The sequence below is a fragment of the Panicum virgatum genome, chromosome 5K (genome assembly GCF_016808335.1).
Source record: "Panicum virgatum strain AP13 chromosome 5K, P.virgatum_v5, whole genome shotgun sequence".
Classification (NCBI taxonomy): Eukaryota; Viridiplantae; Streptophyta; class Magnoliopsida; order Poales; family Poaceae; genus Panicum; species Panicum virgatum.
This window is the reverse complement of record NC_053140.1, coordinates 16,282,767-16,354,664: the sequence shown is the minus strand read 5'-3', so window position 1 is coordinate 16,354,664 and position 71,898 is coordinate 16,282,767. Positions and strand designations below refer to the sequence as shown.

At 47.3% G+C, this 71,898-nt stretch overlaps 2 protein-coding genes and 1 long non-coding RNA gene across 3 annotated transcripts; 1 reads left to right on the top strand and 2 right to left on the bottom strand.

Annotated features, from left to right (window-relative positions):
* Positions 1–28,005: 28,005 nt before the first annotated feature.
* On the top strand, positions 28,006–31,263 carry LOC120706653. The gene is made up of 6 exons (XR_005688390.1): positions 28,006–29,353; positions 29,499–29,628; positions 30,129–30,201; positions 30,483–30,531; positions 30,644–30,753; positions 30,845–31,263. It is a non-coding gene; the product is annotated as an uncharacterized LOC120706653 (long non-coding RNA).
* Positions 31,264–39,020: 7,757 nt separating this feature from the next.
* LOC120706652 (polygalacturonase At1g48100-like) lies at positions 39,021–41,637 on the bottom strand. Its single transcript, XM_039991340.1, has 4 exons — positions 40,709–41,637; positions 40,440–40,604; positions 40,254–40,301; positions 39,021–40,161 (listed from the first exon to the last, which is right to left on the bottom strand). The coding sequence occupies exons 1-4, from the start codon at positions 41,198–41,200 to the stop codon at positions 39,364–39,366; spliced, it is 1,503 nt and encodes a 500-aa protein (XP_039847274.1). The 5' UTR covers positions 41,201–41,637; the 3' UTR covers positions 39,021–39,363.
* Positions 41,638–45,394: 3,757 nt separating this feature from the next.
* Positions 45,395–53,070, bottom strand: LOC120706651 (50S ribosomal protein L15-like). The gene is made up of 4 exons (XM_039991339.1): positions 52,623–53,070; positions 46,954–47,037; positions 46,779–46,868; positions 45,395–46,094 (listed from the first exon to the last, which is right to left on the bottom strand). Exons 1-4 carry the CDS (start codon positions 53,028–53,030, stop codon positions 45,810–45,812), a joined length of 867 nt encoding a protein of 288 aa, XP_039847273.1. The 5' UTR covers positions 53,031–53,070; the 3' UTR covers positions 45,395–45,809.
* Between the last annotated feature and the right edge of the window lie 18,828 nt (positions 53,071–71,898).

Sequence of the window (71,898 nt, the reverse complement as noted above, 5' to 3'; positions counted from 1 at the left end):
GGTGCCAGAAGCAGCAACATGCGGTGTGACCATCTCGGAGGCAAAGCAATTAGCGACCTCTTTAACCGGGGAAGCAACGCCCGAAAAGAATTCAAGTAGTAAGGTTTGCCGCGAGCCTCCTGTCGTAGTAATATTTCTTAGCGATGTAGGTGGGCTGGGAAGCGAGCACCTTGGCGACCCATTATCAAAACGTACCGATTCAAACTCCACAGCAACGGGGGCCGATGGCCCAGTACTAGGGGGTTGAGTGCTGAGATCCACGACCGGAGCGAGAGAGGCCTCCAAGGTCATTGGGACCAGCCTAATTGAGTGCGACGGTCGCTCCACCCTAGGAGGCAGTGGGGGGAGCCCCTCCATGTTACCGCTACGCATGCGACTGCAGCGTGCAAAGGAAGCTTCATCCAACATCGGGTCGAAAAGGTCAAACCCGGGCTCAGAAGTTGCATGGTATGGCATCACCACAGCAAATGCAGGGTCGTCATGGGGGACTGCAGCAGACGGCCTCGAGCCACACGCCAGAGACCCACTCCCAAGGCGCAACGGGAGACGGAGTGGCTCATCAAAATTTGAAACAAGTGGGGGGCCATCAGAGCGCCGTTCGCAAAGCCATCGCCGGCCGCACGAGGATCGCGGCGGAGGTAGGCGGCCGAAGCGCAGAGGACCGTGGTCGGTCTCCAGTGCCCCCGACGTGGAGCGCCGACCCACGCCATCGTTGGAGTTGTCGGAGAAGCACCGACCATGGTGGCCGCGGCCGCCATTGGTCCAGTCGGACGAGCGCGGGGCGAGGCGGCCATCATCAGAACCCGCCCCACCATCAAGGGAACGAAAAATAGTACGACGCGGCCTTGGATGAGACCGCGAGTAGTTCCTAACCCCAGGGTGCTCGTCTTCATCGTCGGAATCACTGTCCAAACGATCCGGAATAACATGTGGGCCATCGGAGGAGTCAGAAGCAGGGTTACGTTTGACCGGTTACCGGTCAAACCGGTCCGGCCCGGTTACGGTTTGGGCCGGTATCAAACCGACCCCAATTCAAAATTCAAATTTGAATTCAAAAAAATAAAAATTCCCAAACCGGTCATACCGACCGGTAAACCAGTCTACCGGCCTATTGTCGGTCAAAACCCACCGGCGCGTAGCGACAGACAACACGAAGAGCCGGGAGGTCGCTGGCAGGCACTGCTTCCTTGGACAACGTCCCGCAATCCGGCACACGCCGAAGATTCCGGAGAATGTAAGGCGTGCCACCTGACCTATACCTGATCAGGAAGGTGCGAACATGCTTTAAACGATTAGCCTGCATGCACAAACACGTGTAAATATTAGTCCGAGCCGTGGTCAGCTCCCCGGGACGACTCTTGCATCGGCTTTCAAAGAACCGATCAAGTCCCGGTGTCAGATCTGATCTGTATATCCGGATATCAGGGGATAAAGCAAATAACTATGAAAAACTTGCTTCAATTGAATCTAGCTAACCCAACCCACGACTGTAAAAGCTTCACCGCTAGATCAGAACATCCTACACTAACTAGGCCTAGCGAATATAACAGATAACTAAACCATAACAAAAAACAGAGGCCTAAGAACTAGCAAGAGCCAATTCTCGGAACAATCCCTATCAAGGCTAGAATAAAGCATCTATTACATCACCGGAACATCCAATCCGTTTGCAAGGCCTAACCTAGCAGATATTAAGCTAATCCTTATAAAATAAGAACAAACCATAACAGATTGGATCTACTAGATAGAAAAGAAGTAAGGTGTCATCTCTATGCAACTAATCCTTTGCAACGAGAATTAGCTTAAGATCAAAGCATGAACGCATAGAGAAAACATGATATTCGTAGATGGTAAACAACAAGAGCATGATGGATCTACTAAAAATCATGCTATGAACATCGAGATAACTAGCATTATTCGCCATAAAAAACTCTTCAGTACGAGTAATACCAAGGTAAAGGCAAGACAATGCTGCTCTAATCGCAAGAAGACGATCAGGGCAGCATGGCGCTTACTTGGATGAAACACTAGAATTAGGGGCGGCGTTGCGCCAAGGTGTTGTTGCAAAATGTGATGATGTTCTCTTTTTACGAATATCATAAGGTACATATTTATAGTCCGGAGACTTGGGAAACAATCTAAACCTAACGCGTCCAAATCGGACTCTATCTCTAATCTGAACTAAATCTAAAGATACATGGCCTGCACGGCCCAAATACTTACGCAGGAGCCGATTCTCAAGCCTTCTTTAATTCTTGCTTCAAGCCCAACTCACTTGCGGCCCATTAATTAACCCTGTTAATTTATGGCGATAACACATGCCCCCTGGTTTTGGCAATGATAATTCCAAAACCACTCCGTCGCTTCATCTTCCCGTTAATGCCCATTAAAACACACTGGAACCACCAAGGAAGACGCAACGTCCCTGCAACTGGCTCCTCGTAGAATGTGAAACTGCCGATCCATCTTCTATTTTTTTACTATTTAATCTCATCCCGAATCAACTCTCTTCACCGCAAACTCATCTTCCTCCCAAAGTCAAGTAGCACAGAAAACCCCAACCTTCAGTAGCCATGGCGATTTCCTCCTCCTCCGGCTCCAACTCCATCGGCTATTCTTCTTCCCCTCCTTCTTCCCCTTCTTCTTCAAACCTCTCTGCCTTCTCCCTCGACTCCATTCCTGAGAGTCGGGACCCGACACCGGAATACGACCCGGCGGCGGCGTACGAGGCGCTCGCTCCTCTGCCCTGGGATGCAGAGGAGTTCAACTTTGGGATCGCCTCCGAAGACGAGGAGCCCCAAACCGAAGACGAAGACCTCCAACTCCTGTTCCAGGAGGAGTTGGAGTGTAGCAGCGAGGAAGGCTTCTCCTGGGATGGAGCCGATTCCTCCTCGGAAGAGGAGATCGGCTCCTCCTCCAGCGGCGACGACCCGATGGGAGGAAAGCCCTTCCGATTCCTCGGGTCCTCCGAGGAGGACAGCGAGGAAGAAAGCAGCGGCGGCAGCGGCCGGAGCAGTGACACCGAGACCGACGGCGGCAGCAGCGCCTTTGACGGCGCTAGTGACGACGACATCGACGGCGGAGATGCGCCGGCTCGATGCCCCAAGCGCCGTAGGTACTAGGTACCTACGAGCGGTAGATGTAGGTAGTAGTGTAGAAGTAGTATTGTAAAGCCGAAGGATTCTTCCTTTGTCAAATCGGCTCTTCTGTAAAAATCCAACTTTTAAAGAAGATTATTATCCTTTAATTTTACTTGTTTGAATCATCCCCAAAAAAGCCGATGGCACCGCATCAGGCCTCATTAATATCCAAGAGCCGATAAAATTCAAACTGGAAGCAACCCGCATAAGAACAGAACACCACTTCCACTTTGAACCCAACTCGAAATAGATACTCCAAATCCGAGGGCAATTCGAAAATCCCACTCTATAAGTTCGAGCGAGGACTCTCCAAGCATCCAGAACTCGAATCAGAGCTCGCAGAACAACCAAACCCTAAGTCAGCAGATCTGAACTATGGCGGACTCTGCAGCTCAGACAACGAATTCTGCAACCGATGATGCGGCAATCTGCGACCTGAAGGTAATATTCATCCTGCCCTTTTAACTTTCTTCAGTTCGTTAATCTTCCAACAAATTAAACTCTGAAATATGACACCACATGTAAATTTCTGAATCTCTGAACTTCAGGTGTCAGACATCCTTCTACCGCATCCTTCCAATCCCAAATCCTTTTGTCTTGGCCCACGAACTTATGAAAATCCCACAGATTTAATCTCCTGTGAAACAAATAGGATCGCTTTCGTAAGTCAAAACATTGATCTGAACTCCTGGGCCGACTGCCTAAGAGCCTGGCCCAATCCACCAGAAAGCTGGACTACATGGTATAGCAGAGTAGCAAAAGCTCATATGCCTTTGTGGCAGGAGTTAAACATAGCTGATGCACTTAGTTTATCATTGTCTCCTCTCGACAAAGATGAAAACCTCCTGAAGACCATCGGCTATTTTTGGTCTGACGCTCTGAACTGCTTTCTCTTTGGTCACGGACCCATGACCCCTACTCTGCTGGACGTTACCATGATTACTGGCCTTGACATCGAATCTCCCAATCCTGCTGCTCATAGAATGGTAGAAGTCCCCTTCAAACTCTCATCCAAGGTAGACTGCACAAACTGGAGCACTTACATGAACCAGCACATGAAGACAAAAGGCTCAGTAACTAAAAAGGAACACACAGCCTTCTTAAATCTCTGGCTAGAACATTTCATTTTTTGTGGTTCTTCCTTAGCTCCAACTAAGAATTACCTTCCTTTGGCCTACCATCTGGCCCATGGCAACCGCACCGGCCTAAGCAAACTTTTCCTTGGAGAAACATACAGATATATCCATTTGATGACAACTAATTTGCTCAACCAAAAGAAACTCAGAACTGGAGGCCCTTGGTGGTTTATTCAGTTATGGGCACAACTCTACTTTCAGCATCAGATCCCAAACTTTCAAATCCTAACCAAGAATTCCTTCCCTGATGAGAATGGCAATCCAATTAGATGCACCAGCTATGGCCAAGCTCTATTCAGCCTTCCTGGCAGTAAACTGAACTTAACAGATGCAGCAAACTGGTTTAGAACTTTCTACAAAGGCCTAAACAATCCCCTTTATTTCCCATTCACTGAATTTGAAGCCTTCGAGAGCCCAACTGCCTTCAGGCTGGATAATTTTGCCAATGACGACAACACTCGGCATCTGTACTCTTTAATGATCCGACCCAGCTTCCTCCCTATTGGCATAAGCACTTCTAACAGAATCATCAAACCAGGTTATGAAACCTATCAACCGGTCATAGCAGCTCGTCAATTCGGCCTAGGACAAGTCCCTCCCCACTTCCATATTCACCACTTGGTGGAGAGTAGAGCCGATCTACCTGATGGTCTTACCAGTTCAAGATGCTACAGCATGTTTGACAACCTCCACATCCCAATACCAGCCGATTTATCTTTTACTTCCTCGTCAATCGGCTTCAACACTTGGTGGGAAATGTGGAAAACTCATGTATTCAGAAAAGTTCTAGGTCCTCGACTGCAGCAAATTGATCCTGAATATATGGTCCCCGAAGAAGAGGTACTGAATCTATGCACTTATTCTTTCTAAATCCTCCATCCCTTTACTTGGCTAATCCTTGCTCACCTCTCTTACAGCAACAAGATAGTCCAGAACCTGTGACCAGTAACAGGGAACCATTCCACTTTCTTCCAACTGCCCCTGATGACCTTTTTTGCAAGGGATCACCATCGATGAAGAAAGTAATAATGACTGTTCATCCAGACATAATACAGTCGGCTTCCAAATGGAGACGAATTTCTGCAAATATTGCCCCCCGAGTCCCGACTAAGAAAAGGAAGATCATCGCGAGACGAATCATCAAGAAAACAACACAACCTTCCCCGAGTCCATCAAAATCTAACTCCAACAAGGTAATTTACCTTTCCTGAAACTTCTTCCTTGTGCATATATATTCTGGTTGACCGTAATTCTATTTTCAGGACACAGCCGAAGACATCCCCAGTACTGAAAGCCTAGAACAACATGAATCATCTGCAACTCCTGATGCTCTGGTGGAGATGCGTGACGAACAGGCCAACATAGCTAACGCCCTTGTCGTTGCCTCAAACTCAACTGAAACAATCGCACTTGGACCGACCATTACTTCTTTTACAGAACAGGTAACACTACAAAAACCAATTCTAAATCAGCCGATAACTCCATTAATGCACTTTGCCCTTAAACTAACTCCAATAGTTTCACAGGGCTTTGATATTTCAGACTTGCTCTCCTTTGACCCAGCATCAATGGGTCTGACTACCTCTGGAGCAAAAGTACCAACTCCACAGCAATCGGCTAACCTGGCAGATCAGCTTCAACTCATCAAGGGTCTGCTCTCTGCTCCAATCAGTACCCTGGTCGATGACTCCAGAGAAATACATTAAATCCTCGAGCAGATAGAATCCCAACTCCCAGAGTTACTTCGGGTCAAGCTTTGGCCAGCCGGCCATCTTCCCTTCTTTCGGGTCGAAGTGAAAGCAGCGCAACAGAGAATAGAGTTACGTCATTCTCAAATCCCTCTGAAAGCCGACATTGCTCAGAAGTGCAAACTGCTCAACCAAAAGAAAGCAACTCTGGATGCTAAAGCTAACATCTCCGAGAGTACAAGGTAGCTCAACCTCCTGGAAAAAGAACTGATGGAACTAGAAGAATAGGTCCGCACCACCCAAAGACTGACCCAAGAGGAGAAAGCCTCGATTGCAAACTCCAAGCAAGAAGCCCAAGAAATGACCGAGCAGATACGGGCAGAGCTTGCAGAGATAAGCACCTTAAGCCAACAGATAGTAACAGGTGATGACAAAGATGACGAAGCGACAATCGCAAGAGCCGACGCCGTACGCGCAGAAGCCATCCAAGCCATAGAAGAGTTCCTGAACTAGTAGAATAATTCAGAAAACATTTAATGTTGCCTGTTAGACCTGAAACTTGTACTCATTAAAAACATCTTAAGTCGATGGTTGCACATCGGCTGTCTTGCTTTTCATATATATTTTCTTTTTTTTTACTTTTTTTTTGACTGGCCAACTGAACGTGTTGCCCTTTTATAATGCAGCCAGATGGATCTCATCAGCTCTTATCACTGGCCTTCCCACATGCTCGGGAAATATTTCTTGAGGTATTGGCCATTGACCGCCACAGGAAATTGGACACCATCCAATTCCTCAAGCATGTATGCATTTTCAGGCAAAACCTGATCAACCTTGTACGGTACGTGCCAAGTTGGAGACCACTTGCCATATTTTCTATCTTTAGTTCCCAATGGTAACACTGCCTCCCAAACTAGGTCTCCAACCTGGAATTCTTTCGACTTGACCTTTCTGTTGTATGCACGAGCGACTTTCGCCTTGTTTTCCTTAATCTTCTCAAGTGACCAAAGTCTTAGCTCTGTAAGATCCTCCACATTATCGTTCATCAAGGCCGCATACTCTTCAGCCGATAGATCATTCTGAAACTCAACATGCCTTGATCCGGCCGTGATCTCCCATGGTAACACAGCGTCTTGACCGTAGACCAGATGGTATGGTGACGTCTTGATGGATCCGTGACACGAAATTCGATATGCCCACAAAGCCTCTAACAACACCTCATGGCAGCGCCTAGGATATTCATCGATCTTCCTCTTGATTAGCTTGATAAGGCTCTGGTTGGATGCTTCAGCCTGTCCATTAGCCTGGGCATAATATGGGGATGATCTGATCAGCTTGAACCCCGTGTCATTGGCAGACTTTGTAAATTCCTTCGATATAAAGACCGATCCTCCATCGGTCGTAATGGTTTGAGGAATCCCAAACTTATGAATGATGTGCTCTTTCACGAAACTGATCACATCTCTTGACGCCACCGATCTCATGGTTACGCCTCTACCCATTTTGTGAAATAATCTGTAACAGCTAACACCCATTGGTGACCTTTGCTAGACGGCGGGTTAATCTGGCCGATCATATCCATGGCCCAACCCCTGAACAGCCATGGCTTAATAATAGGATTCATTAATGATGCCGGCACCATCTGAATCTTGCCGAATCTCTGACATGCCTGACATCCCTTGTAATATTTGAAGCAATCCTAAAGCATGGTAGGCCAGTAATATCCCGATCGTCTAATCAGCCATTTCATCTTTTGAGCCGATTGATGAGTACCGCAGGCTCCTTCATGAACCTCATGCAAGAGCCGATTCGACTCTGTAGGTCCCAGACACTTAAGCAGCAGTCCTTCCAAAGTCCTGTAGAACATGTCGTCCCCAATCAGAACATACTTCATAGCTTTGAGTCTTATCCTTCTGGGTGCCCCCCGAGCCGAATCCTTCAAATAATTGAAGATATCGGCTCTCCAATCTCCAGGTTCTAGAAACTGAACCTCTACATCGACCACATCGGCTGTTTCCTTGTATCCGGAAGCCATCTGTGCCAAGTCATTGGCTTCATTGTTCAAAGTCCTTCGTATCCAGTGGAAATTAATGTACCTAAATTGTGACATCAACTCACGACACTGCATCCATATTGGGAAAAGAGCCTCACTCTCACACCTATACTCTTCCGTGAGTTGAGAAATCACGAGCTTCGAATCTCCAAATATTTCCACTGCTTCTGCACCAGCTTCCAGGAGTAATTCCATCCATCTGCGCACGGCCTCATATTCCACCAAATTATTGGTGCATGGAGCAGTCATCCTGATGGAAAAAGAATAAGTCACCCCTCAAGGTGATACCAACAGAATTCCCACACCGCACCCATCATCGCATGCCGATCCGTCAAAAAACATGGCCCAGGCACGTATAAATAGTGCAGCCACATCGGTGCTAACCTTGTCTGCCATGAGATCCGCCAGTGCCTGTCCATTGACTGCCTTCGCAGGCTGATATCGGATATCGAACTCTGACAATGCAAACATCTACTTTCCATGCTGGCCTTTCAGAACTGGAGCCGACAGCATATACTTTATGACATCCGATTTGCAGATGACAATCATTTCCGCCGAGAGCAAAATATGACGAAGCTTTGTGCATGTAAAGAATAAACAGAGGCAAAGCTTCTCGATCTCGAGATACCTGGTCTCGGCACCTAGCATGCGCCTGCTGAGGTAGAAAACTACCCTCTCCTGGCCATCGTGCTTCTGAACCAATACCGAAGCAATGGAAGTGTCACCCACGGACAGGTACACGTAGAAAGACCTATCTTGCTGGGGTGGAACCAACACTGGAGGCTTCGATAGATATTCTTTGATTTCATCAAAAGCCTTCTGTTGCTCTGCCCCCAGCGAAACTCAGCATCAGACTTGACTTTCACTAAACCCATGAACGGCTCGATGCGGCCAGACAGATTGAAGATAAATTGTCTGACAAAGTTGATTTAGCCGATGAGCTTCTGCAAATCTTTCTTCGTAGTAGGCGGCTTCAGTGTCCTTACAGCTTCTTGACTTTTCAAGCTGATCTCGATTCCCCGCTCATGCACCAGGAATCCTAAGAACTGACCGGCTGACACACCAAAGGCGCATTTCTTTGGGTTCATTCTGAGCCCAAACTTTCGAGTCCGCTCCAGGACCTGGCGCAAGACTTCCAGATGTCCCCCAACCGACGTGGACTTGACCACGACATCATCAATGTAGATCTCTACCAGTTTGCCAATGAGATCATGAAAGATGTAATTCATAGCGTGTTGATACGTTGCACCGGCATTTTTCAATCCAAAGGTCATAACCAAGTATTCAAACAATCCGACCGTGCCTGGTACTCTAAACGCAGTCTTGTGTATATCCTCTGGGGCCATAAAAATCTGGTTGTAGCCGGCGTTACCGTCCATAAAACTCATCATCTTATGACTGGCCGCTGCGTTGATCAATGTTTCCACAACAGACATCGGATACTCATCTTTTGGCGTTGCTCTGTTGAGGTCTCTGTAATCCACGCAGACTCGCCATCGGCCATCTTTCTTTTGTACAGGGACCACGCTGGAGATCCATTCTGCATACCGACACGACCTGATGAATCCTGCATCTAACATCTTTTGCACCTCTTTCTTAACCTCCTCTAGGACTTCGGCCTTCATCTAACGTGCTGGTTGCTGAAATGGCCGAAATCCCTTCTTAAGCGGGAGCCTATGCTCGACAATGTTTCTATCCAGGCCGAGCATCTCAATATAATCTCATGTGAAACAGTCCCGGTGCTCCTTCAATAGTGCTATCATCTGCTCACGCAAGATTGGGTCTAACCTTTTGCTGATAAACGTCGGTCGCGGCTTATCCCCGGGACCGATATCAACTTCCTCCAAATCGTCAGCTGATGTAAACCCGTATCCTAACTTGCCGCCGTCTGAAAGATCAACATCGACAGCAAACACAGGGAGATAACAAGAAAAATTTTCCGGCCAACCGCATGGGCTGGTCGTTCCTGTATTTCCATTATCATTCAAAACTGAATGCTCAGCAACTGACCAACTACCAGAGCAGACCATTGCTTGTACATAATGTAACAATTTAAACTCCAAATATATATTACTCATTTTTTGGGGCCGGTCGCTGGGACCGGCCTCTCTAATCTTACTGGATTCCGTAGCTTTCCAAGATGTGTTTACTCTGTGAGGCCGGTGGATAAGACCAGCCTCAGCCCATTTTTTGTCGCTTCAATCCGATCACAGTTTTCCAGCGTGATCCCTGAGATCGGCTCTTGCCCTTCCGCATCCCAGGAATTCATGTCTGCGAGTGAAACCTCGCTGGAGTCATCTGCACGGACCACCTCCACTTCATCGCCATCCCACTGGACCAAACACTGGTGCATCGTGGAAGGAACACAACAATTGGCATGAATCCAATCCCTCCCAAGCAGCACTGTGTATGTACTCTTACTGTTGACGATGAAGAATAAGGTTGGGACGGTCTTGCGGCCAACTGTCAACTCCACATTGAGGACACCCTGTGCCTCTGACGACTGACCGTTGAAATCATTGAGCATCACATTGGTCTTAATAAGGTCAGCAGCGGAACGACCCAATCGGCGCAGCACTGAGTACGGCATCAGATTGACTGCGGCGCCAGTGTCGACCAACATCCTGTTCACAGGCTTGTCGTCGATGAGGCCCTTGAGATACAATCCCTTCAGGTGCCTGTACCTTTTCTCCTTGGGCTTCTCGAAGATGATCAGCTGTGGGCCGAGATCCAGCTGCGCGATGGCCAATTCCTCCGGTTGGGGTGCCCGAAACTCCGACGGGAGCACGAACACCATATTCACATTAGTCGATGGCTCTTCATCGGCTCTTGGCTGCTTGGGGTGCCACTCCCTCCTTTGAGGACGCCTTTCCACTCTTCACGGGTGCCTGACTTGCTCCACGAGATCCGGACGTGCTTTCCTCAGCACGTCGAGGTACCTTGCTTCTGCCTCTTCGAGATTACGTAGGTGCTGCACTCGGTGCTTCTATGAGCGGCTGAGCCCATCAGGACACCACCATGGACGATGATACTTGTCTTCCTCTTCTAGCTCAAGAACGTCCCTGGATGGCCGCTCAATATGGTCGTCGTGACGTGTTTTGGGCCCCAAGCGCTGGAACACCGACGTCTCGCCTGGATGGCGTCCTCGAGGCCTGCACTCCAAGCAATCATCGATAGTAGGCAATCGGCTCATGCCGGAATTCCAACAGTACCTAAAGAACGGGCAATGCCAGTGGTCGTGTATAGCCTGGCGTCTCCCCAGCGTTCTCCCTGTGCGGTGCTCATACTCCTCCTCTTCCGATTCATATCGGCAGCACAACTTGTACTGATACTGATATTTTTCCAGAAACCGATTAGAAGCTGGGAGTTGATTGCGGATGTGACGCACTTGTTCTTCAGTGACATGTTGCTGCTCCAGCTCGTGTCCATCCTGGGGCCGTTTGCCAGAAGCGGCCTCTTTCCTCTGCTCAACACGGCGGCGCATGGGTCCCGCCATGTTTTTTCTGGAACGCCAAGTTCTGGCCATCATGTCCAAGATCCGACAGCTCCACCATATTAGCTTGCGGGAATGGTTGACTGTCCACTTTCATCGTGTGTTAGGCCAGAATTAATCGGCCTTGCTCGATAGCCGATTGGATCTGCCGACGCAGCTCCTTGCAATCATTCGTGGCATGGGTGAACGAGTGGTGCCACTTGCAGTACAGCCTCCCCTGCAGCTCTTGTGCCGTTGGCAGCTTGTGATTCTCTGGGAGCTTCAACTTCTTTTCTTTGAGCAGTAGATCGAATATCTGCTCTGCTTTGGCCATGTCAAATTCAAAGCCCTTCACAAGCCCCTTCTGTTTGACCCACTTGCACGGGACGGGGTTTGCCCCCCGGGTCCACTCTGCCACGGCCACTTCATGTTCCCTGTCAAAATCATCAGAATCATCTGCTTGGGCCATATTGACATGGCGCTTGAATTTTTCCTGGTACAGCTCGGGGTGATAGTGTTCATACGACGTAAGCTTCTGCACCATGTGTGCCAGAGAGGTGAATTCCAACTGAAAAGCCAGATCCTTGATCGGCTTAGCGAGTCCCAGAATTGCCAAATCAACCACTTCCTTTTCTGTGATGCGTGATGAGTAGCATCGATTCTTGACCTCTCTGAAGCGCTGTACGTACTCTGAGACACTTTCCCCTCGCTTCTGCCTGACTTGGGCGAGTTCGGCAATCCTGGCTTCAGCAGCCTCTGAGTGATATTGGGTGTGAAACTGATCTTCCAGCTGCCTCCAAGTACGGATCGAATCTGGGAGCAGTGATGTATACCATCCAAAAGCTAAACTCGTGAGCGATAGGGAGAAGAAATGGACCCTTAGAGGATCCGATACTGAAATCATCCCAAGCTGCGTCAGGTATCAGCTCACATGTTCAATGGAGCTGGCTCCTTCTGATCCGCTGAATTTGGTGAACTCCGGGAGCCGATACTTGGGTGGCAACGGGATCAAGTCGCAATCACTTGGATACGGCTTGGAATAGCCCATCGCCTTTCTCTTGGGTAGGATGACGAACTGGTCCCTTAATATTGCACTAACCTGCTCCACACTAAGAACTCCTGGGGCCGAGGGCTCAGCACTCGGCCCGGTAGCGTACTTCGCCAGCCATGCCTGTTTCTCCGCATCTGCCCCAGAGGCCCCTGTACTCACCAGCTGCCCCGCGCGCGTGTTCGGTTGATATTGTCAGGTATGTACACGCATGTGTAGCCGTGCGATATTTCTTTGGGCGGCTCGCTCAGGAACTGTCCCTCCTCGGGGTCACCGCCGATCTTGTAGATGACGTAGATCGGCGAACTCTGCGGTCCTGGTGCCGTGAGCAAGTATGATACTGGCAGCCTAGATTGCAATGCAGCTTCCCCTCTGTGGCTCCCCAGGACTGGTCCCGATGGGGAGTACTGGTTCTTGATCACCTCCTGGACAACGCGATGTGCCACGCGCTCGAGCTCGTTCATCAGGCTTTCTGAGTGCCGATGAAGCATGTGAGCCACCATATAATTCATCTCCTGGCGTAGGTCCCTGGTGCGCTCCTCTGACGGCACGAACATGTCAACATTGTCGAGAACGCCCTCGGGTGAGAACCCCTTCCACCTAATGCCGTGGTTGCGGGTCCTCTCGAAAGAGCCGATGAGATCGGCTTCGAATTGAGTTTTGACCTCATCATATTTTTGCTTGTGTTCTGGAGTCAGCTCTTCATACGTGACAGGTTTGGTGACTGGCGGAACGGGAGCTTGGTCTTGAGGTCCAGTCATCTCTGCGGCGGGCGTTGTTGTTGATGAAGGTCCCACCGGGCGTGCCAGAATGTGTTGTCGGTCAAAACCCACCGGCGAGTAGCGACAGACAACACGAAGAGCCGGGAGGTCACCGGGGCGCTGGCAGGCACTGCTTCCTCGGACAACGGCCTGCAATCCGGCACACGTCGAAGATTCCGGAGAATGTAAGGCGTGCCACCTGACCTATACCTGATCAGGAAGGTGCGAACATGCTTTAAACGATTTACCTGCATGCACAAACACGTGTAAATATTAGTCCGAGCCGTGGTCGGCTCCCCGGGACGACTCTTGCATCAGCTTTCAAAGAACCGATCAAGTCCCAGTGTCAGATCTGATCTATATATCCGGATATCGGTGGATAAAGCAAATAACTATGAAAAACTAGCTTCAATTCAATCTAGCTAACCCAACCCACGACAGTAAAAGCTTCACCGCTAGATCGGAACATCCTACACGTAACTAGGTCTAGCAAATATAATAGATAACTAAACCATAACAAAAGCAGAGGCCTAAGAACTAGCAAGAGCCAATTCCCGGAACAATCCCTATCAAGACTAGAATAAAGCATCTATTACATCACCGGAACATCCAATCCGTTTGCAAGGCCTAACCTAGCAGATATTAAGCTAATCCTTATAAAATAAGAACAAACCATAACAGATTGGATCTACTAGATAGAAAAGAAGCAAGGTGTCATCTCTACGCAAATAATCTTTTGCAACGAGAATTAGCTTAAGATCAAAGCATGAACGCATAGAGAAAATATGATATTCGTAGATGGTAAACAACAAGAGCATGATGGATCTACTAAAAATCATGCTACGAACATCGAGATAACTAGCATTACTCGCCATCAAAAATGCTTCATTATGAGTAATACCAAAGTAAACACTACTACAAAACAGGCCTTTGTTCCTGGCCATTTGTCCCGGCAGCCTTTGGGCCCGGGACAATAGGTGGCTTTTGTCCCGGGTCCAACGGCTAGCCGGGCCAGCGGGGGGGACGGGGGCCTTTTGTCCCGGTTGGAGACACCAACCGGGACAAAATGGGAGCCTTTTGTCCCGGTTGGTGGTTCCAACCGGGACAAAAGGCCCGCGTAGCCTTTTGTCCCGGTTGGAACCACCAACCGGGACAAAAGTCCCCCCTTTTGTCCCGGTTCGTGCCTCCAACCGGGACAAAAGGCCTTGCGCCCCTTATCCCCTTCCCTCTCCCCCCGCCCGAGCCATTCAGCTCACTTGTTTTCTTGCTGTTCTTGGCTCGGGATAGAGGAGTTCTTGCTCATTTCTTCACCACATTTGTGAAGATCTTTGATTCCCCGTCCATCCATCTACTCTAAAGGTTTGGGGCTTGTTTTTCTCTTCTTCTTTGGCTTGTATAGCTCATTTCATACTTTAGAAATAGAGAAAATGTGTAGCTAGCTCATTTCTTGGACATTTAGCTAGCTAGATTGCATATGTAGGTGTAATTTTCTTTTAGATTTAGATGAGTATATGGATAGTAGAAATTTTTAGAATGAGTGTAGATACTTCATGTGATGTACTTGTATATATGACCATATTGTGGATAGTTGATTTTTTTATTCGTGAATGAATTAATGAAATGAGTATATTATAGAATTTTTTGTATTATGAATGGATTATTTTGACACTCTAGTGATGTATTTAATCAGGCTCACATTGAAACCATCTAGAAGCTAAAAAAATCTTTATTTCGAAACAAGTATACGTCGTTAATCTCCATCCAACGGTGATGGCACTACCTTTCAGGGATACACGATGCGCTATAAGGATGTCGCAAATTGGTTGGTCGCATCACCAGCACTTCCGATTGATAAGAAGACAGCATTTGACGCAGTCAGCATGCCGTTGTTGTACTGAGAGCATATGAACGAGCATGCTGCCTGTGCCAAGTGATGTGCCTATTAATCGTAAATGTTGGTGCTGCGACTAGCCGATTGGTGACATCCTTGTACCGCACCGTGTCCCCCCGAAAGGCAGTGTCATCACCGCAGGGTTGAGGTTACTGACATATACATTTTCAGAAATAAAGGTTTATTTTTCTTCTAGAGGGTTTCTGGATATTGAAAAGAGTGTACTCCTGGAACTGAAGGGTGTCAAAGTAATTAGAAGTTATAGAGATTTCTTTCAATTAATTAGAGATTTCTTGAGGATTAATGATACATTTCATCTTTTTTATATAATTTCATTGTTATTTGCAAGAGTTATTAATCTGATCATTGTAATTGTAATAGTAAATAATTTTTTCTTTGTAATGGTAAGAATTTATAATTTTGTGGAAAATAAAGGTATTTTTCAGTAAAATATGGCTTCAGCAGCTGGAGGGAGTGGCGCCGGTGGGGGTGATCGTTGTCCTTCTGGAGAGAAGGGCACAACTCGAGTAGGTCGTCGGTCCAAAAAACCTAGTGCTTTTCATAGGGCAGCGCTCCGTTATTTGGAAAAAGAATATAGAGAATGCATGGCAAGGGGCGAGGAACCTCCGTTTGATCTTGAGGATTTATTGCGGCGTTACGGTTCGTCACCACCAAACTCGGAGGTTTCAGCTCCGCCATCTTATTCTGCGCCAGCAAGAAATCCGTTAGAACATTCTGCGTTCCAACGCAAGGACGGTTGAAAACCTATGTGTTGTTGACCGAATTTTTAAATTTCATGTATAGTACTCCTTTGTTAAGTTCTGTAATGGATTAAGTACCCCTTTTAATTAATCAAGATGTATGATGGATATTGCATATCTTTTAATTATTCATGTTATGTTACATTTAGTTTAATTTAGGTTTGATATATTTTATTTATTCGATATGTGTAAAGAATTCAAATCGATTTATTTAAAATGCAGATGGACCGGCAATGGATGTACAATGCTGACCGACGTTCGAAAGAATTCATTGATGGCCTGCATTATTTTTTGTCTGTGGCTGAGGCAAACAAGCAGAATGGTTTTATGTGCTGCCCGTGTGTTCATTGCAACAATAACAAGGATTACTCATCTTCAAGAATCCTACACAGCCACATTTTCGCAAATGGTTTCATGAAAAAGTATGTTTGTTGGACGAAGCACGGAGAACAGGGGGTTACCATGGAAGACAATGAAGAAGAAGATTTTGACGACCACTTTCCCGGGAATGCTGGAATCGGTGCATTCGATGACGATATTCCCATGGAAGAGCCCGAAGTAGATGTAGCAGAAAATAATCCCAGCGACGATCTGGGGCAAGCATTGCACAATGTGCAGGCAGACTGTGAGAGTGAAACGGAGAGGTTGAAGTTCCAGAAGTTGTTAGAGGACCACCATAAGTTGTTGTACCCAGATTGTCAAAATGGATTTAAGAAACTTGGCACCACCTTGGAGTTGCTGCAATGGAAGGCGACAAATGGTGTATCCGACAAGGGATTTGGTGAATTACTCAAACTTGTTAAAAAAATGCTTCCTAAGGACAATGAATTGCCTGCCACAACGTATGAAGCCAAACAACTTGTTTGCCCTTTGGGACTGGAAGTGCAAAAGATACATGCATGCCCCAACGACTGCATCCTCTACCGAGGCGAGTACGAGAATTTGGATGCATGTCCCGTATGCAGTGCATTGCGTTACAAGATTAGAAAAGATGATCCTGGAGATGTCGAGGGGGAGCCTCCCCGGAAGAGAGTTCCTGCGAAGGTCATGTGGTATTTGCCTATAATACCACGTTTGAAGCGTCTATTTAGAAATAAAGATAATGCTAAGTTGATGCGATGGCACAAAGAGGAACGCAAGAAAGACTCGATGTTGAGACACCCCGCTGATGGGTCGCAGTGGAGAAAAATAGATAGAACGTACCCTAAATTTGATTTGGATGCGAGAAACATAAGGTTCGGTTTGAGTACGGATGGCATGAATCCTTTTGGTGAGATGAGCAGTGGTCATAGCACTTGGCCTGTGACTCTTTGTCTGTACAATCTTCCACCATGGCTTTGCATGAAACGAAAGTTCATCATGATGCCAGTGCTTATCCCGGGTCCAAAGCAGCCCGGAAATGACATTGATGTGTACCTAAGACCATTGGTCAAAGAACTCTTATTGCTCTGGGGCGATGAAGGTGTACGGATGTGGGATGAATACAAACAGGAAAACTTCAACCTACGAGCATTGCTGTTCATAACGATCAATGACTGGCCTGCTCTTAGTAACTTGTCAGGACATTCGAACAAGGGATACAAAGCATGCACACACTGTTTAGATGATACCGATAATATATGGTTGACTCACTGTAAGAAGGTTGTATACATGGGTCATCGTCGGTTTCTTCCCATCAGGCATGCGGTACGAAAGAAGGGCAAGCATTTCAAAGGCCAAGCGGACCACCGAACAAAACCGATGCACCGTAGTGGTAAAGACGTCTTCAACATGGTAAAAGATCTAGAAGTTGTTTTTGGAAAGGGATCTGGTAGCCAACCTGTTCCGAACGAAAACGGAATGGCGCACATGTGGAAGAAGAAATCTATATTTTGGGAGCTACCATATTGGGAAGTCTTAGATGTTCGTCATGCAATTGATGTGATGCACCTCACGAAGAATTTTTGCGTCAACCTGATAGCATTCTTGGGAGTGTACGGAAAGACAAAAGATACAGTAGAAGCACGTCAAGAATTGCAACGTATGGAAGAACGAGATGCCTTACATCCACAACAGCGAGATAATGGACGACAATACTTAAGTCCTGCCAGCTATACTCTTAGCAAGGAAGAGAAAGAAACCATGTTTGACTGCTTGAGCAGTATAAAGGTTCCATCTGGATACTCATCCAATATAAAAGGAATCTTAAATTTGGCAGAGAAGAAATTTACAAATCTCAAGTCCCATGACTGCCATGTGCTTATGACCGAACTTCTTCCGGTTGTGCTGCGGGGGATTCTGCCTGATAACGTCCGGTTAACCATCGTGAAGATATGTGCCTTCCTCAACGCAGTTTCTCAGAAGATAATTGACCCGGAGAATTTGATAAAGCTACAAAACGATGTGGTGCAATGTCTTGTTGGCTTTGAGCTGATATTTCCACCATCTTTCTTCAACATCATGACACATCTTCTAGTGCACCTTGTCAAAGAGATTGATATTCTCGGACCAGTATTTCTACACAACATGTTCCCATTCGAAAGGTTCATGGGGGTACTCAAGAAATGTGTTCGTAATAGAGCTCGTCCAGAAGGAAGCATCGCCAGTGCCTACGGAACTGAGGAGGTCATTGACTTTTGTGTTGACTTTATTGATGACCTTAAACCAATTGGAGTCCCTGAATCGCGATATGAGGGGAGACTAACTGGAAAGGGTACATTAGGAAAGAAATCTTATGTCTGCACAGATGATTTCTCATTCAAGAAAGCGCATTATACGGTTCTTCAACAATCATCCTTGGTTGACCCATATATCAAGGAACACAAGAAAATTCTGCTCTCCAATTTCCCGGAAAAGTCTGAGGCATGGATTACTCGTGAGCACATGAACACTTTCTGCAGCTGGTTGCGGAAGCATCTAATGCATAACATGGATATAAGTGAACAACTGTTCTTATTGGCTAGGGGACCATCTTGGAATATCTTAACATACCAAGGGTACGAGATAAATGGAAACACATTTTATACGATAGCCCAAGATAAAAAGAGTACCAACCAAAACAGCGGTGTTCGTATGGATGCCACGGACAATAATGGAAAAAAAGACACATATTACGACTACATTGAAGAGATATGGGAGCTGGATTACGGTCCCAATTTCAAGGTGCCTCTATTTCGTTGCCAATGGGTTAAGCTATCTGGAGGAGGGGTAATAAAAGATGAGTATGGGATGACAATAGTTGATCTCAACAATCTTGGGTATAGAGACGAGCCATTTGTCCTAGCCCAGGATGTCGCTCAGGTTTTCTACATTAAGGACATGTCCAGCAAGCCAAATAAGGGGATCAACAAGCAAAAGGATGAGCCTAAGCGACACATAGTTCTATCAGGAAAGAGAAACATCGTTGGAGTGGAGGACAAGACAGACTTTTCAGAAGAATATAATAATTTTGTTGCCATTCCACCTTTCGAAGTAAATGCTGATCCATGCATCCTGCTAGCCAATGATGATGCTCCATACTTGCGCCGTGATCATAATCAAGGGACATTTGTGAAGAGAAAGTCTGTTACCGCTAATCCTTCATGTACTTGAATCATTTTATATTATTGTATAAAAACATAATCGCAATTCGAATACTTTTATTATATATGTACTGTACAATTATACTTTATGTGTTATTTATATTATTTTATATATTTTTCACTTAATTACTAGACTCAATTATAATTTTCATTCAATAATGGATTACTCAACTAATTTTATTTATTTCATGAAATTACATTCACATTAACACACTATACTCTCTCACTAACACACACAATCTCACTAACACACACTATCTCTCAAACTCACACACTACTCATTAATATCATGAAATTGCTTAATTTTATCTAAAATTCACTTTTTAAACGTTAATATCGTGATAGAATCCACTTTCTATCGAAAAGCAACAGTTTGAAAAAAAATTTCACCTAATATATTTTTGCATGGTCAAAATAACAAATATGATTTCAAAAAAGTTAGATATTTCATTGACCCAATCACTTGAATGAAAATTAATTATTTTTGTTGCGTGTATCAAGTTTATATAGAGATAAGAAATTTTGTTCCATAATTTTTGGAATCATAATTTTATTAACTGAATTAACAAATGAAAGCCAATTTTAAAAGAGAAGTAAAAAAAACAAAAACAAACATAACATTAGGCGGGAACGAGGGAAAACGGGCCCCTTTTGTCCCGGGTGGTAGATCTACCCGGGACTAAAGGTGGGCCGCGGGCTGGGAATTTTCCCGGCCCGCCCAAAAACCCCTTTTGTCCCGGGTGAATCCACCACCCGGGACAAAAGGTCCTTTTGTCCCGGGTGGTGGCTTCACCCGGGACAAAAGTCCCCCCCCCCCATATATTTCCTAGTTTCCTCCCTCCTTCGCCCTTCCTCCCTCCCGCCGTCCGTTCCCCTGCTCCCCCCACCGCTCGAGCTCCCCGAGCACCGCCGCCGTCGACGTCGCCGCCCAGAGCCCCGCCGCGCGAGCCCACGTCACCGAGCGCCGTCGTCCCTGCGAGCGCCGCCGCCGTTGACGTCCGCCGCCCTCGTCTTCGCCGCCCCCGGCCTCCACTCCGCGCGCGCATTGGTATACTAGCAAGCTGTTGTAAAAAAAATTCGTCTTTCATCGTATTATTGGTATTGCGCACCGCATTGGACATGGAGGATCTGATAGTGTTAGAATCGATTGATGAATGACTATGATCAGGAGCTAATTATTGTTTTCAGCGTCTTGAGCTTTGAAGTAATTTATTTAAAGGTTGAGCAGTAACATGCTACCAGAAGAAATTAAGGTACTACTAATAGATGGATCACTGATCTAGCATTGTGGAACAATAACTATGTAGATAATTTTTACCAGAATTCTGGCAATTGTCGAATGTAGTAAATGTTAGCAAGGCATTAGGTATTGTTAGAAACAGAACTACCGGAAATAGGTAGCATCATATACCTGTGAATTGTAAGTAAACCATCATGAGTTATTAATTCTTATTAGTCCATATTTGTACATATCCCGCTCATGAATTTTTTTTATGAAAGGCACAGTTTTGAAAGCAGAAAAAGTAAAACACTACTCTGCTTTTCTATGTGCATGAATAGTATGCTCATCTTTTGATGGATCACGTCAAATATTGTACATGAATCTGTATTTGCAACCTTCTTTTTTTGATAGTTATTTGCAACCTTCTTGGTTAACTAGACAAAGTTCCTGAGTTATTTGCAACCTTCTTGGTTATTTTGACATGGAGAGAGTATCATATACAACTTATGGACCCAATTCAATAAAGCCTAGCAAGGAAGCCCCAAATGCAAAAGAATCATTCTCTCCGTCTCTGCTCATAGCTCGCCCTGAGCCCACGTCCCCCCCGGCTCCGTGTTCGCCCCAGTGCGCCTCCGGCCCTCGGCTTTGAGCCCTTCGCCTTCGGCCCTCGGCCCTCCGCCTTCGGCCCTCGGCCCTCCGCCTATCCCCAGCCGCAAATTTCCGGAGTGGATTATTTAGATAATTTTTAAGGGTTTTATTTGTATTCATATTTTAGTTACGATGGACCCGCGACACACAGACGTGGAAGACGAACAGTTCCTGTTGAATATGATTGGCGAAGGTCAAGGAGATGTCGCTGAACAAGCTGATGATGGCAGCAATACCGACATATATTTGAATATGTCCGGTGATGGAATTGAGGCACCATCTATTCAGGATGACGCTGCTGCTGAACAAAGTGCTAATGTACATATCAAAACTATACTTATTTGTAGTGACAATCATATTTTCATCTGAATCTATATGAATACTATGAATGTTTTTTTTATAGCCGTCTGGATCATCGTCGCAGCAGAAAAAGACGAAGCGAGGCCCAACAAAAAAACTGGAAGGGCGGTTCATTATAACGGAAGTTGGTCCAGATGGCGAACCGATCGCTCCAGAAGCTGCCGCCAAAAAATTCATAAGACAATCCGGATGTATTGTCAGGGACCACATCCCGATCAGCTTTAGGCTCTGGAAAGCTTCCAATCCAAGCGAGGAACGGGATGCGGTACCCGAAAGAGAAAAAGAATGGTGCTGGCGGGAGCTTAAGAAAAACTTCACGGTTCCAGCTGAATCCGAAGAGATATGCAAGCGCTGGACCCTGAGTAAGATGGCCGAACAACTGCGATCATTCAAGAAAATTTTGACGAAGAAATATATCAAGACCGGGACCACACCCGTATTTACCGGCGAGCTTGAAAAGCTCAGGGGTCACTGGGATGCATTTGTGGAATACAAGTCTTCAGAGCTTGGGCTTCAGAAGGTGCAGAAGGCCAAAGACAACGCCTCGAAGAAAGTGTACCATCACACTCTAGGCCAAGGAGGCTACAAGCTTGCAGTACCCAAATGGGAGAAGATGGAGCAGGATCTGCTTGACAGAGGCATCCGACCTGCGACCATGAACTGGCCTGAAAGGTCAAGGACCTGGTTTTATGGTCACGGGGGAAGCTTGGACCCATTGACTGGTGACTGCATCTATGGGCCAAACATCCAGCGAGCAGCCCAGAGACTACAGGAGGCCATACAAGCAGCGGCCGAGGGAACATTCCAGCCGGATAGAGAGAGGGACGAGCTGACTTACGCCCTTGGGAATCCAGAGCATCCGGGCCGCACAAGAGGCAAAGGCGTGGTTCCGTGGAAGTATGGGTTCAGGGATTACATTGATTCATATAGAAGCCGGCAAAGAAGAAAGAATGATGAGCGGGAGCACCTACGAAGGCTAGAGGAACGGCTCATGTCACACGATCAAAGACTGGAGGAAGAGGTTCAACGCCAAGTGGCCGTAGCAATGAGCCAGCAACAGCAAGCGCAAACGTTGCCTCCAGAGCCTAGTGTCGCAGCCGATCACCTGTCTCAGCGGAAAAGCAGCTGCGCTTCCACAGACGTCGCCGCTGCCGAGCCCACGGGGATCCAGGCCGCAGTTGAAGCGTCGGACCCGCAGCGATTTCCAGTGGATGAGATCACCCACCGGACACCTTGTGACCTGCAGACTGCCGTTAAGAACTTAATGTTCACTGTTGCGTACGGTACCGCCAAGCCAACCGAACCAGGCGACGTGTACCACGGGCAGCAAATTCCGCCTAGATACACAAGAGTTGGCGTGGAGCAGGTGTGCCAGGGTTGGGAGACGCTCGAGCTTGATATTCCTAGAGGCGATGGGGAGAGGACACTAGCAGAAGCCATTCATGGCTACATCCTATGGGATAAGCGCTACATTGTCCTAAAGTCGGATGATCAAACACCAAGACCGGCATCTCAGCATGCCTCTCCAAGACCGGCATCTCCGCAAAACTCCCCAAGGGCAGCACTGTCTCGGCAAGGTTCACCGGCACATTCTCCATCACCATCATCTCATGCGCCAATGAACACTCAAGCGTCACCGTCGCCTCCATGGTCACCCCCTCCGCCGCCGGCAAAGAAGCAGAAACAGCCGCCGGCAAAGAAGGTAGCTGCACCAGCTAGGGAGCCTCCAAAGAAGAAGGAAAAGAAGAAGAAAACCAAGGAGGCTCCTATTAAACCCTGGGACATGAGCCTTGAAGAATGCGATCGGATAACTCAAGAAAGAGTTAAAGAGCACTTCAAGCCGAAGCCGAAGCCGGAGCCCGAGAAAGTCATAAATCCAATAGATTTGAAATTTTTTAAGGGAATGTGCGAAGCAAATAAGAGAAAATTCATTCCGAGAGACCCCCCTTCAGACTACGAATGCACAATTATCAAAACTACTGAGAAAAAGAAGAGACAATCAAAGTCGTCGTCGTCCGACGTTCCACAGCTCGGAGCCCAAAAGAAACAATCAATAGAGCCTCTCGTAGTGGGACAGACGACGCAAGAACAAGACTTTGTTACATTTCTGAAAGAATCAAACCTGACGGCCACTCAGATTGCAGGGGGAGAAGATATTCCAAAGGCCGATGTGGTCGTCAAATGGACGTTTGAGATCGGCAAAACTCTTGTACCCCCCGAAGTAGTGTCTGTGCTTCCAACGCAAATGTATAAGCTGCACCAGCACTACATGCGTGCGATGGCCGATTGCATCTTCATGCAGGGCGCAAAGATTAAAGATGACGATTTCTTAGGGGGGAGGCCATTATATGGATAAACTGGGAAGAAATTTACCAACTATTCCATCAGGAGGCCCTCGACATCTCTATGGTCGGCTTGTGGGTTCTGTAAGTATTTTACTCTCCTTACGTATTGTTTTGCATGATCTCAACATACTGATCTCTTGATTTATTCGGTATCATGTAGAATAGAGATACATACTTGCAGAAGAAAGGGATACTCTCACCTCGGCTTCATCGACCCAATTACTTGTAATTGGAGGCTTCTACGGGACAATCCCGATGACATATTCCAAAACTTGTTCAAGTACATAAGCGTTCATCACAACAAGCAAATGATATTGTTTCCTTACAACTTTGCGTGAGTGATTCCTTCCGTCTAACTCTTTCTATTCTATAATCGAATTGTTTAAACCTTAACTACCAAGAACTGCCTCCGTATAATCTTGCAGTGAACACTTTGTCCTAATTGTCATAATTCCCGAGAAGAGCCTACTCGTGGTTATGGACTCATTGAGGAGACCTCCAGAACAATACGAAAATCTTCTTAACATGATGAAAAAGTAATTCTACCACTACTCCGTCCATGACCGATAATTTGAATCACTTTGTTACTTGACTATAATTGTTCTAATCATGCACAGGGTTTGGAAAGAATTCGCTAAAAATCATCCAGGCAAATTTGACAAGGAATTGAAGATCAAGACAGATTTTCCGGTACGCGCTTGGATGATTCGTTGCATGATTCATTAGTTTTATTATATATTCATGTAAATACCTGATAATTTCTTCTCTCTTAAAGTGTATGAGGCAGAAACCAGGCACTGTATTGTGCGCATACTATGTATGCGAGAACATCCATGGTCTGGTAGGTCCTCCAAAGGGCTGGACAGATTGGGAGGAGGAAGTAAGTAAAAAAACTTGTTAATATTTGAACTCGTATTTTAATTATTCGAAATTAATTATCCCCTTTTTCCATAGGTCGGGGAGATGCGCGATAAACTCATACCGGAGGAAAAGATTATGGCGATTCAAGAACAATTCTCCGGATTTATTGTTGAGCAAGTCCTCGATCCAAAAGGCGAATTCTACTATGATGGAATATCTAATATTGACAATCACAGTAAATATGACAATATACGCTTATATATGTAATTAAGAACGAATATAACTATGTAAATATATATGTGTGTCTATGTATTAAATTTCTATTTATGAGTATGTATGTATGTATTAAATTTCCAAAAGGCGAATTCTACTATGTAATTAAGAACGAATATACCTATGCAAATATGATGGAGTATGTATGTATTATATATATAAGCACTCCAATAATATATATGTGTATATATATATTTATATAATATTGGTCCTAGACATTTTCATATGTAAAGGAATTCACATGTATAGATATGTGTATACATATATATATATAAGTGAATTAATTTATATATAAAAACTATCTAGGACAAATATTATATAAGTAACTATATATATGTATATATTAGTGGAGATCATACACACTGAATTCCAATACATAAGTTTAATTGAAATGCAAAAGTATAATTGAAATAGAAAAAGAATTGAGAAAAGAAAAACATGAAAAAAAAGAGACCTTTTGTCCCGGTTGATAACACCAACCGGGACAAAAGGGTGCGCCAGCCACGTGGGCGCTGGCTGCACCTTTTGTCCCGGTTGGTGTTACCAACCGGGACAAAAGGTCCTCTTTTGTCCCGGTTGCCACACCCGGGACAAAAGGGCACCCCTTTTGTCCCGGACAGGCGTTCCCGGTTGGGAAATCGGGACAACAGCGGTTTCCCAACCGGGACAAATCAACGTTTTTGTAGTAGTGAAAGACAAGAACAATGCTGCCCTAATCGCAAGAAGACGATCAGGGCAGCATGACGCTTACTTGGATGAAACCCTAGAATTAGGGGCGGCGTTGCGCCAAGGTGTCGTTGCAAAATGTGATGACGTTCTCTTTTTACGAATATCATAAGGTACATATTTATAGTCCGGAGACTTGGGAAACAATCTAAACCAAACGCATCCAAATCGGACTCTATCTCTAATCTGAACTAAATCTAAAGATACATGGCTTGCACGGCCCAAATACTCACGCAGGAGCCGATTCTCAAGCCTTCTTTAATTCTTGCTTCAAGCCCAACTCGCTTGCGGCCCATTAATTAACCCTGTTAATTTATGGCGATAACACAGCCCCAATTAAAAATTTAAATTTAAATTAAAAAAATAAAAAATTCTCAAACCGGTCATACCGGCCGGTATACCGGTCGGAACCGGTTGCACATGCGATTTTGAATTTGGATTTGAATTCAACCGGTTCCCGGTCAAACCGGTCCGGTAAACCGCTCCCGGAGGGCGGCGGTTTGACCGGAGCGGTCGGATTTGTAAACCCTGGTCAGAAGAATGCTAACCTGCAGCATAACCTTGCACATTTTGAGTTGACTGGAATCTGTTCTTTTTCCCGGATCTGGGCCGTCCATGATGATTTTACACTATTGTTTTATGCAACCGTGAATGGAATTGCGTGCTACCAGCTAGATGCACGGTGCACCTACGTACCGAGCATTGCAGAAGCCTGCTTGTTCAGGAAATGAAATGACATAAAAAAAAACATGAGTGATCAGGAAATGAAATGGTACAAAAAAAAAACCCCGACAAGATGAAGTATAGGCGGCCTAACTGACCGCACAAGAAGACATGAGTGATATATCATGGAGTTCGTAGCCAATCACTGCATGCTATAATCGTTTAGCCTTTACCGGATTTGAAAGGAATGCATACGTTCGGCTATTAAGGTTCTGTTTACATCACACCCCATAAATCCCGTAAACACAAAAAAAACATCACATTGAATGTTTCGACACATGTATGGAGTACTAAATGAAGTCTATTTGCAAATTTTTTTGCATGGATGGACTGTAAATCGCGAGACGAATCTAATGAGCCTACTTAATCTATGATTTGCAACAGTAATACTACAGTAACCATCCGCTAATTGTTGATTAAGTATTTGATTGGCTCCATACCTTTCTTAATATAATTTTTTTTGGTACTTGTTATTGCTTTAATTAGATGAGTCTCACTACAATCTAAATGAACGCTCGTTTTGGAATAAAATTTGAATGCTAGATGAACACTTATTTTAGGACAAAAGAGCATGTCTTAGTGGTGCGAAAAGTAAGTGGTACCTCAAACAGAGATTCGATTGCACCTCCGGGTAAGCACCAACGGAAATGTGGGTACATAGCGTCCCGGCCTCCTATGAGACATTTCTATAGATGAAAGTTCGTTCCCACGGCGCACAGGGAAGCTGTCCACGTCATCCCAAATTTGTACCAGCGTCCGATCTCATTTCGACGGCTTTGATGTCTTCTCGGTTGCCCGACTAACTTTCCAACCATTCACATTCTGTGCCTGCTCAACACTGTATTTCCTCACGGAAAAATATCTCCTTTAGAGACATCGTGGCCTCTCTCGGCAGCGTTTGCTCCTCCTCTCCGGCCCCAGGCCCAGTGCCGCCCTGGCCGCGGCGCACCCGCCACCGCCGCCACCCCCAAGCACGGCCTCCACCGGCCGCCGGCGCGCGTGCCGGTCCTGTCCGCGGCCCAGCCGCCGCCGCCGCTCCGCCTGCAAGCGCGCGGGCACAGCAGCCCCGCTGCTGCCGCCAGAACGGTGCGGCCCCCGACACGGCCTCGGCCGCCGTAGCGGCGCGGCCGCAGGCCCGGCCCGGCCACCGGCTCGTGGGGCGCAGCCGCCGCCTCCGCCGCCGCCCCGGCCGCGGGCGCGCGGACACCGCCGAGGAGGCCCTAAAGGACGCGGTCGCGCAGACGACGTCGCTGGCTCCAGGCCGCGAGCGCGCGTGTAGGCTCCGTCATGAGCCCGACTGCGCCTCCTCCCACCGCCTTTCCATCCGACGTTGGCAAGCTGGTTGCGGCGGGGCTGCTTTTGCTGGCCTACAGCGGCGAATCGGCCACCCGATCTGGGCGTCGATGATGCCGCTGCCTCTGCTCCCCTCTTCCTGGTGCAGGGCGAAGACGCAATGGTGGTGGCGAACGTGCGGTTTATGGGACTCGCGGCGGTGCCCTTCTCCATGGCCTCGCCCTCCTGCGCGGGCGCATCCTCTGCTCTGCGCCACCTGGACGGCCAGTTCTGCAGCTCGTCAGCGCGCTCTAACGCGTGCTCAGCAACTTCCGTGTACGCCTCCCGACCTCCACGACGCGCTCCACGGCTTCGCAGGGCGTGACGGAGCCTCTGCTCGCATCCTCATTCGACGTCGTGCTCTGGGGCAAGGGGCTCCCGGAGTCCGTGCTCGCCGCCGCTGGTAAGACAGTCCTCCATGTCTATCCCAGTCTGTTCTACGGCTCCCTCTATTCCTCCATCCTGCTCTCCTCCTTCCTGTCCTTCCTCTCCCTGACCCTTCTCCGTCTTCATTGACCGCGGTGGCGGCGGCGGCGGCCGGCTCCTATTCATACACCGTCGTCGATCTACACCGCCGCGGCGTGTACTCGGATTTCGCGACCTTGCCGACCAGCCCCTTATGCTGCCCCCTTGGACTCTGATCAGCATCCCATTCACGGATAGGAATTTGGAAGGGGAAGGAGAGGTAAATTTCTAAGCCTATATTTTTTTCCCTTGATCATGCCCGCCTATTTATTGCATATTGTGAATGGAAGAGCAGCCAATCTAATTCTTTGCTTGATCAATGTATGCCATTCCTTTGTCTTATTTCCGGTTGAACATCAAATTTTTTATTGCATTAGCATATGGAATATATTCTAAAGGAGTTGCACATCATATGTTCGATGCCTATGTCAGATGTTTAGGCACTGCTGTCATTTTTAAAACCTGCATTTCATCAGCAAAGCTACCTCGAGGCTATCCAGGAAACATGTCTGATCTTTATTTCGGTTTTGCAAATCTATACTTGAATGTCCTGAGAATTATTTACTTGCCCAAATGCCTCCTTTCGCTTTCATTTCTAAATTAAAACAGCAACATTTCTATGCCCAATTATTTCTATGCTGTGCTTACTTTTTAAAGCTGCTCAAAATCAGAGATTAAAATTGATTCTTTTTGCATCTATAACTGCAGATTAAGGAAATGCTTTTTACTGTAAAATGGGGCAAGGATATTAGATTGTGCATTTTCATATTTTGTTTCTTTATGCTAGGATAGATATATGTCCATTTAACTTCACAGTGCTCAGTGAAATTATTATGGAGTGACTAAGACTACAATACAAGCAAGCTCACCAATGACCAAACTGCGAAGGTATAGTCGTCTCTTCTATTTGCCTTCACGCACCTCATGTCTTGGATGAAAAGCAGATGTAATACAAGCCACCTTTGAGATTCAACTATAGTTAGTTTATTCGCTGACAATTGACATAATTCAGTTCTATACACATTGATGATAGGCATTCTAATTAATCTGAGCAAGATCTCACTGTTGGATCTGCGGGAAAAAAAACACAGTTTCTCCTCTAATAAAGGGTGTGCCTGGACAAGTCAACAAGAATAACCAAGCAGCTTAAGGTATTCTAAGAGGTAAGGGTCATCTTGACCTGTCCCTTTCCTTTAGGAGGTCCCTGTACTACTGCACTAAACAAAGATTGGATATGGTTGCCCTTTTCAATTTAGAAATCAATGTACGGTTCGTTCTTCACTGGATTCATACAACTGCATCGGCCCATGCTTGAAGATCTAACTTCATTTGATTGCTGCTCATTTTCTCTGTTAGTACTCCACCTCTATTATGCTTCCTCATATACTCTTGTGTCTCTATTGATCTAATGAAAGGCTGCAGATTCATGTATTGGTTGATTCGCCTTTCATGGGAAAGTTTAACTTTTGGTATATATTGCCATGTCTAAACTTTATTGGTCTGTTTTTTTTATTATGCATGTTCTGCCATGTAAAAGCAAATTTGATTTGTTTACAGCTTTACTGCGATTGGACTATGAGGCTTCTTATGGTTGGCTGGCTTTTGTTCTGCATATTGATAGCATCATATTTACATGACTAGCTATTGAGAGTAACTCTTGCAGGCCATTGAAATCAGATTTCCTTATCAGTTTGATGGGGTGTCATCGGGTCCAGATGATTTAGTAATTGTCATAGGTAAATAGCATCTTTACCTTTCCCTAATAATTATTTAATAATGATCTGCTTTTACCTTCTGTTTGTCCTATAGTGCATCATTTATGATACTTCACAGTCACAATTTGCCATTCAGATTTCATTTGTTTCTTTCTTTGATATCAATTATTTGTTTCTAATTTAATGTATTCTTTGTCCAGTTTATCATTCTGTGCTCATCAATTGATTCCTTTGTCCAATTTATCCTGAACGGTTTGATTTTGGATCTAACATTCGTGCTTTTGTGTGCTATGTTGTTCCAGCGATTTGCTCCTGCTGCATCCACATTTAATAGCGCGCTCTATATAACTGGTGGGTCAACATGTACTTACAGTAAACTCTCTAACCAATATTTCAATGTTGCAATTGTGGTTTAGATGTCATTTTTTACTCGCCTATTGAACAAAATTGTTGCAATACACAGATCAGCAGAAAGGTATGATCCAAGGGAAGGTTTCTGGGCGCTGCTTCCAAGTATGAGCGTGAGAAGAGGATCCCACTGACCCACTCGGTAGCTGTCTTGGGGGATGCCCCGTGAGACTCCCAGTCTCTTGCCTAGGTGCAATATAATTCCTTTTAAGTTTTAGCATTGGAGGTGACCTCACTGCTGCTTGCCTCATTATAGGTATGCTGTGGGAGGGTATGATGGAAGCAACATGATATCTAACGTAGAGATTTTTTACCTGTGCACTAATTCATGGAGAATATGCAGCCCATTACAGGTTACAATGGACGATAATTTGTTCTACATTGGTGGGCACAGATACATCCTGCCAGCGACTGCATTTCAACCGTCCTTGATCCAAGTATGAACACAGGGAAAACTGTTCTCATGCCGGCATTTTCCAAACTACTTAATGCAGCTATGTAACATGGCCAGTTCCACCTAAATACAATGTCTGTTAAGTTAGTGAACCCTCCTATTCTCCTACAGCTCCTTAGCTATCCCAATTGGAGATTTAAATTGTAATATAACAACTGCTCCTGTCAAATACTTCTATATGTATCATCTGCAGTAGTTTATCCATAAACTATTTATCACTCTGTTGCTCTTTAGTACAAATATATGTATTTCCTTCATCAGGCACATATTGTTAAACAACATGAACCGCTGACCTCTGAAAAATCACTATATCAAGAAAATTATACGCATTACACAGACTCGCTGGCGCGCGTCATTCACTAGTTATTACCAAAGGAACTAGTCTAGTCGATGAACTAGCTATAGTGTCGACAGAAAAGTTTAACTGTACTATAGAATTAATTAGTTGCAAGTTGTTGAACTTTCACAAAAGGAGCTTGTACTGGTTCTAAATTTGTTACTTTGTAAAAAGGGGGGGCCGATAACCTTAATCCTTTCTAATAAAACTGAATAAATTATCGAAGCAGACAAGTCAGTCCTCATGAGAGAAAGTCCCGCTTCTTAGCGATAGCCGACACTCCCTCCTGCCTGAAATATATGACATTTTTATGATTTATGTAGGTATCAAATTCTTAGGACCATAAATATATGAAACTTTGTCAGCTCCGTGCCCAGTGCTGTGTACTGCTCTATCGATCCATAACCTGATCTCCCCGGTACTGGATTTACTGTTCCGTGGCCAACTCTTGAGTCATCACCCCCAGCGTTCACGTACTCTTCAGTCTTGACCTCGCCCCCCTGCTGCTTTTCCGCGGCCTAACTGGACGGAGACTGCTCGTGCTGCTGCACATGCGTACGATACATTACATTTATGATAAAAAAATAAGTACCATTAGATTAGTTATAAAATATATATTTTTATAATAAATTTATTTGAAAATATAATAATGCCATTTACTATAAATTTGATCAAATTTGAACTAATTTGATCGTCAGCGGATCTCATAATTACACTATTTAGTGGATGGAGGAAGCAGGTAGGACGATCGATCACCAAACAATCCCAGCCAGCCAAATTATGAAGCAATCATGTGCCTCCTCCTTTTTTTTGCTGTTGAGGAATGTGGAGTACTCACTTCTGGTTGTGATGAGTGAATTGTCAACCGTGCGGTGTGATAGTGTGCTTGGTCTTTGGTTGTAGGTACACGGGCGTCGAGTGTCGACGGAGAGCTGCCGTGGAGGTGCTGTCGCCGATGGACCGTGCGGTTGTCACACTCCAAAATATTTAATTTTGGATTGTGAGTATCTTTTAGAATGTGTTCAGCCATCTTTAGGGTTTTTCGAGAATTTTCCAAATTTTTCTTGAAATTATTCTCATTTTCCTGTGAGCTAATTTCATTTTTTTTAAATGGCTCTAAAATATTTTTTCAAGAGTTTCAAATATTTTATTTGGACTCTTGTATCCCGTACTATCTTCAGCAATTGTTGGGAAATTTTCGGATCTTCAGAATATATTTTTCGGGGTTTAATTTAAAATAGTTATCTAGACTGTTCTAGATTTATTTTAAGCCTGAAAATATGTTCTGAAAAAAAACAAATTCATTTTCTTTTCACCTCCGTCTGGATTCAACCTGTTTTTGTCTCAATCCACCCTAAATTCCAGAATTGTGCCGCGCGCAAGCTTGAGCTTGGCCACTGCCACGATCTCATCATCCATCGTGTTTCCATCACAAAAAGTACACCCGAAGCTTCTCATTGATGTATTGAAACCAATACCCTTGTTTTCACCTTTTGCCTTTTCCTTTCCGAAGCTTAATAACTCTTCGAAGCTAGCTGACCGACAATCACATCGATCATCTTCCTTCACCAAGTTGGTGTTATCAAGAAGTAGTCCCGTGAAGTTCTAAAGTTTGTTACCTTTTCTTTCTATTATTTTTCAGTTCTCGATTTCTCGTCGTAGTCGGGTCGATTCTTTTTATCACAATTTGCTCTTTCTACCCTATCATATCCGACACCCTAAAATGTCCCATCGAGTTTTCCATTCTCTAGTCTTTGTCCTTAATCAACCACACCCAAAATGGAGTCGTATCTCGATTTTCGCGTTGTTCGTCGAGGCTTCACTATCTGCACCGTTAGCTCGGACGACCAACACCGTTGCTCTAAAATCCTAGACTCAACCTAAATGCCATCAACAGCCCATCCTTTTTGCCTATATCTTTACCCTTCTTTCCGTCACTCGAATTCTATTTATCAGCCTGATGTAATCTCCGCTTTTCTGTATGTGTGCGCCATGATTCGTTGAACGAGTTCAGTATGACCATGCATGCTTGACCTCATCTTACCACACACGCGAGCCAGTTGTTCGCTCCATGCCTATTTCGGACTTCGTCTCGAGATCAGATGACCCTCGTTGCAGTCCTTAGCATACGCGTCACACAAGCCCGACCATCTGCGTCCTAAAAAAAAAAGTGCAGCCTGCTCAACCCTTCTTTTCTTTCTTTCTCTCTCGGATCCGCTCTCCCCAGTACTGCTCATCCAGCCTGTCATACTGGCCAGCGCGCCGAGTGCCGCCTACAGACTGAACCTTCTTAGGCCCATGAATGAACCCGCTTCAGCCTAGCCCGAAGCCGTTCGGCCCAACCTGACTCAACGTCGCAGCCCGTGTCCAGTGCCAGCCCGCCAGGAACTTGCACCGTCGCCCCTAGAGTCCGTGGTGAGCATGCCCAGGCTAGGGCTACGCGCCTATAAAGGGCGAGCGCTCGTGTCCCGCGACCCCCCCGCATCGCCCCTCTCGCTAGGCACCAGGAACGCCGCCGCCTCCACCTGCATCGCCCTGCTGCCTCGCGGGCCTCCTTGCGCCCTACGCGCCACCACCAGGCGTCCCAGGCCCAGCGCCGCTGCTTGCCTGTTCGCGAAGCCGAGACTCTGGGCGATCTCCGTTGGTGCTGCAGGTGGATCAACGCCCAGCCCTACGTGCCGTCGCCCCTTTGCTCGCGCGCCTCTGGCAGCAGGAGCCGCGAGGCCCCTCCTGCACGTGCGCGTGCGCCCTCGCTACAGCAGCTCGCCGGAGCGAGCACCGCCGCCGGCCGTCAGTTGCCGATTCGTCGCAGCCGTAACACGGATTGCAAATCCAAGGCCACCACGTCGATCACTGCGTCGAGCTGAAGCCGTTTCGCCGGCCCTCGTCGCCCCTCCATCGCCGGACACCGCCGTCCGCCCGAGAGCCGCCGTTCGCGGAGCAGCACCTGCGCTGGTTGCCGCCGGCCAATTTCAGGTCATCCCGAGGACTCCTGTCGACGGCGAGTTCCATAAACGAGACTGTCTCTTTCTCCTCTCTTTATTCCCATCTCACCATGGTCTCTCGTGCATTTGAAATCCAGCAAAGCAAAGCGCCAGGAGGCTTGTCCGCCATGGACGTTTGGTTCTCGAGCTTTTGCAAAAGCACCCTCAAGCAACTCGATCCGACCCTGCCCTCTCATCAAATCGTGAGTACTATTTTTGGTGTCTTGCATTTTGTCCCTGCTAGTCCTTCTCGCTTATGGTTAATCATGTATAAGCCCCTGCAACCTTGTTTAGCCTATAGATCGACCGTTTCAGTTTTGTTTTGTTCGTCCTCGTTGCGCTAATCTTGTTTTAGTGTAAGAGATAGTTTAGTAGCTCCGTTGTATTGTAGTTCCTGTTTTAAAATTAAATATAAATTTAATTTTATTAATATCCTTTCAACTAGATTTCCTAATTAAAAGATAATTAGATCTATACTCTGGTTTTCACCACTAATGTTAACTTGATTAATATCAAATCAAATGTATTTGTAATTTAATCTGTTAGTTCAATAAGAATCATATAAAGTTGTGCGTTTAGATGCTTTCACATGTAAGTGGTACATAGATAATTGAATAAAATTGGACTAAGTTCTACCTCGCTTTGCAAATGAAAACATAATATGAGTTACTTCGAACCAAATATATTTTCTTTTAAATATTTTTGCATATGATTTTTCTAATTAAAATAAATAAAGTTAATAGTTCTTTTTGTACAATAATAATACAAATCTTTCGATAGCTGTTTCTTTTCAACCGTAGCTTCGTTTTCCGCGTTTCTTGTGTTGTTGTAACCGTAGCAACGAGCCCTATCCTTTTGTGTGTTCTTTTAAGCCTTTATTTTGTTTTGGTGTATTATTCTTAGTTGTACCTATTGTTTGCTTTGTATGTTGCCCGATGATTGCTTCGAGTAGAAAGATCGTTGTTTGAAGCTTAAAGAATCAAGAAGCTTGTATGAGCAAGAGCAGAAGAGCCGTAAGAGTAGCTTTTTATTGGAGAAAGGCAAGTGACCCTAACCATCTTTCTATCTATACTTATTTACAAGAGTATTATGATGATTTAATTGGAACATGGAGAACCACCCAAGAAAACAGTACAACCACAATACTATATGGCTCTGGTCTTGGCTGATTAATTAGAGACTCTAGCTTGTGACAATCTTACCGAAAGGGCAAGAGGGGATGCATCGACGGGGTATAGCTCGGTCCTCTTGGGGCAATTGGTATTGTTAATGGTCCTTTGGTAAGATACCACCTCATTAGGACAGTGTTATGACCGCTTTGACTTGAAACCTTAGCGGATTGTCATGGGTTAGGGAATCTTTGTAAAGGCCTCGTAGCGTCCCTATGCAATCACACCTCGGAAGTGTGGTATTGTGCCTGATCAGCACATATGCGTGGTTGGGTTCAAAGTTCTTCGGAACTTTTACGCGAATTGTGGTGAAAGTGTACAACCTCTGCAGAGTTAAAACTAACCGGTTAGCCGTGCTCACGGTCAAGAGCGGCTTGGACCCTCACATGATTAATAAACTTAAAGATGGATTTAAATCATTTTCTGGTTATTTCTTGTGGCCTTGCTGAGTACCAACCATAAGTGTACTCACCCTTGCTTACTGCTTCTCAGAAGAAGGTGTGAGAAGTATTTTGAAGATGATGCTGAGTTCTAGGCGTACGCAACCCCCAGTCGATTGCCTGTGAAGTTTGAAGCATCCGTTTCCAGGATAAGCTGTAAACTCTGATAGTCTTTTATTTGTTTTAGTTCTCTTTTTCGTGATACTGTACTGATTATTCACTTATGATGTCTCTATATGTATGAAACTTGATCCTGGCATATATATAGCTATGCATTCGGTTTGTCCTTAAAACCGGGTGTGACAGCGGTGGACGACGGTGAAGGGCAGCCGGGACCGGAGCTCGGGCCGGGCGGCAGTTGTGGCGTCCACTCCTGGATCAAGGGCGCAAGCGCCGACGGAAGGCGGGTCTTTTTATTTGCGCCACAAAACCAAATTGGCGGACGGCGGTTGAAGACGCCAAGTCGTGAAGGCACGGGCGTCGGTCTCGGGACTGGCGGATGAACGGGCGTCGATGGCGTCTAGGGCCTCGGTGCGGGTGAGGAGGTGACGGGCGTCGGGCGGCGTCTAGGGCCGTCAGGAGGCCGAGGCGGGAACGGCGTCCAGGGCCACGGCGTGGAGGCGGGAATCTTCCCGCGCGTGGAGTTTTGGCGGTTTTCTCAAAACCGGCCACCTACCCGGGTTTCGCGGACCCTCCAAAACCGCGGACCGGATCTTCATCTACGTGGCGGCATCGCGGAGAAGACTTCGATTCGAAGAAAGAACCTCGGGCATCGGATGAGATCATGTAGATATTTCCGGTTTAGCCCCTACGGCGTTTTAGTCTCTAGTTTAAGTCTAAGGGTATTTTGGACCCCTGCGTGGGCACCATAAATACCCCCTCACCCCCTCTCTCTCTCACTCTCTCTGCCTGGCGCCCAGACGAGCCACCCCCTCCCCCTAGCATCTCCTCTTCCTCCTCCCTGTTCTTCTCCTCCCCTTCATAGGAGTAGAATTTAGGGCTATGGTTCTTGAGGCTTTGTACTGGGATTGATTGGGAAAGGAGGCCCTATCCTCCTCGTGCCCTCCGGGTTTTTTATTTCGAATCAATTCCATACTTTGTGTGCTTGTTGCGTTGATTTTCGTTTCCACTTTGATTGTTCTTGAGTACAAGTTTGTAGTGATTCTTTGAGCACCTTGTAGTGAATCCATACTCTCTTGCCTAGTGCAAAACCCGCGGGATTCACGAGCTCCTTTAATTTGACGTTCTTGAGCTTTTCACAAAACCCCGCTCTTGCTCCGATTTCCTTCGATTCCTCTTTATTCATGAGGAATTTCATTTAAATCTTTTAGGGATGTGTCCTCGAAGTCATCATCTTCATCTCCCCAAAATTTGAGCTCCTTTAAACTTGATTTGATCCTCCAATCATCAAGTTTTCCAAAGGTTGCGGGCTGAAAAAGCAGTTCTGCGCTAGGGAAGAATTTTCCTTATCACCGGTTGAACCGACGCTCGTCAATGGATCAACTGGTGTGTTCTTAGGGTTTTTGGGGGTTTTGCTTGGTTGCACCGGTGCATTCTCTCTCTAGTGCATCGGATCAACCGGTGAAGCTTTACCAGAGACCTCTGTGCGCCTCTTTACTCGTTGCACCGATGTATAGGTTTTTCTTAGCGTCGGTATAACCGTCGTTCGGTGTGATGTGTTTTGTTGCCTCTCTGGACAACTGCACCGACGTTGGTGATTCGATTTCATCGGTTTAACCGGCGTTCACAATGTCCATTTTGTGGTGCCTCTGGACAACTGCACCGACGTTGGAGTTCTATTCGTCGATTTAACCGGTGTTGTCTTTTTCAGCTGCCGGCTCTGCTGCACTAATTAAACTGACGTGTGATCTTGTGATCACGCCGGTTTAACCGGTGTTCAGTATACCGTGATGTTTTCGCTGTTTTGTCGCCGTATGCTTTCGCAGTTTTTCTTGTGCTGTTCCTAGGGCTTTGGCTAGTTCCTAGCTGTTCCATAGCTAGTCTAGCTTGCTCTAGAGGTAGAGGGTTTGTGGTGCGCACTTGGGATATAGGCCGTACTTCTGTTTCGGCGAAAGTTTTATATCGGCTTCCATTCACCTCCTCTGGGTCGACTTTTCGGTCCCTCAGCTGTTCCTCCTCGTGCTCTTCTGATTTGGCCAGCTATTCTCCGCGATCTCCCTCTCTTACTCCCTCTCTGTCGTCGTCCCTCTGCCACGCGCCCACAAGAACACTAAAACCTTCCCTTTGTACGCGCCTTTTTGCTACAGATAGATCGAGGCAAAACAGCCGGCCGGTCCTGCATGCTGGTTGGGCAGGTGTCTCCCGTGGTTGGTTAGGTGCTTGCAATGTTGTTCTTGGCCCATCTCCACAATGGACAACATGCAGCCACTCTGAGCCAGTCGATCTCTCCACACACCTTTTCGTCTGCTCGATCCTTCATTATTCCTAGCAAGCATGCAGCTGCTAGTGGTAGAAACAAGGCTGTGTGCTTCAGCAACAGTTTATTCACTGTATGTCAACACATTCTATAAATCTGTAACTGTTTGTTCGTTTGAGGCTGTGACATCCGCTAGTTGCATGAGTACGGCATCAGTCAGGACAGAAAAGTTTATGTGGCATGATGCATCGCAGCAGGCAGGGGCCCCTGGTGATGGAGAGGTCGCGGCCTTGCACACTTTGCGTTTGTTTTTCTGCCTCTCATTCAATGGCAGCTTTACCGTACGCACCTTTTGATTCCGACTTTGAGCTATCTATGCTCATCATCATGCACGTACCCATTATCTCTGCGTGCACTGATGACGCAATTTGATTTCCGTTTGCATATAAAAAAAAATTCCTACCTGCTTCACTGACTGCATCATTTTTTTTCCAAAAATCATTTTTTCTTCTAAATAAATAATTATTGAAGTGCAGCTTCTGTCATCCTTGACACGTCAGGGACGATGCCATGGGAGGCAAATTTATATATTTAGCATATATTTTTGGGTGTTAATTAGGCATTTAGGCGTACGGTGAGCTGATGTGAGCAGGGAAAAAGACACAATCAAGTGAACACAGACCCACACCAGGGGCCAGGAGCCATGCATGTGCGGCAAGTGTCCTATATGCATGGCACCAAGCATTCTATACATGCTGTGTATACATTCCGGTAATACTCACACAAATCCCTGCTTGTTACTATATTATACCTTTATCTTAATTCTTTTCTATATATACATAAGTAATCACGCTTTAACCTTCTTTTATCTGCACTAATCTTACTTTTCTCTGTCTGTTGACTGTTTTACTTCCTCCTAAACAAGTAGCAGCACTCAGCAGCAGGATTTGTAGACTGTACGATGACCTCGATCGGATCATCATCACCAGTAGTAGCTAGTTAATCATGCATCGATCAGTAGCATTTCAAGCTGCTCTTGTCGGCGTGGCCACCGGGCGCGCCGTCCATGAGGCACGCCACTGGCGGCACCGTGGGCGTGGCGGCGCTCCCGTAGACGTTCCAGCAGAACGGGTCGTCGACCGCCTGCCCCGCCGCCGGGAGCAGCTTGACGTCGGCGAGCGTGATGTTGGTGCAGGGCACGGCGTCGCTGCACCCGAAGTGTATCGGCGGGCTGCGCGCGTCGTAGGTGCCCCGGATCCCGGCGTAGGAGACGCCGGAGACGAGGACGGCGGTGGTGGCGTTCTCGCAGGTCCGGGAGAGGCAGTAGTACTGGTCGATGATGATGGGGTTGCGCACGGCGTCCATGCGCACGTTCTCGAACGCCACCCCGGACACGGACCCGGACCCGCCCTGCCACGTCTTGATCCGGACGCCGTTGTCGGAGCGCCGGATCACGGCGTTGCGCACGGTCACGTTGGCGACGCACGCCCGGGAGCCCTGCTTGCCCAGGGACCCGATGCTGATGCCGTGCCCGCCGGGGCCGCAGGTCACGTTCTCGATGCGCACGTTGAGGGCGCCGGCGCCGATGGAGACGCAGTCGTCGCCGTTGGAGACGGCCGTGTCGGCGACGAGCACGTCCTGGGTGTTCTCGATGTGGATGCCGTCCGTGTTGGGGCTCTGCGCCGGGGAGCTGATGGACAGCCCGCTCGCCACCACGCCGCGGCAGCCGTCGAAGCGGAAGTGGAACTCGGGGCTGTTCTGCACCCGCAGGCCCTGCACCTTCACGTTGTTGCTCGAGAAGAACCGGAGCGCCTGCAGGGTGCAGGCAGAGGACGCCATTGTCAGCCACTCGCCGATCATATCCAAGTGGCGGTTGGTGCGGTTAAAGTCGTTAGGCAACTTACCACTGGGCTGTCACAGGATGCTCCGTGGCCGCTGGATCCGCCCTGGCCCTGCAGAGGAGATCAGGAGAGGAAAAAAAGGCAACCCAGATTAATTTCAGACACTAGTACTGCTACTCTGTAGGTAGGAGTAACTTCGTTTTTCTTACTGTGCCAGTGGTAATAAATAAATACTTAGAAGTAGATTACCTTGTCAGTCTTGCAGGGGAGCTCCCACCACTTCTGGCCCTTGCCGTCGATGAGCCCGGCGCCGCGCAGCGTCGTGCCGTGGGCGTTGTAGAACACGAGCCAGTTGCGCTTGGTGTTGGCCGGCCACTTGTCGGGGTCGCTCGGCGCCACGATCGTCCCGTCGAGCTGCGCGCGCGCACGCCATTGTTATTAGGATCATCAAGATCATCACGCACGCACGCCTGCATTTCTCCCCACGCGCGGCGGCCGGCCGGCGGGCGAGCGCGTACCTGGATCGTGACGCTGCCCTGGCACGGGCCGGTGAAGACGGTGGCGTGCACGAGGAACGAGTACCCGGCGGCGGCGAGCACCACGCCGTCGCCGTCGTCCGCGCACGCGGTGTCCCACGCCGTCTTGATGGCGTCGGTGTCGTCCGCCACGCCGTCCCCGACCGCGCCGAAGTCCTTCACGACGTCGTACACGGCGGCCGCGCCGCCCGCCGCGGGCTCTGTCGCCGCGCCCGGGGTCGGGTAGGCGCCGCCGCTCCCAGACGACGACGACGGCGGTGGGGCCGGGGGAGAGACGGGGCGCGCGTGCGGAGGCGCGTGCCTCCTGGAGCTCGCCGGGCCCGGGGCCTGGGCGGGCGCGCGCGCGTGCGCCGAGTTGTGCCTGGTGTGCTTGGTGTGGCGGTGGCGGCGGCCCTGCGCGCCGCCGCAGAGGCACCCCGAGGCGACGGCGAGCGCGAGGAGCAGTGCAACGGCGGTCCTGGCGGAGACCTCCATTAGCGGACGAGCTCAATTCTGGACCTCGCGTCGCGCGCACTACTACTACTAGCTGAGAAGAGATTACTGCGCGGGGAGCGGGATGGTGAAGCTCGGGATCACCGGGCGCGCTTATATACACGCGCGGCGCGGGCCGGGCGGCGAGTGCGCGCGGTCGCTGTCGCGGGGATCTAGCTAGCAAGCTACTGCAGCTAGCTGGCTGGCTAGGACGAGCTGAGCTAGCAAGCTAGCTAGCTAGACACTGCCGGAGGCGATGCGAGGCGAAGGCAGTTAGCCGCGGTCGGTGGTTGTTGGGTTGGAGACGGTGTGGAGCGCGGGCGCAGGGATTTATAGGTGGCGCGCCCGCCGTGCGCAGGAACAGGGACACGGGAGGAGGTCAGGAGGAGGAGCAGGAAGAGGGGAGGGCGGTGGTGGTGGTGGTGGGAGAGCGCGGCGCGGTAGTGGAGGCCTCATCAGAGGCCTGTTGTGTGGCTGCTCTTGGCCACCCGCGCCGAAGGACGGGGCGGTTTTTCTAATGGCGGCGACCGACCGACCGGCCGGCCGCGCGCGCCACCGGCGGCCACGGCCGGACCCCCCGCGCTAGCTTTTTCGGCGCATTGGCGCCGCGGGCGCGCGCGCGCTAGTACACGGGCCGTACCCTGATGCGTGATTGGCCGATGGAGCTTCATGCGTGCGTGCGAGCTCGATCTCGTGGTCAGTGATTGCGGCTGCTGAAGTGCTGAGGCGGAGGCGAGCGAGTGCACGGGCGAGCAATCCTGATAGCGCCACCACTAGCTAGCTAGGTCTCCGGCAAAGCTACACTACCTAGGTGTCACGCTTTGCATGTATACTTGTGAATATATTATACACCGAAGTGGATGAACCCGATCCTGCTAGGGGGGCGGCGGCCATGGACCACCCGCCATTGGAGCATGCAGCAGCAGCACCATGGACGAAAGCTTTGTGACCGATGACGACGAGTACGTGCGCGTGTTTTTTTGATTGCGGTAAATTCGACGGCCACAAGATTGATTTGGTGGTGCCCGAGCGGTCCATTTGGCGACTAAACAACACGAGCATTAGCAGCAGCAGACAGCTGCTTCTTCGCCATGGATGTGGTGCTGCACTTGCACTGTACTCAGGCCTCAGGGTTGCATTGAGGTCGATCCATCGGTAGTAGCAGAGGGGAGTACTCTAGTACCTACTAAAAAGATAAAGATGCACTGCTACTCCCAGTAGAGCAGTAGTTGCATACTAGCACAGGATGGTAGCGTTGGTTGGAGATCAGTTTTGAGGCGCGCAGCGGTCGGTCTCGCTGCTGTTTTCGTCATCTGATTGGGGAAACCATGGACGCCGTTTTTCAGGTCGAGCCACGGTCACTGTATACGACCTAAATAGAAACGTGCTAGTCTGCTGATCGAAACAAGGAACTTGATCGATGCGTCTGTAGCAGCAGTACCGGATACAAGTTCTCTTCGTCAGATGTTATGCGTCACCCACGCAAAAGAGAGTGGATTTCGTGCCACCGTCGGCACATGCAGCCCTACATTGCAGCCGCGGGATCATAGCATTTTATCATCAGGATATAATTAATAACGATGTTTACACGGGTTTTTAATTTGTTTGTATTTTATTAGCTTCGTTTTGCGACCAGAATCCTCTCTAATCTTTTGCAAGCCCCGTTTCAAAGTTTGGAGAGGGAAGGAAATTACGACTAGTCATGTCACCCAGTTTTTTTTTCACTCATCAGTGTATGGGCTGGAACGTATGAGTGAACCTGTTTTCACATAATGTCAATTGCTGGTGAACGCCCTAAAGGCCAGTCATCCGATGGAGAGGCCTGCTTATTGGTGTCTTAGATATATGCATGATTAGAGAGATAATCTCCCCAACTGAAACTCAGTCTTATAAAATCAACAAGATTCCAAGACAACGCAACAAGTAGGCTCGCATGCTAGCAAAACAACTAAACAAGAGCTAGTCAGCATGTTCCTCATCAACAACAATGTACTTTTGTTTGCACAAATAATCAGAGTCACTCTGACAATTCTATGGAGGTCAATGCCCTTAAAAACTCTCAATGGGAATCTGTACACTGCTATTGAGTAACAAAGCTTTGTGCTCTTATAAAAAATTGGGGCCTCTCCGTTCACATTTCATTAGGCAACTAGGAGCGGTTGCGGTTGTAAAAAATGCAAGCTGCGTACTACTCTGATATGATTGCATCTCGTCTAGGAACTAACTAGGATGCTGGTGTCCTCAATGTGAAGTTTGTCAAGAACGTGAATTGACTTAATAGACAAATAACAACACGACAAGTGCAATCTGGATCCAGCGCCAGGTAGACGTCGCCAAAGTCAATACAGTGGGCACATGACACGGAATGCCACCGATTGGATGGAACATTAATTAGTGATCCCATCATGTTACTAAATACAGGTTATCTATAAAACGTTCCCTTCCTCACGAATTTCGTGGACCACGTGTTGCCTCGTTCAAAACATTTCATTGTTCAGAAACATTTACATTACAGCTTTTTGCTGCATTGCCTGGCGTCAGTGGCCAAGAAAACTGCAATTTTGGCAACGCCATGTTTTGGTTGGGAGGAGTGCACTCTTCAGCGGTGGCAGTAGTGTCATGCTGTCATCGTCATTCTGAAAGTTGATGAGCAGACAGAGTCGCAGGAAATCGAACCCACAATAATGAAGCTCACCAAATGGCAATCAGCTGAGCTGATCAGACGTCTAGCTTTGGAAGCATTAGGCACAACAAATTAAAAGCGGTGTACTTAACTGCAAGCAACCGTCCATTCAGGATTGCTAAGCTAGTACTGATCTGATCCTTTTTGTCTATGAATGACAAAGGAACACTCTTTGCTGCAAGTAGCTAGGCGCACATTTTTATGCAGGTTGCTGATCCAAGCTAGCGCCACACTTTGGGTGGGAGGATTTCCGCGGAACTGGCAGGAGGAGAAAGCAGAGGGGCAGATGGGTCTGGTGAGAACATAAAAAAAATTTCTGGAACTGCAACGGCATGGCCCATGTGTTCACAGGTTTAAGTCTAACATACTTGTTACTCCATACCTGCCTGCATGTCGGCCGTGTGCTATTCAACAGTTAACCTGCAGAGCATAACCATGCACATTTTGAGTTGACTGGAATCTGTTCTTTTTTTCTGGATCTGGGCCGTCCATGATGATTTTACACTATTGTTTTATGCAACGTGAATGGAATGGCGTGCTACCAGCTGGATGCACCTACGTACCGAGCATTGCAGAAGCCTGCTTGTTCAGGAAATGAAATGACATAAAAAAAACATGAGTGATCAGGAAATGAAACGGTACCCAAAAAAAAACCCCGACAAGATGAAGTATAGGCGGCCTAGCTGACCGCACAAGAAGACATGAGTGATATATCATGGAGCTGGTAGCCAATCACTGCATGCTATAATCGTTTAGCCTTTACCGGATTTGAAAGGAATGCATGCGTTCAGCTATTAAACTTATCTTCACATTAAGAAGCAGAGGAAGCAAAGAGGGGCTTACCTATATTAAAAGTTTGCAAAAGTCGATCGATCCAGTGAAAACATAAATAAAGAAATCAGTTCGTTCAAAAAACATAAAGAAATCTGGAAATGCCAACGGCAAGCCCAATGTACAATGTCTGCCATGATAACTCTTCTGTAAGCACACCTAGCTGCCTCCTGTCCCTCCTGCATGTAGTCTCTGCTAGGCTGCTGGCTTTGCTCTTGAAACAAACTTCACAAGGCTTTTGTGTGAAGCATAACCATGCTTGAGCACGAGCAACGCCATGAGTAAGGAAACTCTTATGTTGACAGTAGTTTGACTTAAGCATGAGCAATGCCCCGCATGCGTGCCTGCAATCAAATTTGTTTTTCAGGTTGAAGCGTGGGACTGATCCACTCACTGTACGAGATGGTAAACCAACCAACAAGGCAACAACGCTGCATTTGCCTGCGTTCATTCTTAATACAACACGCGAACTGTACCGTACGTGAGCAGATCCTTTCATCATGTATATAATAATTTACACAACACGCCATAGTGACATATATATAGATTGCAACGCCGTGCATTACATTGTAGACAGTAAACGGAAAAACTTGTTACTACGTGGTTATCTATAGCATGGTCACATTCAGATCAGGACTCTTGCCAATAAAGAACAACAAAGATGAAACAAGAAAGGAATCAGATATAAAACATTATTCGTCTTTTTATTTCAATGGGTTCAGTGATTAATGGTTGAACAAGCCTACTCGATGGTGCCTGGCACTATCTTGAGGCACCAGATGCAACTATCAGGATCCCAGCACCACAAACGTCAGGCCACAAGGCGAAGGGCGCATGCACAGCGGAGGGCATGCCCCTCACCCTAGCTCTACCCAGAACAAACTAAATCATGAATCTGTGGACAGGGGATCCAACTCCACGAGGAATGAGACCTTCAAGATATAACATTCCATTCTTACATGCCCTTCCCTGCCCCAACTAATGTGGTACACATTCAGAGGGGGCCTACCTTGTTTGGTGTGTAGAATGAAAAAAAAAGGTGCCTCCACCATGCTCGACCTTATGCATGCAGTCACACTTGAAAAAAAAGGGAAATTCTTATGCAGTCACACTCAAACGAGAAGCGTCACGCTTTGCTGCAAACTCCAGCTCCTCTGGTGTGAAGGGGAGTGGCTTTGTCGGTGCGGGTAGGCGGCCAATGCTATCCACCTTATCTCGTTGCTTGGGCGGAGGCCGTGCTGCTTTTGGTAGCAGACGGCCTTTCTTCTCAAACCACTCCGGTTTCAGGAGTGCTCGGAATCCAAGCTTGTTGTAGTACACCAGCCTTACTGTCCCACCAGCTGCTTCCACGGCAGCTTTTGCTCTTGCTGTTGTCCTTGATACCTGCAATTTTCAGTGTGTTGACTCTTATGTTTAAGAACGGATTTCTGGATCCAGATACAAATATGTAAAATAGTGCCAGCAAGCACAGAAGCTGGCAAGCTAGTGACCATTGGACTCATTGGACACTAAAATGTCAAACTTATCAAGAAGTGATCCAATCTAGTGACCATTGGACACTATAATCAAACTGGCAAGCTCTCAGCATGATTGAACTATCTATCTATCTCTACCGAGAAACTAATCACCAGTAGTACTGTCAACATGGTTGCATCCTGAGGTACAAATTTCCAGTTCATACTGTCAAATGCAGCAATGAACAAAAATAATCATTTTGGTTAAAGACTTAACATTTATTCCGGATTTTAAGAAGGCATGAATGTCACTCTAGATGTCAAAGGGTTGAAAGGAAATTATCTGTACTCAGCATGATTGTAAGTTAAAGAAAGGTTTGATAATGTGGAGAAGTAAGCTCATTACAAACAAGTATCAACTTAACGTAAAAATATATATTCCTTGAATACACTTCCAATTTCTTGTTACAAGCTTGTGTCGTCACATGCAACAAGTAGAACATTTTGTTTCTAGGTAAGAGCCAGGCATCTGACAAGATGGCTTGCAAGGAAATAGGAAACTACAAAAGTAAATTTCACCCCTATACTTCTTTTAACTGGAGATTAAGTTTACCTCAAGGTGAATTGGCCATTTGATTTCTTCTGCTCCACGACCCATTAAGCGAATTCCGTCCTTTATTTGCTTCCCAATGGCACCTGTTTCCTGGCAAAGTAGGATACAGATGTTATTATTATTACACAAAAAATAACAGAAAGCATAGAACATTCAAAGAAATAATTCTAAGCACCTTCAGTGTCTTCATTGTGATCAGTTCAGAGGAATCAATTTTTCCAGCATTGATGAGCTTTGCAATTTTCCCCAGTCCACAGGGCTGATCAGAAGAAATATCAGTAACATCAAATATGTCATACCAGACAATTCGAAGAGGTCCAAGTCATGCATGAGCAAGGATCAGTAGTATTCACAATTTTCTCAATATAGTCAGATATAGATATCAACTCTGCCTTTGTTGACTGGAAGACTTTCTTGAGTCGTCTCAACATAGCCGGTCCCAAGCCCGGGTAAAGGAGGAGGGTTGCGTTAGGTTTAGCGAACCAGCGTAAAAAAAGCCACTCTAATGGATATGAAACCCATAAGAAACTCGTTGGGGCGTAACCCTCTTAGTGACGCGCTACATCGGAACCCGGGTGTGGTGTTAAATGGGCAAGGGCCGGGTCGCCATCCCCCCCAATGGCGCGTCGTATCGTGACCTGGGTACGATGATAAGTGAGCAAGGGTCGGGTCGTCACAGCCTGAGTGGCGCGCTACATCTACGCCCGGGTGTAGTGAAAAATGAGCAAGGGTTTTCGCACTTCCCTCGACGGGTGCGAAGGGTAAGGAAGCTAGCCGAGCCAACTAGGATTCGTATAAGTAGCTGGAACGTAGGGTCCCTAACGGGTAAGTCGCGAGAGATAGTTGATGTAGCAAGTAGGAGGCGTGTAAATATTCTATGCGTTAAGGAGACTAAATGAAAGGGTCAGAAGGCGAAGGAGGTTGAGGATACTGGCTGCAAGCTTTGGTACACGGGGGCAACATCGGGTAGGAATGGTGTTGGTATCTTGATCGATAAAAGCCTTAAGGATGGAGTTGTAGAGATTAGAAGGCGAGGCGACCGGATTATCCTGGTCCGGATGGTAGTTGGAGATTCGGCTCTGAATATGATCAGTGGCTATACCCCTCAGGTAGGTCTTAGTGAGAGCACCAAGAGACAGTTCTTGGAAGATCTGGATAGTATGGTCAGTACCGTGCCTATCAGCGAGAAACTTTTCATAGGAGGAGATCTCAACGGCCATGTGGGTGCGACTAATGTAGGGTTCGAACGAGTGCACGGGGGTTTTGGGTATGGTAGCAGGAGTCAAGAGGGGGAGGAGGTTTTGAACTTCGCGTTGGCCTACGACTTGTTGATAGCGAATACCCTTTTTAGAAAGAGGGAATCCCATCTTGTGACATTTCGTAGTGGACAACACTCGAACCAGATCGACTATATTCTTGCTAGGAGAGAAGATAGACGGGATTGCTTAGATAGTAAGGTTTTTCCTGGGGAGTGTGTTGTCCCTCAACACAAACTTGTGGTGGTGGATTTTCGTTTTCAGGTACGTTTCCACCGGGACAAACGTGCCAAGATTGCAAGAACAAAGTGGTGGAAGTTTAGAGGGGAAGCGGCGCAAACGTTTAAGGAGAGGATGCTAGGTGAGGGGCCTTGGGAAGAAGGAGAAGATGCAGACGACATGTGGCTAAAGATGGCAACATGTGTTCGGAAGGTGGCCTCAGAGGTGTTTGGCGTGAGTATAGGAGGCAAACAGGGAGGGAAAGACACCTAGTGGTGTAATGACGAGGTGTAAAGGGCTATTAAGGAGAAGAAAGAATGTTTCAAGCGCCTCCACCTTGACAAGAGTACAGCCAACATCGAGGGCTATAAATTAGCGAAGAGGGCTGCAAAGCGAGCTGTGAGTGTAGCAAAGGGTAAGACGTATGATGACTTGTATCAACGGCTAGGCACGAAGGAAGGGGAGAATGACATTTATAGGATGGCTAAGATCCGTGAGCGGAAGACAAGGGACATCAACCAAATCAAATGCATCAAAGATGGGACAGATCGACTTCTAGTGAAGGATGAGGAGATCAAGGGCAAATGGCGAGAGTACTTCGACAAGTTGTTTAATGGGGAGAGTGACATACCCTTGAGTTAGATGACTCTTTTGATGATACCAATAGAGGCTTTGTGAGGAGAATTCATGAGGCAGAGATCGGTGAGGCTTCGAAGAGGATGAAGAGAGGTAAAGCGATGGGCCCTGATGGTATCCCCGTTGAGGTGTGGAGATGCCTAGGTGACAGAGCGATAGTATGGTTAACTAACCTTTTTAACCTCATTTTTCAGTCAAACAATATGCCTGATGAATGGAGGAGAAATATATTAGTACCGATCTTCAAAAACAAGAAAGATATTCAGAGTTGTACTAACTACCGTGGAATTAAGCTGATGAGCCATACGATGAAGCTATGGGAGAGGGTTATCGAGCACCGCCTAAGAAGAGTGACAAGTGTGACCCAAAATCAGTTTGGGTTCATGCCTGGTAGGTCGATCATGGAGGCGATTTTCTTAATACGATAATTGATGGAGAGTTATAGGGAGCAGAAGAAGGACTTGCACATGGTCTTTATTGACCTCGAGAAGGCGTATGACAAAGTACCGAGAAATGTCATGTGGTGGGCCTTGAGAAGCACAAAGTCCCAACTAAGTACATTACCCTCATCAAGGATATGTACAAGGATGCGATGACGTTTATCCGGACATATGATGGTGACACCACTGACTTTCCTATTAACATATGCCTACATCAGGGGTCAGCATTGAGCCCTTATTTATTTGCTTTGGTGATAGATGAGGTCACAAGGGACATACAAGGTGATATCCCTTGGTGTATGCCCTTTGCTGATGATGTGGTGCTAGTTGACGAGAGTAGGGCAGGGGTTAATAGAAAGTTAGAGCTGTGGAGACGTACGTTAGAGTCGAAAGGGTTCAGACTTAGTAGGACCAAGACTGAGTACATGATGTGCGATTTCAGCGCGACTATGCATGAGGGTGGAGATATTAGTCTCAATGGGCAAGTGGTGCCCCAGAAGAATACTTTTCGGTATTTAGGATCGATGCTACAAAAAGATGACGACATTGATGAAGATGTTAGGCATAAAATCTCAGCTGACTGGTTGAAATGGCGTCAAGCTTCTGGCATCCTCTGTGACAGGAGGGTGCCACAAAAGCTAAAAAATCAAGTTCTATAGGACAGCGATTCGCCCGGCGATGTTATATAGTGCTGAATATTGGCCCACAAAAAGGCAGCATGTCCAGCAGCTGAGTGTAGCAGAGATGCGGATCTTGCGGTAGTTTTGCGGGCACACAAGAAGGGATAGAGTCCAGAACGAAGTTATTCGGGAAAGGGTAGGAGTGGCACCAATTGAGGAGAAACTTACCCAACATCGGTTGAGATGGTTTGGACATATCCAACAGAGGTCTCCTGAGGCGCCGGTGCGTAGTGGGGTTCTAAAGCGTGTCGATAAGGTAAAGAGGAGTAGAGGTAGACCTAAACTGACTTAGGACAAGTCGGTTAAGAGAGACCTTAAGGATTGGAATATCTCTGAAGAGGTAGCTTTGGATAGGAGCACTTGGAGACTAGCTATCAGCGTGCCTGAACCGTAACCTTTGTGTCTTTTGGGTTTCATCTCTAGCCTACCCCAACTCGCTTAGGACAAAAGGGCTATGTTGTTGTTGTTGTTGTTGTTGTAGTCAGATATAGATATCAAATACAGCTGAAAGAATCTCTGACTGCAGGATCTACTTGTAGTTGTAGATGACTAATATTAGTAATAGTGATGATAATTTCAAGCCCTACATTATAGATTTCCCTTAGTGTTATCCTTTGTCAAACTCCTTCCTATTTTGAATGCCTCTTGAAGGGGATTCGAGTGTCAAGGATAGTTGTGTACCATATGTCTGTCAATGGTGCTCCTGCTCTTGATACTGTAGATTCAGTAAAGGGTTTATGTTAAATGTATTTATCTGACCTTTGATCTTCAATACCATCAATTTTATTAGCAAACTCGCGCTTGAAAAACCAAATAGCCTCTCAACTATTCTCATACGCCTCCAAATACACCACTCCATTCATGCCACCACCTAGACACAGTTACGTAGCACAATTGGTGCTGCCATGGAACAAAAAGATCAGCGCTGTTCCAATTAATGTAATCTCTATGGATCTGATTAGAAGACAAGTTATGATAAAGGTAAACTTCCCTAACCTCAACCGGATGTATCCAAACAATAGAACAGGACTACAAAAATCTGTATTCTTTCCCTATCCCACTAATGCTTGGGAAAAAGGCTATGTTGTTGTTGTTGTTGTTGTTTTCCCTATCCCACTAATCTGTCCCTTCTCATTTCGCTATGCCACACACACCATGTATCCAACCACAACCTAAATCTAAAGAAAACTATTTATCGAGGAGTTTCTGCTCTAAATAGGGATAAAGATGTAATAATGCTTATTGTTCCACCATTTTCTTTTCTTTCTCCCTCCTTTTGTGATTGGCTTCATCATGGTGCGCAGAAAGCTATATAGATTACATGACTATGGAATCTAACCAACTACACTTAAATCCTGTCCTGAACTCTAGCTGAGCCAAAGAGAGCAGCTCCAGACAATCTCGCTCCGAAAAACAACAACAAACAGAGTAGGGTTCTTGTCGCCGATGTTGGAAGCCAGTCAAACGCAAGAAGCTGAACCACAGTTGGTGGTTGTCCTCCTCGGCATCCCTCAGTGTCATGTGACGTGTTTGGCATGCCAGTTGAAGCCATGCATGAACACAAGTGCAGCCAGGCCAATATGAAGATTTTCTAATAGTGGAAAGGATAACCTCCTAACTGTAAAGTTTTTTAAAGCAGAAGATTGCCAACCATCAGTTTTGCTATCTCATCATGAACGCTATTTTTATGGACCAAAGTGACTGGATGTAATTCCAACTTTCATTTAACCTAGTTGAGATGTAGAAGAGTTGAAATAGTTTGTTGACTTCAATTGATGTTCTTGGATGACTCGCACTTACTTCTTTTCGGAAGATACTATTATGTTCACAAGTTATGATACAATACTTGGTTGATTGCACGATAACTTTAGCCCATTTTTGTTGTAGGTGCAGTGAGGATAATTGAAGCTGTTACACCTCGCATGATGGAAACAATGGAAGGTACAATTGTCAATGTTGAAAGTATTACTGCATTGATCCTTTGCAGCCAATATCTCAACTAAATTTTTGAAAAGCTAAATATCTCAACTAAATTGATCCTAAAAAAAACTATCACTTGCCAAGGTAACAACAAGCAATCAGTTATGCCAATTACTTATAACATTCATCCCACAATTAAATATGGCCCTATAATTATGACATTGATTGTTGATTCATGTTAATTTCGAACTGCATCTTTTTTCCCACGCAGGAACCGATAGTGAAATGCTACTTTCCAAGCTTAATCCTCGCTTATGCCACTTAGTGGTACAGGTTTCTATGTATTTATGTTACAAATAATTGTGCACAATTGTACACCTCTGTTGTAACACTAATGTTATGGTTACTATATTCATGGCAAAAATGATTACTTATCTTGAGAAAAAGAAAATAAAGCCGCAAAGTACTCGTAGATTATTAGGAAACCAAGGAATGGAAATGCTAGTATGCCGCAATTGATCTATGGAAATGCTAGTATGCCGCAATTGATCTATCTCATCGTCAAGAGGGCACGACATGGGTGGGAGTGGAACACCTGATGCGCACTGCTGCTCATAGATGAGATGAGAGGAGGGAGAAGAAACGGACGGGGGGGGGGGGGGGGGTTAAGCAAGAGATGCTGCAGGGACCGACCTGGAATGTGAGGGAGAAGCGGTTCTTGAAGCCACGCCGGGGCAGGCGGCGGCGGAGCGGGGTCTGGCCGCCCTCGAAGCCGAACCTGGCGGTGCCGCGCGCCTTCTGTCCCTTGTGCCCGCGGCCGGCGGTCTTGCCCTTCCCGGAGCCGATCCCGCGCCCCTTGCGCGTCTTCTGCTTCCGCGCGCCCGGGTTGTCACGGAGGTCGTTCAGCCGCAGCAGGGATCCCACCGTCCGCAGCGGCCTCCGCGCCGGCGCCGGCGCCGGCGCCGCCGCGGACTGGGTGGCGTAGGAGGCTACCCATGTGGGCGCGAGGGGGAGCGACCGGGGTGGGGGCGGAAGCGGGAGGCGCCGGGCGGCGGCGGCGCCGGTGCGGAGGAGGAGGAGCTGGGAGGCGCGGCGCCACATGGCTGGTGGTTCCTCGCCGGTTCGCTCGGGTGGGCCGGGGCCGAGGCCGAGGGGTTTAGGGTTCTGGCGTTTGACTCCGTGTGTTAAGGAGCGGTTTTTTTATTTTTTTATTTTTTTTTCGTTTTTTACAAAAATATATTTCTAATAAAAAATTTACAGAAATATACCCGGCCGCCCCGCTGCCGGGCAGCCGGGACCTGGCCGCCAGGGAGCCGGGCGGCAGGGGCTTATCTGCAAAAAAAAGACGAAAAAAATTGCAGACAGATACCTGGAGCCGGTCGCCCGGCTGCGGGGCGGCCGGCCCCCACTGGCCGCCCGGCTACTGGGCGACCAGCTCTCCCACCCTTATATAAGAGTTGGCTGGTCCCCCACCACTCATTTGCATCACTACAATTCCAGAAACCAAGAAAAAAGAGAGAGGGAGGGAGAGAGGTGAAGCCCTGCCGGATTTTCGAGCCGGCGACTGCAGGTAACCAAAATTCTTCTACGCTTTACAAATAGCATGATTGTGTGTCCAGATATGGCGAGCAATTATTTTTGTTGAAACAGTAGATTAGCAATCAATTTAATATCATGATTCTGTGTCCAGATATGTCGAGCAAGCTTCGTTTTCAAGTTCATTATGGCGACGGATATATTTCTCATGATGCGTGTGGAGTAGATCTATCAGCTTTTGAACGAAGCGAGTGCCGAATAGATAAACCCTTAGAGAGGAGTTTTGGTTCCATACGCAAATGGCTTCACGAGATATTCAATGTGAATCCAAAGACTTATTTCCTAACCGTTTAGACTGTGACAAATTGGAGAACTGAAGGGGATTTCTGAGAGTTGATGCTTATAGCAAACACCGAAGAATGGCGGACTTACATGCAAGCAGTTCTTGACCGCGGGTGGCCTCTTGCAATGCTAATTCAGATTCACCAGAAGGCAGCCCATTTCGGTGAAGGATCAACAAGTACATCATCTCATATGAACCAAGCAGTGGAACAAGAAAATGAAGATCAGAACATGCATGTCACAGAACCTGAGCTGCAAGGTATAGCTGATCAGGTAGAAGAAAAAGAAGATCAGAACGTGCATGTCATTCAACCTGAGCCGCAAGGTTTAGCTGATGAGGGTGAGTGGATACCTGGAATTGTGGAAACTGTACAGAATGAAGACCAAGAGGCTCGAATGATGGAAGAATATGGGGACTCATCAGACGATGAGGACTACCCGTTGCTAGGTGAATGGAGATGCAAGGATTTTGGAAATCCAGTGATACAGGATATTAGGAGTAATGAGTACGAATACAGAGAGAATGAGGTTGTGCAGGGGGCAAAGTATCCTAGCATTGAAGCTGTAAAAGATGTTGTGAAGCTTTGGGCTATATCGTTGAGGAAGGAATTCAGAGTTGTGAAGTCTAGCAGCAAAGAATATGAGGTGAAGTGTGTCAATGGCGATTGTACATGGCGAGTACATGCCTACAAGGCCAAGTACAAGACACACTGGGAGTGTTCAATTGTTACACCACATACATGTAGATTAACTGTTGTTGCTCAAACTCACCGTAACATCACATCCACTTTCGTTGCCAAGAAGATGTATGGGGTGATTCTGGACAAAATTTATTATGAGCCAAAATTGATAATTAGGGAAATCGACGACCGTTTTCAATAAAAATCAGCTATGCAAAGGCTTGGCGGGCAAAACAAAAGGTGTTTGAGATGAGATTTGGCACATATGAGGCATCACATGATAACTTGCCTCACATGCTGTCAGCAATTGTGCAGAGAAATCCTGGAAGCGCGGCTGATACCTACATTGTACCGAGTTTAGATGGGGGACCTGGGTTTCTGCTTCGTGCTTTCTTCTGCCTTGGTGCATGTGTGGGGGCATTTATGTATTGTCTTCATGTTCTATGTATTGACGGCACATTCTTGACAGGAAGATATAAGGGGACAATACTGACAGCGATTGGAGTTGATTGCAACAGGCAGGTGGTTCCCATCGCCTTTGCTTTTGTTGAGAATGAGAACACACAGAGCTGGTACGAGTTCCTTGAACGTGTGAAGATTCACGTTGTTGCTGGAAGGCCTGATGTTTGCCTCATCAGTGACAGACATGCTGGTCTTCTAGCAGCAATAAGGCAACTACATGAAGAAAGTCGAGGACAGCCTCCTCTATGGCCAGATGTTGTGAGTAGGTGGTGCATAAGGCATATGGGTGCAAACTTTTATGAGCGCTTCAAGAATAAGAAACTTATGAATTTGTTCAAGAGATTGTGCACTCAGAATCAGCAGCGGAAGTTTGATGCATTTTTCTAACATTTTCTATAATTTTCTAACATTTTCTACAATTTTCTAATATTATCTTGTATTTTTTTTGATTTTCTAATACTTCTCTAACAATTTTCTAGTATTTTCTAATACTAAATCTAACACTAAATGTACTATATCAACGCTAATCACTACAAGTAACTGCACCTAAATGTAACACTAATCACTCCTAACAATAATTGAACTGATTGCTAATCTACTGTTTCAAAAAAATAATTACAACATAATCTATTTATAAAATGTAGAAAATTTTAGTTACCTAAAGTCGCCGGCTTGAAAATCTGACAGGGATTCGCCGCTTTGCCTCTCCCTCACCCCTCCTCTCCCTCCCTCCCTCTCTTTTCTTTTTTTTCTGGATTTTTAGTAAGCCAAATGGGGGTGAAGGGGCAGCCAACACCTTATATAGGGGTGGGGGCCGGCCGCCGCGCTGCCGGGTGGCCAGGGGGGCCGGCCGCCCCGCAGCCGGGCGACCGGCCCCAAGGACCTGTCTGCAATTTTTTCGTCTTTTTTTGCGGATAAGCCCCTGCCGCCCGGCTGCCGGGCGGCCAGGTCCCGGCCGCTCGGCAGCGGGGCGGCCGGGGTATATTCCTGTAAATTTCCAAATCGAAAATATATTTTTGTAAAAACCAGAAATAAAAAATAAAAAAATAAAAAAACCGCGCGTTAAGGAAGGGGGGGAGAGAAAAATCTGGAGTTTGGTGCGGCCCAGCAACCTGACTTGGGCCATGAGGACTGTCCAGCCCAAGATGAACCAGCGAAGGAGAATGATGCAAAAGCAAGACCACAACTTTTGCAAAGGCACCCTTGGAAAACAAGAAAATTGCAAACAACCGAAACAAGGGTTTCTCAAGAAAAGTTGCAATGTAAACCATATCTTTTATATGTGAAATGCAATCCCGGTTTCTCAAAAAAAAAAAAGTTTAGGAGGCCAAATAGGACATGGGTTGGAGTTGCTCCTGCTTAGTGCTGCTAGGCTTGCCAAATTGATCCATAGCATGTTCTGCGCACAGTCGATCGCGTAGCCGCACCAGCGGTGGCGGCCGGCGACCTCCGAGATAGCAAGGCATCCATTGAAACGCAACGCAACGTGCACATATGAAGGCAAACACCGAAACACGCATGATCCACGAGCAAGGATGGGCGATGGCAGTATTTCGCCACCTCCCGGAGCCTCCTTATTCCCAAAACGGCGATCGCCGCCAAGGCATGTCCGGCACCGGCGGAGCGCGGCTGCCTAACAAGGGATAAAACTCGCAATTGCATTGACATGATTGAATTCAGCAATTTACTTCTTTTTCAAAGAAAAGATATCGCTCTAGGAATAAGCAATGGAGAAATTGGATTGTGTGTGTGGTGGGGGGGCATGGCCCCTGCCACCCCCAGTTTCGCCAGTGCTGTGATACACCTGTGATTGTCAAGCTCACTGCTCACACCGTATCAAAACGATGATTATGTAAAGGTGGGCTAACGCGAGCCTCCTTGGCTGTTCCCTCTCGCCGTAACCGAGCCATCCGAGTGTCGGTACGTGGAGAATGTTGTGACATCCCGAAAAAATCACCGAAATAAATTACTCATTAAAAATATATTTTTTAAAATCTTTTCCATCGTTGAGTTCAAATCGTTCTAAATCTTTTTCTGTCCAAACTCCCGATGTCCCGACAATCCGCTATCCCGACATCAGTACCAATCTCTGTCCCGTCTCTCTTTTTCTCGTTCCGCGTGCACGTCGTCTATCTGCCGAGCAACGCAGCGCGCATGGCCGACCGCCGCCGCGAATCGCGTCGACCACTCTCTCTTTCTTTCCCTCTCTCTCTCTTTTCTTTTCTTTTCTTTTCTTTTCTTCCTGTTTTCCTTTTTTCCTTTTTCTCTTTTCTTTCTCCTCCTTCTTTCTTTCTTTCTTCCTTCTCCATTCTCCTCCTTCCTTCTTCTCTGCCGCGCACACGCCACACGACGCCGAGCGCTCCGCTCGACGCCGAGCGCCCCCACGCTAGCCACCTCCAGCCCCCCACTTGCGCTGCATGCTCGCCGTCCACCACCTGCGCCGCCACCCCCCATGCTCGCCTCGGCGCCCGCACAGTACAGCACCACCGGCCGCGCGAGCTCGGAGCCCGCCGAGCACGAGCTCCAACGCCGCCGTACCCACTTGCCACCTTCCCTGCCTACCCCGGCCCCTCCTCTGCACGCGCCGTGCCCACTTGCCTCCTCGGCGCGCGCGCTCTCCCGCGGCGAGGGCCCCCGCATAGCGCCGCCGAGCTGAGCTCGGACACGCGCGGCGCCCTGCCATTGGCCACCGTCCCGTCTCCTGCGCCCGTCCCCTCGGTGCCGCCCCCCACTTGTGCGCGCGTCCACGTTCCCGTCACCTCGCCGTCGCCTCCGTGCCGCTCTGCGCCACCGAGCCGGCCCCGCCGCCATTAAGGCTCGGCAGAGCTTGCCGGCCACCGCCGCGCGCCCTCCTCCACGCCTCGCTCAGCCTATAAAAGGGCTCCTCCGCGCCGCTCCTCATCACCGCAAGCACCACCGCCACCGCCAGCTCCCTCCCCGGCCCTGCAGCGCCGCCCGCCTCCGCCCGCCGCCGTGGAGCCCTATGGCAGCCCCACCTAAATTAATCCGGCTTAAGTGTGCTAACCATCACTGAAACGGCAACCAGGGTTAACACGCACTTAAAACGGTGTAATCCGGCAGTGTTGTCGGGTAAAATCCCGATTAAACCACTTGAAATAGGATCGACAAAGCAATTCAGAGAATACAACATTCTGCAAATTTTACTATACAGAGTATGAAACTGAATTATTATTACAAACTGAGTTTGAATTTACAAAAGTACAACAGAGTTCAAGTTTGACGAAAAACGAACGACAGTCTAGCGTCGAAACCTAACGTCATGATGAAGCCCGTACATGACATCATCCGTAACCTTCGATGCACCACCTGAAAAACAAAGCCACAAGCAAGACTGAGTATACTAATACTCAGCAAGTCTTACCTAACTAAGGATATACTTAGCCCTTTATCTAGACATGCAAGGCTTTTGGCTTGAGGGTTTTGTTTTGCCGAAAAGCAGTAACGAGTAGATCCTTAATTTCAGATTTTAGCTTTCATGTTCTAGTTCAATTAACCATTCTAAATGAGCATCTATCCAATAGCATACATGGTGAGAAAACAATTATCTTTCCTCATTCAACCATATTCATCATCATCATATTCCACTTTTTACTCTATGTGGCAAAAGGGTTAACCAGTCCCAAACCGTGAGAAGCGGACGATTCGAATCGAATTTGTTAACCTGTCCAGGCAGACCTAACACACGTATGGGAACCAAGTCACCCACACGACTTTTCCCCTTTCTTTCTGGGTTGTGGATCAGGGTCACCCACCTCGACTACAAGAATCCACGCCACAGTACATCGGGTTGTGAGCCTTCTTGCACCCGCATGTGGCCGCATGAGAACAACGTTCAAAGTGGGTGAGGGAGAAGTCCACTCGCAGGGCCGATCAGGTACTTAAGTTTACCGATTACCATATTTCTCGGCATGTGGTTAGTACGTTCAAAAGCTTAACCACCACTACCACACACTGCGGCCTTATCATTTTTCACTAAACAGACGGGGCATCACAAATACCACAACCCCGCCTGTGAGCCTTATAGTTGCAGTATATAGAAGACATTCAACTCCTATAATTCTCGCGAGTGACAGGAAATCACTCGACTTCTACCGAACCATTAGCCTAGCCAACTAGCGACCTACACATACTAGTGTTCATGCATAGGTATCTAGGATCATGCAGCTAAGGTTCCAAGCAACTCCTGTAAACTTAAATTCGCAAGTAGGTAGGAACAATAATAAATTACATAAATTTAAAATAGTAGGACATGCTCCGGGGCTTGCCTGGAATTAACACTAGGTCAGTGTTAGTTAGAGGATAATTGCTCGGCGAGCATCGTCCATCGGTCATTCACATTGGGATCCATCTGTCCATCTTCTAGATGTGTCCACTATTCACTGTCTTGTGGCTCGGCTCCAACATCACATCCTTCATGTGGTTCATCTATCGTACCTAAATGAAATGCAACAACACATATGTATGAATGCATGAAAGTGCAACATGCTAAGCATTCATAAGGTACAACACACTAACATAAGCACCTAGAGCTATTTAACTCAACTGCCACAACTGGACAAAGTTTCATATTTCTCTAAGCACTAGAACTATTTATCATGAAATAACACTATTACACATGGATTAAATCAAAACCATAGTTAAACAGTTGTAATGGATTCCAAAATTTTATCCTACTGTTCTAGTAGTATATCAAGTGTGCTGAAAAAGTTTCACTCAAAAATATGCACTAGAACATCAAGAACACAAATGTGATATTTGATCCTAGCCAAAAATAAGATCCGATAAAACACCTAGTTAAAGTTGGTTTCTGGCCATGAAATTTGTATGGAGTACTCTATTCAGTGATGTATAGCTACTGTCCAAAAATCATCCTTAGTTCATTTGTGGAACTCCTACAACCATCATATGCTATTTATTTTAATCTTTATCCTAGATTTAAAAGTAATCAGAAACAGAAGATGTGCATGTAATAAAACTTGTAGATCTTGTTGCAATGATTCCAAAACATTTGGATTTGCATTTTTATGATTTTTCTATGAATTGTTATGAATTTTCAAAGTTCGCAGCAAAATTTAGAAAAACCTAACTAAACCTTACAACGTGGTCCCTGGAATTTGCATAACTGCCCCTCAAATCTTTTAAACCCTTGCATCTAGGCCCTTGGCTAGAGTGCAGAGCAGGGGAGGCGGTGGCGCTAGGATTTCCGGCGAGGGAGCTCGCCGGCGACGAGGGCTAGGGTGGGGAAAAGGAGGGGGCCAAGAGCTACCTAGGGGTGTGCTCGGCGCGAACTGGGACGACCGGAGGCGGGCCGGCGGTGGTGCTGCGCGGCGGTAGGGGTGCTCCGGTGAGGGAGCGGGGGCGCGGAGGGGTCGGCGAGCTTCCTGGTGGCGAGGTGTAGCCGGCTGCGGGGTTGATTTGGTTCGAGGTAGGGCGGAGGAGGGGGTTCCGCGGGAGTAGGGGCGGCGACGATGGTCCACAGCGGTGGCGGCACATCGGCGGCGTTGGGGTGGGGCGGCCTGGTCTGGGAGCTTCGGGAGGAGGAAGGGAATGTTGCTGTGGTGCCAATTTGGGCCGATATGAGACGGAGGAGGGGTTCCGCTGCGAGCTGAGCTCGGCGGCCATGGCAAAGGGCTGCGCTCGTGGGCGCAGGGAGGGAGCGAGGAGGGGAGCTCGGGCTCTGGAAGAGGCAAAACGAAGAGGAGAAACATGGTTTGGCTTCGACGACGGCTTAAGCGGTGATGGAATGGAACGGCGAGGCGACGCGTGTTGGCACCGACGTCGAGAAGCGGCGACGGCGCGACCAGTGCAGGAGGAGGCTGGGTGCGTGTCGCGCGTGGAAGGTGCCAGGGAGGCTGGTTTCGACGAAACCAGGGGCGCCAAGGATGGGTTTGGTCGGGGGCACGGCGCGTGGCCGACGGCGCCGGCGTGCGGCGGCGAACGGCTTGAGGGAGGCAGAAACAGAGGAAAGAGAGAGAGATGGAGGTGATGGCAGTCTCGTAATTAACTCAAAGTTCCAAAATGCAGTTTGTAAATTCAGTTTTTCTCCTTCTTCATGGCCTTAAATGGAAAACTTTTGAATACCAAACTTGCTTAAAATTTCGAAATCTACAACTTTTGTTTTAGGCACTTTTTCATTTGATCAATGGTTTGAAAGATAAAATTTGAAACTTGAGTGCATTTGAAAATGTTCTATACGCTTCGAAATTTAAAATTTTCTCCCATTTTTGTGTGGAGAAACGAAAAACTTTGAACATGAAAGTTGTTCGTCATTTAAAAACCTATAAAATTGGTTTTGGGTAAAAGTCCATTTGAGCAATGTTTTGGGAATTATTTTCTAAGAATATTTGTTTGAAATTTGAAAAGAATATAGTTTAAACCTTTAAAAACCTTGATTCAATTGACTCGTCATTTCATGTACAAAATTTTATTTTCTCACTTTGACTTCATCTAGATTTTGATTTATCATGACATTAGTAACATGCCAACTCAATTTCATATGCACATAGACACACATACACATAGACATTCACGCATACACGTGCATTCATTTCAATGCTTCTTGGTTAATGATGCATGATGACAGGTTTAACATTTCTTACTTAGCATTTTAAAACTCTGGGATGTCACAGCAACTCCTCGCTGTGCCCCAGCCCAAGTCGAGGTGGGGAATATGTCCCCCTCGTTCCCCTCTCCCTTTTCCCCCTCCCCACGCCCGCCGCCGTGCCCGGGAACCCAAACATTTTCCAAAATTATATTAAAGACCTTCACCCCGAGAATATTTCCAAACAAGCCCTCCCTATTTTCCCTATTTAGGAAATAACCCTTCCCCATATAGATTTAATTCTAAATAAACCCCTACCCATCTTTAGAGTAGCCCGGATATTTTCTAAAATTATAATCAAGCCCCTGTCATCTCAAAACTATTTACAAATAGACCCCCAGATCCTTATTTATCCCCTAAACCCCTCTTCGGCCTACCATTTCATGCGCCAAAAATCCTCTGTTTGCCCCGAAACTTTACCACACGGTTCTAACATAATTCCGGCCATGCCATTAAGAAATCTCCCAAAAATATTCTTTCTACCATCGTTTCTTAAGTTATTCCTGATTCGAGCTCAACGACAAAATGATTATTTCTTTTTATTTATTGTGTGTTTGTTTGTATGCGCCGTAGATCACGGAGTGACCGAGGCAGAACCCGTCGACGAGCAGTACCGCGAGCAGGTGTGCGAGGACCAGCACCGCGAGCCTGAACCCGAAGGACAGTACTTCGACCAGGACTTCCCGGAAGGCTTTGTGAACGGCAAGTTCAATCTCATCCTTTGATTGCATATTTAGACCTAGTTTTATAAACACAACCTATTGGCCTGTTTTACAAAATTGCATATATTTTTACTGCTGAAACATGGTTGGATAGCCACCCCTTGATTTGTTATAACCATGCCTTGACCACCTAGATTAACGTCTATATATGATTTATTCCTTATGGATGTTAATCGCTGCTAAAGCGCCGCTTAGGACCCGGTACTCGTTTTATTACACTCAAAAATGGTTACAACATGCTTTATAAAAGGGAAAATGCGTGAGTATTGAGAAAAGGGAAATTGGGTTATAAAGAATGAAATGTTAAGATGGGATGGATGAATGGCATTCCCTGTGTGGATTGTCATATGTTGGAGGCTCGTACCGATGTGGTTGAGCAAGAAGGTTGGGAGATATCCATCTTGTCGCAGTTAAGGACCGAGTTGATGTGTCATCTTGCCTAACTCAACTATCGTGCAAACCACTCGACCGTTGTGTGTGGCAACGGCTTAGCATAAACCCCACTAGTTAGTCTGATAGCCATCAGGAGAGCTGAGAGCAATGGGTGATCAAGGAGAAGGGATAAGGTCATAGTGACTTATGCCCCGGTTGAACCTCAGAGATAGGTCAATGGCCCCTTGGCGGAGTCCGTGTTGGCTAGTCAGGTCTAGCTAAGGTGGGTAATGGCTTTGTTGGGATCTGCACCGACACTAAGGTGATCGTGCTATGGTACCCCACTTATGGGTAAAGTTGTACACCTCTGCAGAGTTAAAACCTATTCGAATAGCCGTGCTCACGGTACTGGGCGAGTTACGGTTTGGTCACATAACTAGCTTCTGGGATGGATGGTTCCATGGTGTGAGTTGTTTTTGGAAGGTGTCCGGCAGATGTGCCGTGAGCTGCTGTGGATGAGGAGTCTGGTAGCATTTAAAATTTAGATCCTTTGTGTAGGATCAACCCCACTGATTACTCGGTTACTAAAGAATTGCTTTGGGGGAAAACTCTTTTAAAAAATAAACCCTTGCATGTGTAAAATCTAGCTTTGCTGCAAATAAACCTCAGCTTTATCCTTGGTTTATCCTGTGTATATCTGTGTTACCCCCTCCGTGGATGGGGTTGGACTTGTTGAGTACGTTTGTACTCACCCGATATATATTTGTGGTTTTCTTCAAAGGAAGATCCAGACTTCGTTGTTGAGGACGTCGAGTAGAGGTTGCGTTCGAACCCCAACTTTGCCTGTGGTGTTGGCCCTCTGCAAGATGCTTCTGCTAGCGTGTTACTCTGAGCCCGAGCTAGATCCCATGTGGGTTGTGCTTTGGTGTATCACCGTAGCTGTTTTATTACTGATTATCATTTGTATCGAGTGTCCGCCTCCTCGGAGGTTTGTACGGTGATGTACCATCTAATGTAATAAATGTGTATCAACCTCCTGGGACTGATATTTGTATCATATTTAAGTCACCTCTTACGAGGGGATGCTTCAGGTGGTATCAGAGCCGTAAGTTGGCCGTAGGACGTGACCCTAGGATCGAAACCCTTTTTTCTGAGCCTATCCACATTGGAACTTTCCTTGCTTAAGCCTTTTTCCACACAAACACTCACCACTAACTCTTGCCTGTACAGATGGCTGACAACGGATGGAGTAACGAAATCTGCTTTGCAGAGCTTGGCCTCCCTAAGTTATTGCTACTCAGCCTGGAACGCGTCGGAGTTGTGGACACACCGGAGTACATCTACCGGGAGTACGACTCCAAGGGCACTCTTCGGTGCGACCTGATGATCTTCGTGGAAAAAAGCACCCGCTACCCTGACGTGGTCCCCTGGTTTTCGCTTCCCAGATACCTACCGAAAGGCCACCCGAAAAACCCTGCGATGCCTGCGTGTGGTCTACAAGCATCATCTTCAGCGGACTGTTATGGGATTTTTCCCGCCTACTGGAGGAAGAGGACGCTCATGGATTGCCCGGATGAGAGGACTTGGGAGAGAAGAAGAAGTCCTAGAAGATACGGTCTCCCACCTATCCATCTACCTCACCAGCCTGGATGAGCTCTACAGCGAACAGGCGGAACAACTGAAGCACCAAATCCGCAGGGCAGAAAAGGCAACCCAAGAAATGGAGGAACAACGGACAAGAGCCGTACGAGCCGAGTATTCCCTAGCCGCTCTCCAAGCCCAATGGCAAGACAACGAGGCTCACAGAGGAGCGGGTGGATGGTTAGAAGAAGAAGAACCTGAAGAAACCCATTGGGATAGGGGTACTTAGACCGAAGACGAACAGTGTCTTCCACCAAAGAAGCGCCCTATCCAAATCGAGGAAGATTTCCCATGATAGAAGAGTAGCACACCTAAGCTAGAACCACTATCCTAATAATCATGTATCCATGGAAAATGTACCCCACCCAGTTGAAATGATAAGGACCATCTACCCCCTTTGTACTCAAGTATTTATGCAAAGTTTGTTCACCCTACCTTTATTTTCAGATGGCTGAGGAAGGATGGACCCAGGGCATTTGCCAAGCTGCACCTGGCCTCCTCAGCCTTTTGATGAATGCCCTGGAGAGCCTTGGTGTTTCAGAACGCCCAAGGTACTACAGCAGGGAGTACGAGCACCATGGTACCCTTCGCTGCAGGGTGATCCTGGTCATCGCCAAAAGTGACCGCTACCCCGACATCCAGCCATGGCGAGTGACCACCACCGGGTTTAGGTATCGAGACACCTACCCCTTGGTTGTCAGGAAGGCGCTCCGTTATCTGTGCCGGATTTTCGAGGAACATCTCGCCCCCACACCAATGAGGATCTTTCCTCCGGCCATCAGAACCCAAGTTTGGGAGGCTCTCATGACAAGCCTGGAACGGCGCCGCCATGAAGAGGATCCCCTGTACCAAGTGGCTACTTACCTAGCCTCCTTGGATAAGCTCTTTGATGAGCAAGCCAGCATCCTGAGAGAACAGACCCATCGGGCCGAGCAAGCAGAGCTCGCGAGAAGGATGCATCAAATCCGGGTGTCTCAAGCCGAGGCAAGATCCGCAGCCGCGGTCAGTAGTGAAGCGGTTGCCCAAGAGAGCCTCAGGCGGGCCCAGGACCTGCGTATGCAAGAATGGACCAGAAGTGGAACGCCAGTCCCGACAATTGGAGAAACCCATGTCCTACTTGGGACGCCCATCATGGGATGGGGATCGCTTTTTGGGACCCCACAAGCCCCACCCGAGAACCTTGAAGGGCCCACTACCGCCGTTGAAGGAGAAGCTGCTGAGAAACCCCTGGAAAATGGAGACGTAGAGAGTGGCGAGCAAGGATCGCTCATTCCCTGGAGGATGTGAGTTCTCTTCCAAGGGGAGAACCCACTCAAGCCAATGAGTCTGCCTAAGTGCTAGTGACCGTCAAGGGATGAAGCCGTGTGGTCCGAAGTTAGAGTTGTGCCCCCTCTTTTGGAGTTGTGTATCCGGATGTGTAGTACGCGTTTTGGCCTTGCCCCAGTGTTGTACCCCCTTGCAGTAATGAAGTTGTTTGTGCTTGTTGCTTGCTAGTCTTGTGTGTTTGCTATTAGTTGGTGTGCTTCGGCAGGAGGTGGATTCTACCTTTTCAAAAACTACGAACTAAATAACTTAAACATCACTTAATCCTAATCCCAGACTCACAAAGACTCTATCCAATCTACAGATGGCTTCCCGACACGGTTCAAGAGCCTCCCGCAGTCGGAACTCTGCAGCCCCAGGCGCAGGAGGACCGCAAAATGGGCACGGATAGGACACCCTCAGAGAACAGGAAGTCAACCAGGACCAAGGAGAAGTGCCACTGCCACCACCTCCACCTGTCGGAGACCTGGCACAGGTGATAAACAATCAGACCCTCATACTGGAAGCCCTGGCCAATGCCATCATCAATAAGCGGCCACGAGAGCAGACCATGAATGACAAGCTGACAGTTTTTTTGAGAGCCAAAACCCACCTTTGCCGGATCCAGCAACCCCTTGGAGGCAGATGACTGGCTTCGTGTGATCGAAAGGAAGTTCGAGCCATTCGAATGCCAAGACCAAGATAAAGTTCTTCTGGCAGCTCACCAACTCACATGAACTGCCTTAGCTTGGTGGGAGAATTACTGTGCCGCTACTGAAGATGCCACCACAATCACCTGGAACGAATTTGTGAAAGAGTTCCGCCGCTACCATATCCCCGCAGCCACCATGTAGTGCAAAGCGGATGAGTTTCGCGCACTGCAGCAAGGGAGCATGTCTGTGGAAGAATACACCTACCAGTTTATGGAACTTGCCCGCTACGCACCAGAGGAAGTGGACAAGGATGAAAAGAAGCAGGATATGTTCAAGAAGGGATTGAGCCCAGAACTCCGGACCCTGCTTACACCTCAGATATACCCGGACTTCAATACTCTGATGAACATGGCCATTCTCACAGAAAGGGCCAAAGCTGAAGAAAGAAAAAGAAAACAAGCGTAAATTCCTGGAAAGCAAGACCCGCCAGTAGAACCGCTTCCAGAGACCAAGAAGCTCCAGCTATACTGCACCAGGATCTCAGGCCCCAATGCAGTATAGGACCCAGTCCCAAGTGACAGGCCCCCAGGCCCCTAACACACAGTTCAGGAATCAGAACACCATGAGAGCCATGCAGAACAATGCCAGCCAAGTCACCACTAACAACAACAATGCTAGAGCCTGTTACAACTGCCATGAGACAGGGCATTACATTGTCAACTGCCCATATGCCAGAAACAGGCCTGCTGCATCAGCCTTCTCCAACTCGGTGAATGGGCCTAGGCCACCTGTATCCAGAGCCAACCGTGTCCCCGTCGGCAGCAACAACAAGGGTAACAACAACAGCCAGCAGCCTTATGGACGAGCCCGCGTCAACCACATCAATGCGCAGGAGGCTCAGGGTGCACAAGGAGTGGTACTTGGTGAGTTTCTAGTCAGCTCAACTCTGGCAACAGTATTATTTGATTCTGGAGCATCGCACTCATTTATATCGTCAAGCTTTGTGGATAAACATAAAATACCTACAGTACTACTAAAAACACCCCTATTAACCCGGACACCCGGAGGTGACATCAAATGCCAACTGGGTTGTTTACGGGTGAGGATCAATTTAATTGGGGTAGAATTTCTAGCCGATCTAGTAGTACTTAAGTCTAAAGGAATAGATGTGATTCTTGGAATGGACTGGTTGAGCCTACACAATGGTCTCCTAGGTTGTGCTGACAAGGTAGTACACCTAACCAACTCAGATGGGATACAAATAACCGGCCATACTCAGGGAAGTGGACCAGACCCAATGGTTTTCAGTATGGATGGGGAATCCCTAGGAGGAGTTCCAGTTGTGAACGAGTACCCTGATGTTTTTCTGGAAGAACTCCCCGGAATGCCACCAGACAAAGATATAGAGTTTGTCATAGAACTCATCCTCGGAACCTCTCCTATTGCCAAGAGACCCTATAGGATGACAGCCTCAGAACTAGCAGAGCTGAAGAAACAACTAGATGAGTTACAACGAAGTGGTTATATCAGGCCCAGTTCATCCCCATGGGGAGCCCCAGTCCTGTTTGTCAAGAAGAAGGATGGGAGTATGAGGTTATGTGTAGATTACCGTGCACTGAATGAGGTTACCATCAAGAATAAGTACCCCCTCCCCAGGATTGATGATCTCTTCGATCAGCTAAAAGGAGCCAAGTACTTCTCCAAGATTGATCTGAGATCAGGATATCACCAGCTCAAGATTAAGGAAAGTGACATCTCAAAAACAGCTTTTGTCACCCGTTATGGGCATATTGAGTTTACTGTGATGTCATTTGGACTCACTAATGCACCTGCTTATTTCATGAACCTCATGAACAAGGTATTTATGGACGAGTTAGATAAGTTTGTCGTAGTCTTTATTGACGACATACTCATCTACTCCAAAAGTGCTAAAGAGCATGAGCAACACCTTAGAGTGGTACTGGAAAAGCTAAGAGCACATAAGGTATATGCCAAGTTCAGCAAGTGTGAATTTTGGCTCGAGAAAGTAGCCTTTCTTGGTCATATTCTAACCGCAGAAGGAGTAGCAGTCGACCCCGAGAAGGTTGAGGCAGTTTCCAATTGGCAGCAGCTGACCAATGTTAGTGAAATCAGAAGCTTCCTTGGTTTAGCTGGGTATTATCAGAGATTTATTGAAGGATTCTCCAAAATCGCCCGGCCCATGACGGAGCTGCTTAAGAAGGAAAAGAAGTTTGTTTGGACAGAGTCCTGTGAAAGGAGCTTCCAAGAATTGAAGAAAAGGTTGACGACCGCACTAGTACTGACCCTACCGGATATCCATCGGGACTTCATTGTCTATTGTGATGCATCCCGACAAGGTTTAGGGTGTGTCCTTATGCAAGATGGGAAAGTAGTTGCATATGCTTCCCGCCAACTCAGACCTTATGAGCAGAATTACCCAACACATGATTTGGAATTTGCAGCCGTAGTGCATGCCCTCAAAATCTGGAGACACTATCTGATCGGGAATGAGTGTGAGATCTACACTAACCATAAGAATCTGAAGTACATTTTCACCCAACCAGATTTGAATTTAAGGCAAAGAAGGTGGCTAGAATTGATTAAGGATTATAACCTAGAAATCCATTACCACCCCGGCAAAGCTAATGTGGTAGCTGATGCATTAAGCCGGAAACCTCACAAGCAACTTAGGCCCAAGAATGCCCATTTACAAGAACAGATGGTACGATTAAATGTGCACATCATTCCTCAAGGATCTCACCGCAAGTTGAGTATTCAGCCTACCTTAGAAGAAGAAATTAGGAAGGGCCAAAGTTCGGACCAAGACTTGATGAAAATCTGTAATCACACCGGGAAAAATAAGGCCCCAGACTTTAGAGTGAATGACAAAGGAACCTTATGGTATAAGAACAGAATTTGTGTGCCTAAGGAAGGGAAATTCCGGAATATTATCATGGACAAAGCCCATAATTCAGCATATTCCATCCATCCCGGAGCTACCAAGATGTATATAGATTTGAGGCAAAAATATTGGTGGAATGGAATGAAGGCGGACATCGCCCAGTTTGTCGCACATTGTGATATTTGCCAAAGGGTCAAAGCCGAGCATCAGAGGCCGGCTGGGTTATTGCAACCATTACCCATTCCGGTTTGGAAATGGGATGAGATTGGCATGGATTTTGTGGTTGGTTTACCCAGGACCCAAAAAGGAAATGACTCTATATGGGTGAAAGTGGATCGACTTACCAAAGTCGCACACTACTTACCCGTACGGACCAATTATGGTGGAGAAAAATTGGCCCGACTCTATATAGACCACATAGTGAAATTACATGGAGTGCCAAGAAAAAAATTTTCGGATAGAGGAACCCAATTTACCTCTAACTTTTGGAGAAGCTTGCATAAAGCCATGGGTACGAAGCTGGATTTTAGTTCGGCTTATCACCCCCAGACCAATGGTCAGACAGAAAGAGTAAATCAGATTATGGAAGATATGTTAAGAGCTTGCGTTCTTACCTATGGCAAGGACTGGGAACAAAGTTTACCCTATACAGAGTTCTCATATAACAACAGTTATCAAGCAAGCTTAGTCATGTCACCTTTTGAGGCTCTTTATGGAAGAAAGTGTAGAACCCCTTTGATGTGGTCAGAAGTAGGAGAACGTACTTTAACCGGACCAGCTCTCATAAAGGAGGCACAAGACCGTGTGGCCGAGATTAAAGAGAAGCTAAAAGCAGCTCAATCACGGCAGAAGAGTTATGCAGACAAGCGAAGAAGAGAATTATGTTTTGAGGTTGGAGATTTTGTATACATTAAGGTCTCTCCGATTTGATGAACTCAAAGGTTTCAAGTCCAAGGAAAATTAGCCCCTCGGTATATTGGACCATACCAAGTAGTGAAAAGAGTTGGAGCAGTAGCATACCATATTCAATTGCCTAAAGAAATGTTAGATATACATCCAGTATTTCATGTGTATCAGCTCAGAAAGTGCTTGAGGGTACCCGAAGAAGAAGTAGTACCAGTGGAAACAATTGACCTGCAAAGGATCTTCGGTATCAAGAACTACCTGTCAAAATTCTGGACACTGTCACAAAAAGAACAAGAAACTCAGAAGTACGAATTTGTAGAGTGCAATGGAGCAGACACGGAGTAGAAGAAGCTACGTGGGAACGTGAAGATGCATTAAAGAAAGAATATCCCCATCTGTTCAGAACTCAGTCGAATCTCGAGGACGAGATTCATTTTAAGTGGGGTAGGTTTGTGACATCCCGAAAAAATAACTGAAATAAATTACTCATAATTATTTTAAAATCTTTTCCATCGTTGAGTTCAAATCGTTCTAAATCTTTTTATGTCCAAACTCCTGATGTCCCGACAATCCGCTATCCCGACATTAGTACCAATCCCTGTCCTGTCTCTCTTTTTCTCGTTCCACGTGCACGTCATCGATCGGCCGAGCGTCGCAGCGCGCATGGCCGACCGCCGTCGCGAATTGCGCCGACCGCTCTCTCTCTCTCTCTCCCTCTCTCTCTTTTCTTTTATTTTATTTTTTTCCTTTTTCCCTTTTTTCTCTTTTCTTTCTCCTCCTTCTTTCTTTCTTTCTTCCTTCTCCCTTCTCCTCCTTCCTTCTTCTCTGCCGCGCACACGCCGCATGACGCCGAGCGCTCCGCTCGACGCTGAGAGCCCCCACGCCGGCCCCCTCCAGCCCCCCACTTGCGCTGCCTGCTCACCGTCCACCACCTGCGCCGCCACACCCCCTGCTCGCCACGGCGCCCGCGCAGTACAGCGCCACCAGCCGCGCGAGCTCGGAGCACGCCGAGCCTGCCGAACCCGAGCTCCAACACCGCCGTACCCACTTGCCACCGCCCCTGCCTACCCAGGCCCCTCCTCTACACGCGCAGTGCCCACTTGCCACCTTGGCGCACGCGCGCTCCCGCGGCGAGGGACCCCGCACAGTGCCATCGAGCTGAGCTCGGACACGCGCGGCGCCACACCATTGGCCGCCGTCCCGTCCCCTGTGCCCCTCCCCTCGGTGCCCCCCCACTTGCGCGCGCGTCCACGCTCCCGTCACCTCACCGTCGCATCCGTGCCGCTCCGCGCCACCGAGCCGGCCCCGCCGCCATTAAGGCTCGGCAGAGCTTGCCGGCCACCGGCCACCGCCGCGCCCCCTCCTCCACGCCTCGCTCTGCCTATAAAAGGGCTCCTCCGTGCCGCTTCTCATCACTGCAAGCACCACCGCCACCGCAAGCTCCCTCCCCGGCCCTGCAGTGCCGCCCGCCTCCGCCTGCCGCCGTGGAGCCCCCTCCTCGCTGTGCCCCAGCCCAAGCCGAGGTGGGGAATAGGTCCCCCTCATTCTCCTCTCCCTTTTCCCCCTCCCCACGCCCACCGCCGTGCCCGGGAACCCCGGCGCCAGGGGCGCCGGCGAGTTGCACCCCCCCTCCTCTGTTCCCGTGACGAGAGGAGGAGGAAGGAGGGCAATTTTGCCCTGAGCCCCCTCCCTTCTTTCCTATTTCTTAAAGAGCCCCTCTTTCTATAGATCCCTTTTAAAAGAAACCCCCCTCCATCTTTAGTTATTCCAAATCAACCCCACCACTATATAAAACATTTACGAATAGGTCCCTACCTAATTTCTAGAGT

Bases quoted from the DNA above. Each gene is read 5' to 3' on its own strand.
- LOC120706651 (XM_039991339.1), bottom strand. From the start codon at position 53,030: ATGTGGCGCCGCGCCTCCCAGCTCCTCCTCCTCCGCACCGGCGCCGCC. The intron at 46,869-46,953 runs GTGCTTAGAATT...CTACTTTGCCAG, and splicing joins TCACAATGAAGACACTGAAG to GAAACAGGTGCCATTGGGAA. The intron at 46,095-46,778 runs GTAAACTTAATC...TGAAAATTGCAG, and splicing joins AATGGCCAATTCACCTTGAG to GTATCAAGGACAACAGCAAG.
- LOC120706652 (XM_039991340.1), bottom strand. From the start codon at position 41,200: ATGGAGGTCTCCGCCAGGACCGCCGTTGCACTGCTCCTCGCGCTCGCC. The intron at 40,302-40,439 runs GTAATCTACTTC...TCTCCTCTGCAG, and splicing joins TCCCCTGCAAGACTGACAAG to GGCCAGGGCGGATCCAGCGG. The intron at 40,162-40,253 runs GTAAGTTGCCTA...TGCACCCTGCAG, and splicing joins CATCCTGTGACAGCCCAGTG to GCGCTCCGGTTCTTCTCGAG.